The sequence below is a fragment of the Ranitomeya variabilis genome, chromosome 3 (assembly GCF_051348905.1).
Source record: "Ranitomeya variabilis isolate aRanVar5 chromosome 3, aRanVar5.hap1, whole genome shotgun sequence".
Taxonomy (NCBI): domain Eukaryota; kingdom Metazoa; phylum Chordata; class Amphibia; order Anura; family Dendrobatidae; genus Ranitomeya; species Ranitomeya variabilis.
The window spans coordinates 236748176-236820264 of NC_135234.1; the positions used below are offsets into that span (position 1 = coordinate 236748176).

The window sequence follows — 72089 nt, forward strand, 5'->3', positions numbered from 1 at the left end:
AGAAAAATACTTTATCTAAAAAACTAATTAAAGCTGCCAAAAAGCAAACAGAGAAGCACATTGCTAAGGAGAGTAAAACTAATCCCAAACTGTTCTTCAACTATATCAATAGTAAAAGAATAAAAACTGAAAATGTAGGCCCCTTAAAAAATAGTGAGGAAAGAATGGTTGTAGATGACGAGGAAAAGGCTAACATATTAAACACCTTCTTCTCCACGGTATTCACGGTGGAAAATGAAATGCTAGGTGAAATCCCAAGAAACAATGAAAACCCTATATTAAGGGTCACCAATCTAACCCAAGAAGAGGTGCGAAACCGGCTAAATAAGATTAAAATAGATAAATCTCCGGGTCCGGATGGCATACACCCACGAGTACTAAGAGAACTAAGTAATGTAATAGATAAACCATTATTTCTTATTTTTAGGGACTCTATAGCGACGGGGTCTGTTCCGCAGGACTGGCGCATAGCAAATGTGGTGCCAATATTCAAAAAGGGCTCTAAAAGTGAACCTGGAAATTATAGGCCAGTAAGTCTAACCTCTACAGTTGGTAAAATATTTGATGGGTTTCTGAAGGATGTTATTCTGGATTATCTCAATGAGAATAACTGTTTAACTCCATATCAGCATGGGTTTATGAGAAATCGCTCATGTCAAACCAATCTAATCAGTTTTTATGAAGAGGTAAGCTATAGGCTAGACCATGGTGAGTCATTGGACGTGGTATATCTCGATTTTTCCAAAGCGTTTGATACCGTGCCGCACAAGAGGTTGGTACACAAAATGAGAATGCTTGGTCTGGGGGAAAATGTGTGTAAATGGGTTAGTAACTGGCTTAGTGATAGAAAGCAGAGGGTGGTTATAAATGGTATAGTCTCTAACTGGGTCGATGTGTCCAGTGGGGTACCGCAGGGGTCGGTATTGGGACCTGTTCTCTTCAACATATTCATTAATGATCTGGTAGAAGGTTTACACAGTAAAATATTGATATTTGCAGATGATACAAAACTATGTAAAGCAGTTAATACAAGAGAAGATAATATTCTGCTACAGATAGATCTGGATAAGTTGGAAACTTGGGCTGAAAGGTGGCAGATGAGGTTTAACAATGATAAATGTAAGGTTATACACATGGGAAGAAGAAATCAATATCACCATTACACACTGAACGGGAAACCACTGGGTAAATCTGACAGGGAGAAGGACTTGGGGATCCTAGTTAATGATAAACTTACCTGGAGCAGCCAGTGCCAGGCAGCAGCTGCCAAGGCAAACAGGATCATGGGGTGCATTAAAAGAGGTCTGGATACACATGATGAGAGCATTATACTGCCTCTGTACAAATCCCTAGTTAGACCGCACATGGAGTACTGTGTCCAGTTTTGGGCACCGGTGCTCAGGAAGGATATAATGGAACTAGAGAGAGTACAAAGGAGGGCAACAAAGTTAATAAAGGGGATGGGAGAACTACAATACACAGATAGATTAGCGAAATTAGGATTATTTAGTCTAGAAAAAAGACGACTGAGGGGCGATCTAATAACCATGTATAAGTATATAAGGGGACAATACAAATATCTCGCTGAGGATCTGTTTATACCAAGGAAGGTGACGGGCACAAGGGGGCATTCTTTGCGTCTGGAGGAGAGAAGGTTTTTCCACCAACATAGAAGAGGATTTTTTACTGTTAGGGCAGTGAGAATCTGGAATCGCTTGCCTGAGGAGGTGGTGATGGCGAACTCAGTCGAGGGGTTCAAGAGAGGCCTGGATGTCTTCCTGGAGCAGAACAATATTGTATCATACAATTATTAGGTTCTGTAGAAGGATGTAGATCTGGGGATTTATTATGATGGAATATAGGAATATAGGCTGAACTGGATGGACAAATGTCTTTTTTCGGCCTTACTAACTATGTTACTATGTTACTATGTAATAATATTACCCTTTTAGTGACTGGTATGTATTCCATGAAGGTTTTCTGGTTAATTCTATTTACTGTGTTATGCACAGGTTCCGTGGATACTATTATGGACTATAGAGTCAAGGAACGGACTTGGGTCGATCAAGTCGATCAGGTGTTTGGCAGCAGTGGGATGGATGTGCAGCAATCAGCGGACTCAAAATGGGATGGAAACTTCAGTCTATTAAGAGCATGCTACTTAAGCGTTCACGCCTATGGTGGAACAGGCTATTTTTGGAAAAATATATAAAAAATAAAATGGTCCCTAGGGGACTCAGGGTTAGGGTCATTCCATCCTTCCCAATAGATGATATATCATTTATTACACAATGGGAGGAGGCCTGTACCCTCTGTTCCATGTCTCTTATGCAACTATTAATTAATTCCAACACCAGTGGCATAACGGAGTTAGATAAAAATATTGACTTGGTACAAGATGAGGTAAAAGCGGGTTGTCCACCCGATAAATTACGCCTGTTTGAATGTGATTTGGATAAATCAATGGACTCTCTAGCCAAGAAGATACAGGATTCTCAGGTCTCTAAATTCAGTAGGGATACAAAGGACTATCAGAGTAAAAGGGTCTATTTGTGGAAAACTAAGGTTAATCAACAATTGGAGAGAGCATCATCGAATGCCTCCCTATCATCCTTGAGTGGAAGGTCGGACCTCTCCTCTGCATCTACTTCCTTGACCGGTGGTGGTGACAATAGACTACGGGATCATTCCTATCACCCATACAGGAGGGGGAATCCATCCGTGGATACATCTAGGCGTGATAATAAGGTGATTAACCTCAGTAACCACATATTATCTGACACGGACCTTCTCCTATTGGAGAGGGGTCTCTCTTTTTCACCTACGTCCAATTTTGATTTATTTTCTACTATTAAGGATCTCCATTTATTTGCTTGGTCGTTGCTATTCAGGAGATATCATTTTAACAACGAACTGCATTTATTATTCCCAACAGAGGAGGAACAAAATGCGCTGAGGATCCTGGAAGAGCTGGCAGTGGAACACAGTCATGCTGGAGGTAAGATTCCTCCATCTATCCGCCCCCGCTCCAGTAAGTTCCCTCCCCTGTCATCATGTACAAACATTGATTTGTTTGTCCGGGTGGTGACTGAGGACCTTGGTAAAATCTGTAATTCATTTTCTCGGGACAATTTATCTAGGGCTGAAATGGAAAGGCTACAATCACTCAGAAATCTTTCTGATGTGGTCATAAAGCCAGCAGATAAAGGTGGTAACGTTGTCCTGTGGCCCGTGGATATGTATGAGAGGGAGGCATTTAGGCAATTGGACAATAATATCTGTTACAAAAAATTAACCTATAATCCTCTCTCCACTTTTTCTGTACAACTTGAATCCATTATCCAGCGGGCCTTACGGGACGACGTTATCACCAAGGATTTGGCAACAGCTTTAATAGTAAAAGAACCAACAATACCAACACTATATTTGCTTCCCAAGATCCACAAGGGCCTCCAGTCTCCACCGGGCAGACCAATTATATCCGGGAGGGGGAACTTGCTGGAGAATGTCAACAGGTGGATAGATTTTCACCTCCAGCCACTGGTAACCAGCCTTCCATCGTTCCTAAAGGATACGGGGGATCTTCTCCGCAGGGTCGACGGATTGTGTTTGGAGGGTGGTTCTCTATTGGTTTCAGCAGACGTTGAATCTCTCTACACCAATATTAGACACAGAGACGGCCTTAGTGCCGTGAGATTTTTCCTTGAAACATCATCACTCTCTTTGGGTATGAGAGCACTTCTGCTGGAACTTCTAGAGTTCACCCTCACTCATAATTTTTTTACATTCAAGGGGTCCTTCTACTTACAGCTCCAGGGGACCGCCATGGGGGCTGCTTTTGCACCTGCCTATGCCGGTCTCTTCCTGGGGCTGTGGGAGAGGGACATCCTCCTGTCAGATGAACAGGGATCAATTGACCGTGTCCCCTTATGGACACGATATATTGATGACATCTTCTTCATCTGGCAGGGCACATCCGTCAACCTTGGGCAGTTTATGTCTCTCCTGAATAGCAACAACCTAAATATTCATCTTAATTTTTGTTTTGACACTGAATCTATTGATTTTTTGGACGTAACGATCAAGAGGGACACATTGGGTACCTTGAATACTGATATCTTCCGCAAAAAGACATCTACTAATACTCTGTTGCATGCTACCTCGGGGCACCCAAAACATATGATTGGATCCATCCCGGTGGGGTAGTTTCTCCGTCTCAGACGGATCTGCTCCACCGATGTGGACTTTGAAAAATGATCTGTGGAGTTACGAGCACGCTTCAGGGAGCGGGGATACAGTGGGAGGTCTATTAAAAGAGCGTATCTAAGAGCAAAACACACCCCACGTACGAGTTTACTTTATGGGACCCCGGATAACACTAGAGGTGATGGTAGCAATAAAACAAGGTTTATCACCACCTTTAGTTCAAAATCAGGTCAGGTGCGTCAGATATTAGAAAAAGCATGGCCCATCTTGATGGTGGATTCCACCATCAAGAAATTTCTTCCGGATCGGCCGTCCATGACATTCAGGCGTGCCAAGAACTTAAGGGACCATTTGGTCCATAGTCATCACGTTATTCAACATCCCTCGATCTTCTTGGATAGATTTGTACCCAGCCCTGGATGTAGTCCGTGTGGCCGTTGTGTCACCTGCCCAAACGTAGATAGATGTAGTTCCTTTTCCAACTCCAAGGGCACTAGGCTATTTTCTATCAGACAACATATTACATGTACCACACGGTATGTTGTCTATTATGCCACATGTCCCTGCGGACTTATCTATGTAGGCCTTACCACCCGCCAGCTTAAGGTCCGCATTAGGGAGCATGTGTTGGGGATACAGGCGGCCGCAGGTCACACGGATGGGTCTATGTTGAAAACTCTAGCCAGGCATTTTTGGGAGTTCCATGGATCTAATGCAGAACTTCTGAGGGTCAGGGGGATAGAGGCTCTTAAAATCAATATTAGGGGTGGCCAATTATCTAAGAGATTAGGTAAACTCGAAACACAATGGATATGGCGTCTTCAGACTGTCCAGCCTGACGGCTTGAATGAAAACCTGTCCTTTGCCCCGTTTTTGTAGTCCGCTGTTCGCTGCTATCCTATCCTCTGTACATATCTCCGCATATAATAATTTTTTTATTTGATTTTAATGGTTTTTTTATTTTTTCGAGTGTTTTTAGCACGTTTAGGTGGGTGAATGGCTATAATACGAAGGGAAGTCATGAAGTTCCACGGACCACTGCAAGGATCTCTAGAAGACGACATTGGCTCTTGTTAAAGACGGCATGCGAGCTATATGGGATATGCCCTGACTAATTGATCATCTCATGTATTATATTCTTAAACACCATCCTTCTGTGCATTATATATGTGCCTATTGCTATTTGGTTATATATCTAACACCTGTAATCTTGATGCATCTATAATGATGGCCTATTGTGCACATCATAGGTACACAATTTTGATATTGTGAATTGTGGGTACATAATGATGTGTGGTAGGGTGTTTATATTATTTATATAGCCGTATGGTTGTCTAACTAGAATTATTGGTAGTTACATATTATTGTGATACTTGTAACCATAATACTCTAGATGCACCCCTTTTGGAGATATTGCTTGTATATGTATTTATTGCTTATGTCCATGAATATGCTCCGCAATATGTGATATGCTTTTTATATATATATGCATAGGTATATTTATATTTGCTATGTCGTGGTCTTCTTTTGTATATCTATATGGTTCCCTTATAATTAATTGTTTATTATATTGTATTATTTTTGTTTGTTCTGTAATCTTGTGTTTATATATTGGGATAATTGTTTAGTATTCTGTGTTAAGATATATACATATCTGAGTATTGGCCTGTATTATTGCCATTCTGCTGTACGACAATACTGTCGTGGTGTACATTTTTTAAGGCATAGCCAGGTGCATATATCTAATTCCATACCGGTAGTCCTCAATAGCATGGCGGCGCGACAGTATGCAATTTGGCTACAATAAAATGGCCGCAGAGGATTTTCTGCGCATGCCGGTACTCTAGTGTTTGTTTTGCTATACCCTCCATGACCATTTCCGGTTTCGGCTATTGCGGTGTCGTCTCCACTGGATTACATGGGCCCATGTACTTCCGGCGCTGCGCGACCGCATACACAGCTGACGGCGGTTTTGGATACATTGGAGGGTATGTGCAATTATCTTCTGGCCCCACCTGTATATATAGTTTGACCCGGGATCACATTTCCACACCCCTTGAGGAAGGCAATAGCCGAAACACGCGTCGGGGTTGGACGGAGGCGTGGCATCTGTACACTGGTATATATTGTTCTTGGTATGTATATCTTCTATACCTGTATTGTTTATGATGATATGACCAGGTTGACTAAATACTAGTAAATGATGATACTTATCTACTGATGTGCACTTTATATGGTCTCTGGTTATACATGTATTTGTTTGTCATCTGATATGCATACTGCTATCCGCCTCCATCCTAGGCTTATGTGCTGAGGGTGACACGGGGAACATCCCTATTTGCTGTTGTTTTACCTGATATGTTTAATAAAGATTTTTTTGTAATTTATATATACTTGGACGTATGACTGCGTTTTTCTAAGTGGGCTGTTCTCAGTGATATAGTGGGTCTGATTAAATCACTTGTCTCCCATATAAAAAAAAAAAAAATTAAAATAAAGGGAGAATAATATAGCCAAATCTGTGCATCTGTGCCAGTGCTGTCTGTGGTATCTGCCATTTATTTTGTGCCACAGGAAATATACTGTGATATAGTGGCCCTGATTAAATCCTGCATTCTCCCACACATAAAGGGAGATTTCTATTGCCAGTGTGTGCATCTGCGTGCGTCAGTCCTGTTAGTGGCATATCTGCCAGCCTCTTTCTGCCAATCAAACTGTGTAGTGCAATCCAGTGGGCCTGATTTTTCCCTGCATTCTCCCAAACATGAAGAGGGAGATTTCTATTGCCAGTGTGTGCATCTGCGTCACTCCTGTTAGTGGCATATTTGCCAGCCTCTTTATGCCAATCAAACTGTGTAGTGTAATCCAGTGGGCCTGATTTTTCCCTGCATTCTCCCACACATAAAGAGGGAGATTTCTATTGCCAGTGTGTGCATCTGCGTCACTCCTGTTAGTGGCATATCTGCCAGCCTCTTTCTGCCAATCAAACTGTGTAGTGTAATCAGGGCCGGACTGGGACTAAAATTCAGCCCTGGCATTTGAAGTGACACAGGCTCACTTGTCACATGGTGACTGTATAATATCTTTGTACACTTGTAGGCTACAAGAAGTGAGGGGAGTGTAACACGACTATATAACATATAATTACAGCTGTATCCAGCATTACAGCTCAGCTCCCATAGAATGTAATACAGCACAACCCCCATAGAATGTAATACAGCCAGCCCCCATAGACTATAATACAGCACAGCCCCATAGAATGTAATGCTGCACAGCCCCCATAGAATGTAATACAGCACAGCCCCCATAGAATGTAATACAGCCAGCCCCCATAGACTATAATACAGCACAGCCCCATAGAATGTAATGCTGCACAGCCCCCATAGAATGTAATGCAGCACAGCCCCATAGAATGTAATACAACCAGCCCCCATAGAATGTAATACAGCCAGCCCCATAGAATGTAATGCAGCACAGCCCCATAGAATGTAATGCAGCACAGCCCCCATACAATATAATGCAGCACAGCCCCATAGAATGTAATGCAGCACAGCCCCCATACAATATAATGCAGCACAGCCCCATAGAATGTAATGCAGCACAGCCCCCATACAATATAATGCAGCACAGCCCCATAGAATGTAATGCAGCACAGCCCCATAGAATGTAATGCAGCACAGCCCCCATACAATATAATGCAGCACAGGTCCATAGAATGGAATGCAGCACAGCCCCATAGAATATAATGCAGCACAGGCCCATAGAATATAATGCAGCACAGGCTCATAGAATATAATGCAGCACAGGCCCATAGAATGGAATGCAGCACATCCCCATAGAATATAATGCAGCACAGCCCCATAGAATATAATGCAGCACAGCCCCATAGAATATAATGCAGCACAGGCCCATAGAATGAAATGCAGCACAGCCCCATAGAATATAATGCAGCACAGGCCCATAGAATGGAATGCAGCACAGCCCCATAGAATATAATGCAGCACAGGCCCATAGAATATAATGCAGCACAGGCCCATAGAATATAATGCAGCACAGGCCCATAGAATGGAATGCAGCACAGCCCCATAGAATATAATGCAGCACAGGCCCATAGAATATAATGCAGCACAGGCCCATAGAATATAATGCAGCACAGGCCCATAGAATGGAATGCAGCACAGGCCCATAGAATGGAATGCAGCACAGGCCCATAGAATATAATGCAGCACAGGCCCATAGAATACAATGCAGCACAGGCCCATAGAATATAATGCAGCACAGGCCCATAGAATGGAATGCAGCACAGCCCCATAGAATATAATGCAGCACAGCCCCATAGAATATAATGCAGCACAGCCCCATAGAATATAATGCAGCACAGGCCCATAGAATATAATGCAGCACAGGACCATAGAATGGAATGCAGCACAGGCCCATAGAATATAATGCAGAACAGGCCAATAGAATATAATGCAGCACAGCCCCAAAGAATATAATGCAGCACAGGCCCATAGAATATAATGCAGCACAGGCTCATAGAATGGAATGCAGCACAGCCCCATAGAATATAATGCAGCACAGGCCCATAGAATATAATGCAGCACAGGCCCATAGAATATAATGCAGCACAGGCCCATAGAATGGAATGCAGCACAGGCCCATAGAATGGAATGCAGCACAGGCCCATAGAATGGAATGCAGCACAGGCCCATAGAATACAATGCAGCACAGGCCCATAGAATATAATGCAGCACAGGCCCATAGAATGGAATGCAGCACAGCCCCATAGAATATAATGCAGCACAGGCCCATAGAATATAATGCAGCAGAGGCCCATAGAATGGAATGCAGCACAGGCCCATAGAATGGAATGCAGCCAGCCCCATAGAATATAATGCAGCAGAGGCCCATAGAATGGAATGCAGCCAGCCCCATAGAATGGAATGCAGCACAGGCCCATAGAATACAATGCAGCACAGGCCCATAGAATACAATGCAGCACAGGCCCATAGAATATAATGCAGCACAGGCCCATAGAATGGAATGCAGCACAGCCCCATAGAATATAATGCAGCACAGCCCCATAGAATATAATGCAGCACAGCCCCATAGAATATAATGCAGCACAGGCCCATAGAATATAATGCAGCACAGGCCCATAGAATGGAATGCAGCACAGGCCCATAGAATATAATGCAGCACAGGCCCATAGAATATAATGCAGCACAGCCCCATAGAATATAATGCAGCACAGGCCCATAGAATATTATGCAGCACAGGCCCATAGAATGGAATGCAGCACAGCCCCATAGAATATAATGCAGCACAGGCCCATAGAATATAATGCAGCACAGGCCCATAGAATATAATGCAGCACAGGCCCATAGAATGGAATGCAGCACAGGCCCATAGAATGGAATGCAGCACAGGCCCATAGAATGGAATGCAGCACAGGCCCATAGAATACAATGCAGCACAGGCCCATAGAATATAATGCAGCACAGGCCCATAGAATGGAATGCAGCACAGCCCCATAGAATATAAAGCAGCACAGGCCCATAGAATATAATGCAGCACAGGCCCATAGAATATAATGCAGCAGAGGCCCATAGAATGGAATGCAGCACAGGCCCATAGAATGGAATGCAGCCAGCCCCATAGAATATAATGCAGCAGAGGCCCGTAGAATGGAATGCAGCCAGCCCCATAGAATATAATGCAGCAGAGGCCCATAGAATGGAATGCAGCCAGCCCCATGGAATATAATGCAGCAGAGGCCCGTAGAATGGAATGCAGCCAGCCCCATAGAATATAATGCAGCAGAGGCCCATAGAATGGAATGCAGCACAGCCCCCCCCCCATAGCTCCACAATCCAGTCATCACTCATTGATAAAAAAAAAATAAAAAAAACACTCTACTCACCTTTCCTCCTGCCCCGAACTGCTCTGGCTCTGGTCTCAGCAGTCGCAGTCTGCCCGGTCACACAGCAGGTGCGCGATGATATGACGTCATCGCGCACCCGCAGTGTCAGCGGCAGGCAGAGCGGGGAATGATGGGAGAGGAAGCGTCAGCAGACGCTCTCTCTCCTCCATCATTGCATTCAACTGTACCGGCGTCTATGACGCCGGTATAGTTGAATGCGGGTCCGGGAGTGCGCCGACAGCGGGGAGAGTGTGCCGACAGCAGCACACTCGAGCGGCCCACTACTGCCACCGGCCCTTCTGGCATTTGCCAGAACTGCCCGATGGCCAGTCCGGCCCTGAGTGTAATCCAGTGGGCCTGATTTTTCCCTGCATTCTCCCACACATAAAGAGGGAGATTTCTATTGCCAGTGTGTGCATCTGCATCAGTCCTGTTAGTGGCATATCTGCCAGCCTCTTTCTGCCAATCAAACTGTGTAGTGTAATCCAGTGGGCCTGATTTTTCCCTGCATTCTCCCACACATAAAGAGGGAGATTTCTATTGCCAGTGTGTGCATCTGCGTGTGTTAGTCCTGTTAGTGGCATATCTGCCAGCCTCTTTCTGCCAATCAAACTGTGTAGTGTAATACAGTGGGCCTGATTTTTTCCTGCATTCTCCCACACATAAAGAGGAGATTTCTATTGCCAGTGTGTGCATCTGCGTGTGTTAGTCCTGTTGGTGGCATATCTGCCAGCCTCTTTCTGCCAATCAAACTGTGTAGTGTAATCCAGTGGGCCTGATTTTTCCCTGCATTCTCCCACACATAAAGAGGGAGATTTCTATTCCCAGTGTGTGCATCTGCGTCACTCCTGTTAGTGGCATATCTGCCAGCCTCTTTCTGCCAATCAAACTGTGTAGTGTAATCCAGTGGGCCTGATTTTTTCCTGCATTCTCCCACACATAAAAAAGGGAGATTTAAATTCACAAGTTTACGTACACCTTCTACCTGGTTGTACAGGACCACATAACGGTTGTTAGTTTGGTTTCATTTTTCCAAGAATGAGGAAGTCTGGTGGAAGAGGTCGTGGCCGTGGGCGGTCATTGCCAGCTGGTAATGATGGTAGTGGTGGTGGTCGTGGAGCATCAGGTGGTCATGGGAAAAGCAATATAGACCCTAAGTCTCGAGTTGTTGAGCCCGCGTCATCGTCTGGCTACACAAGGCCTCGAACGCTCCCTTTTCTTGGAGTAGGAAAACCGCTTTTAAAGCCGGAGCAGCAGGAACTCTGACTCTGCCTCTAGCTCTTTCGCCTCCTCCTCGGAAAGTGCAAAATGTAAAAGCAGCGCGTCGTCAGTGGATGTTCCCAGTCGGGGACAAGTCGCTTCCTTGTGTTCTTCACCCAGAGCAACAGAGAAGGATGCGTCAGGCGACACAACAGGTTACTCCATGGAGCTCTTTACACATACCGTTCCTGGGTTAGAAAGGGAAATTGTTAACAGGCCATGCCCATTACAAGATGAATAGGACATGGAGTGCACAGATGCACAGCCACAGCCAGATTATTATGCTGTTCCTTTGACTCAGATCAGAACATTGCCCTCGCAGTGTACTGATCCAGAATCTGACCCTGATGACACTATTAAGCCCCGTCACGAACGCTATAGCACCGGCTTACACGGTGACCCAGAGGAAGGTGCCCAGGACATAGAAGAGGAGGTCATAGATGACACAGTTGTTGATCCCGATTGGCAGCCATTGGGGGAACAGGGTGCAGGCGGCAGTAGCTCTGAAGCGGAGGAGGAGGAGCCGCAGCAGGCATCAACATCGCAACAGGTTCCATCTGGCAGGCCCGTATCTGGTCAAAAACGTGTGGCAAAAACAAAACCAGTTGTAGGACAGCGTGGCCATCTGGTTAAAGTAGCTCAGTGTGCAATGCCTGAAAAGGTATCCGATAGTAGGAAGAGTGCAGTCTGGCATTTTTTTAACCAAGATCCAAATGATCAGTGCAAAGTCATCTGTAAGAAATGCTCAAGGACCTTCAGCAGAGGTCAGAATGTTAAAAATCTTAATACAAGTTGCATGCGTAGACATTTAACCACCATGCACTTGCAAGCCTGGACTAACTACCAAACATCGCTTAACGTTGTAGCACCCTCTCACAATGAAGCTAGTCAGCAACGCTACATCCCTTCCCTCACTGAAAGCCCACCGTTTACCACACCACCTGCAGTAAATGTGGCGGTTTCGTCGCAAGGCCAAAACAGTCAGGGAATCACCAGGTTCGTGGTAGGAAACACTGTATGTAGGGCAACAGCAAGAATACCATCACCAACCCTCTCTCAGTCTGCCATGTCCACCGGCACCCCCGCTAGTTCCACTCTATGCAGCTCTCCTGTCCAGCTCACCCTACATGAGACTCTCGTTAGGAAAAGGAAGTACTCATCCTCGCATCCGCGTACACAGGGTTTGGACGCCCACATTGCTAGACTAATCTCGTTAGAGATGATGCCCTACCGGTTAGTTGAAACCGAAGCTTTACCACGCTACGCTGTACCATGCTACGAGCTACCCAGTCGACACTTCTTTTCGAGAAAAGCCATCCCAGCCCTCCACCAGCATGTAAAAGACCGCATTGTCCATGCGCTCAGGCAATCTGTGAGTAGAAAGGTGCACCTGACAACAGATGCATGGACCAGTAGGCATGGCCAGGGGCGTTACGTCTCCATCACGGCACACTGGGTTAATGTGGTGGATGCAGGGTCCACAGGGGACAGCAATATTGGGACAGTTCTTCCTAGCCCACGGTCTAGGAAACAGTTGGCTGTAGGCGTTCGTCCCCCCTCCTCCTTCTCATCCTCCAGCAGAAGCGAGAGCTCGTCCACAGACCGCAGTCGCACGACCACTCCATCTGCAGCTGGCACTGTTGCACACGAGGTGTCCCATTATGGAACAGCTAGTGGCAAGCGTCAGCAGGCTGTATTGGCAATGAAGTGTTTGGGCGACAACAGACACACCGCGGAAGTTCAGTCCGAGTTCTTGCAGCAAGAAACTCAGTCATGGCTGGGCACTGTACATCTTGAGGCAGGCAAGGTAGTGAGTGATAACGGAAGGAATTTTATGGCTGCCATAGCCCTTTCACAACTGAAACACATTCCTTGCCTGGCTCACACCTTAAACCTGGTGGTGCAGTGCTTTCTGAAAAGTTATCCGGGGTTACACGACCTGCTCCTGAAAGTGCGCAGACTTTGCTCGCACATCCGCCGTACACTCCAGCCATATGCAGAACCATCAGCGGTCTTTGAAACTTCCCCAGCATCGCCTAATCATTGACGTTGCAACAAGGTGGAACTCCACACTGCACATGCTTCAGAGACTGTGCGAACAGAGGCGTGCTGTTATGTATTTGTGGGAGGATAAACATACACGGGTAGGCAGTTGGATGGCAGACATGGAGTTGTCAGGTGTGCAGTGGTCGAAGCTACAAGACCTGTCCTTCAGTGTTTTGAGGAATGCACACGGCTGGTTAGTGCAGACAACGCCATAATAAGCATGAGCATCCCCCTAATGCGCCTGCTGATGCAAAGTTTGACGCACATAAAGGAGCAGGCGTCTGCGGCCAAGGACGAGGGAAGCCTAGATGACAGTCAGCCATTGTCAGCTCAGGGAAGTCTACAGGATGAGGTGGGGGGCGAAGAGGAGAAGGACGAGGAGGATGATGGGGATGAGTATTTTTTAGATGAGGAAGCTTCTCAGGGGGCAATAGAAACTGCTGTCGTTGCAAGGCTGGGTTCAGGTTTTTTGAGGGAGACAAGTGACGTTGATTTGCCCGAAAGTGCTCCTCAACCCAGCACATGCACTGATTTGACAACTGGAACATTGGCCCACATGGCGGATTATGCCTTGCGTATCCTCAAAAGGGACCCACGCATTATAAAAATGATGACCGATGACGATTACTGGTTGGCCTGCCTCCTTGATCCTCACTATAAAGGCAAATTGCAAAATATCATGCCACATGAGAACCTCGAACAAATATTGGCAACCAAACAAGCTATTCTTGTAGACCGTTTGATTCAGGCATTCCCAGCACACAGCGCCGGTGATGGTTCTCACACGAGCTGCAGGGGGCAACAGGGCAGAGGTGTTAGAGGTGCACAAATCGGAAGTGGTGTTGGACAGAGGGGTTTTCTGACCAGGTTGTGGAGTGATTTTGCAATGACCGCAGACACGACAGGTACTGCAGCCTCAATTCAAAGTGACAGGAGACAACATTTGTCCAGTATGGTTACTAACTATTTTTCCTCCATTATCGATGTTCTCCCTCAACCGTCATTCCCCTTTGATTACTGGGCATCCAAAATAGACACCTGGCCTGAATTGGCCGAATATGCATTGCAGGAGCTTGCTTGCCCAGCAGCTAGTGTGCTATCAGAAAGAGTATTCAGTGCTGCTGGTTCAATACTGACCGAAAAAAGAACTCGTCTGGCGACCCAAAATGTTGATGATCTAACCTTCATTAAAATGAACCACTCATGGATTTCTAATTATTTTGCCCCACCTTTCCCGGCTGACACCTAGCTTTCCTGAAAAAGGTCTTGCTTTGGGACTGGTGTTACTGACTGTTCCAATCTCTTAATTTGCAGCTGCTGTACAGCATACGACATGTTTACACCTCCCTAAATGGCCTAACTCCCCCCACGGGGCCGTGGTCTCGCCACTTGGCGCAAGCACCCATCAGAGTGCCGTTTGTCTGAAGAGGTGGGTGTGCCCACTTTTGGTCAATGGCACTGTCACTGGGTCCCTCATAGTACAATGAAGTGTCTCTGGCGGTGGTGGCACGCACCCAACATCAGACACACCATTGTAACATAAGGGGCCCTGGGCCTGTACCGCCGGCCACGAGAGAGTGCCCCCCCCCAGGTCAAACAGTGCTCTACCACTTGCAAAATTATCTCTCGCTGCTCCACCACTGTTTAGTCTAAGCGCTGAAATCTTTCAATGCCTGGCACTGACAATAACCATTTTTTTGACATGTATGATGCTATTTAAAATAGGCAGGGGCCCTGTCCTACTTTTACACCAGTAAATACTTTGCTCCAAATTACAATGTCTGAAAGTCAGCATAGGAGCCCACCCCTTGACCTAAGTATCGCACCTTTTTTTTTGCGAGACATTAACATCTATTTAGTTTTTTGGAGTACTTACTGTCTGAGGTCCCTCCTTCCAATTGTCCTCCGCCGAGCACACCAATGCTGCCTGTGTACCCCTGCCACATAATGGAAGCTGCATACAGCCTATTTTGTTTTTTTAGGCCTACTAAGTCTGTCTGCGGTCCCTCCTTCCAATTGTCCTCCACTGAGCACACCAATGCTGCCTGTGTACCCCTGCCACATAATGGAAGCTGCATACAGCCTATTTTGTTTTTTTAGGCCTACTAAGTCTGTCTGCGGTCCCTCCTTCCAATTGTCCTCCACTGAGCACACCAATGCTGCCTGTGTACCCCTGCCACATAATGGAAGCTGCATACAGCCTATTTTGTTTTTTTAGGCCTACTAAGTCTGTCCGCGGTCCCTCCTTCCAATTGTCCTCCACTGAGCACACCAATGCTGCCTGTGTACACCTGCCACATAATGGAAGCTGCATAGAGCCTATTTTGTTATTTTAGGCCTACTAAGTCTGTCTGCGGTCCCTCCTTCCAATTGTCCTCCACTGAGCACACCAATGCTGCCTGTGTACCCCTGCCACATAATGGAAGCTGCATACAGCCTATTTTGTTATTTTAGGCCTACTACCTCTGTCTGCGGTCCCTCCTTCCAACTGTCCTCCACTGAGCACACCAATGCTGCCAGTGTACCCCTGCCACATAATGGAAGCTGCATACAGCCTATTTTGTTTTTTTTAGGCCTACTAAGTCTGTCTGCGGTCCCTCCTTCCAATTCTCCTCCACTGAGCACACCAATGCTGCCTGTGTACCCCTGCCACATAATGGAAGCTGCATACACCCTATTTTGTTTTTTTAGGCCTACTAAGTCTGTCTGCGGTCCCTCCTTCCAATTGTCCTCCACTGAGCACACCAATGCTGCCTGTCTACCCCTGCCACATAATGGAAGCTGCATAGAGCCTATTTTGTTATTTTAGGCCTACTAAGTCTGTCTATGGTTCCTCCTTCCAATTGTCCTCCGCCGAGCACAGCAATGCTGCCTGTGTACCCCTGCCACATAATGGAAGCTGCATAGAGCCTATTTTTTTTTAGGCCTACTAAGTCTGTCTGCGGTCCCTCCTTCCAATTGTCCTCCGCTGAGCACACCAATGCTGCCTGTGTACCCCTGTAGCCTAATTTAAACAGCATCGAGCCTGCTTTATTATTTTAGGCCTAGGAAGTCTGTCTGCGGTCCCTCCTTGAAATCGTCCTCCGCTGACCACAACAATGCTGCCTGTGTACCCCTGTAGCCTACTTTAAACTGCATAGAGCCTACTTTCCATTGTAGGCCTACTATGTGTGTCTGTCTCGGCCAGTCCTCTCCTTGCTGTTCTCCTCCACTGAACAAAGCTATGCCGCCTGTGTACTCCTGTTACCAATAGTGAACTGCATTTATCCTACTTACTTATTTGTGCCTAGTAACTGTGTAAGCCTGTCATAACAGTTGTCCTCCACCACAGAACCCAGCTATGCCACATGTGTACTCCTTTTACCAATTTTGAACTTAATATAGCCTTCATTTTTATTTTAGGCCTACTTCGTGTGTCAGAGCCACTAATTACACATGCCCTCCTCCGCTGAACCACGCTATGCTGCAAGTGTACTCCACTTACCAATTTTGAACAGCATTTTGCCTAATTACTTATTTAGGCCTACTTATTGTGTCTGTCTCCCATTACAGTTGTCCTTCACTGTTCAAAGCTGAGCTTCAATCTTCAGGCTCTCATTAAGTAGTTGTTGTTAATATGTGTGGTTGGGGCCTACTAACGGTGTCTGCCGCTCCCTGGTGTTGTTCTCCACTGTACAAAGCTGAGCTTCAATCTTCAGGCTCTCATTAAGTAGTTGTTGTTAATATGTGTGGTTGGGGCCTACTAACGGTGTCTGCCGCTCCCTGGTGTTGTCCTCCACTGTACAAAGCTGAGCTTCAATCTTCAGGCTCTCATTAAGTAGTTGTTGTTAAGATAACAGTGCAGTTGGTCTACTATTTTGTTTGGGGCCTACTAACGGTGTCTGCCGCTCCAAGGTGTTCTCCAGGTTTACTTGCCTGAGCTTCAATCTTCAGGCTCTCATTAAGTAGTTGTTGTTAATATGTGTGGTTGGGGCCTACTAACGGTGTCTGCCGCTCCCTTGTGTTGTCCTTCACTGTACAAAGCTGAGCTTCAATCTTCAGGCTCTCATTAAGTTGTTGTTTTTAAGGTAACAGTGCAGTTGGCCTACTATTTTGTTTGGGGCCTACTAACGGTGTCTGCCGCTCCAAGGTGTTCTCCAGGTTTACTTGCCTGAGCTTCAATCTTCAGGCTCTCATTAAGTAGTTGTTAATATGTGTGGTTGGGGCCTACTAACGGTGTCTGCCGCTCCCTGGTGTTGTCCTCCACTGTACAAAGCTGAGCTTCAATCTTCAGGCTCTCATTAAGTAGTTGTTGTTAATATAACACTGCAATTGGCCTACCAGTGTGGTTGGGGCCTACTAACGGTGTCTGGCCCTCAAAGGTGTTCTCCAGGTTTACTTGCCTGAGCTTCAATCTTCAGGCTCTCATTAAGTAGTTGTTGTTAATATAACACTGCTGTTGGCCTACTAGTATGGTTGGGGCCTACTAACGGTGTCTGCCGCTGCTTTCTGTTCTCCACTGTACAGAGCTGAGCTTCAATCTTCAGGCTCTCATTAAGTTGTTGTTTATATAACACTGCAGTTGGCCTACTATTTTGGTTGGGCCTAGTAAAGGTGTCTGCCGCACCTTGGTGTTGTCCTGTGTTATTTTCCAGAGCTTCAATCTTCAGGCTTTCGGGCTAGATTTGTAATATTAAACTGCATTGGGCCTACTAGTGTGGTTGGGCCCTTAAACCGGTGTCTGCCGCTCCTGGGTTTTCTCCTGTTTTGTTTTCCCGAGCTTCCATCTTCAGGCTTTCGGCCTTTATTTATAATATTAAACTGCATTGGGCCTACTACTGTGGTTGGGCCCTTAAAACGGTGTCTGTCGCTCCTGGGTTTTCTACTCCACTGAACAAAGCAATGCCGCCTGGTTAGTCCTGTTACCAATTTTGAACTGCATTTAGCCCACTTTATTATTTGGGCCTATATCTGTGTTTCATACTCATCCTGCCCATTGCTCAGCCAGTGCTAGATGAGTCTTGTGGTACATTGACCCAGACCACTACATTCCCCTTGCACGCTACACAGCCACAATCTGACCCTGCTGAAAGTCAGGTTCCCCTTCCCGCATACTGTACCACCTTACACAGGGACAAAGAGGAAGGTGCAGATGAAAGTGCAGGTTCCTTCATCAGGTGGGGGGGCATACTCATTGGCGACGTCACAGGCACAGGGCCCCTCAGAGTACGCAGAAGTGTCGCTGCCGGTGGGAGGCGCCCTGCCGTGCAAACACACCGCCGTACTTTGAGGGGCCCTGTGCCAGTGCCAATGCCAACGAGTGGGCCCCCCCTGCTTGCTCAGGATCACAGCACTTGCAAAGTTGAAATACTTACCTCTCACTGCTCCACCGCCATGACGCAGTCCACGTTTCATGGCCCCACTAAAAACTTTAACCAGCCCTACCCCCCACAACTTTAGCCACATGACCCCCAATTTCCAATGCACAACTATTATTATAAAGTTAATTAAGATTGACAAGCTACAGAAACAAGAATGGATGTTTTTGCCATTAAAATGGGCACTGTAGGTGTTTTCCTGGCCCCCACTCACTGCCGACTATTCTTCCCCATTGACTTGCATTGTGTTTCGTGTTTCGGTCGATCCCCGACTTTTCGCGATAATCGGCCGATTGCACTCGACTCGACTTTTGAGATAGTCGGGTTTCACAAAACCCGACTCAACCCCCAAAAAGTTAAAGTCGCTCAACCCTAGTTGTGACTGGTTTGTTCTAAGACAAACTGGTTAATAAAAATATAAAAAAAATTTCTGCTAAAAAGATTCATCTCTTCGACATACTCAGACTACATACTGCTTCAACCCCTTTACCCCCAAGTGTGGTTTGCATGATAATGACCGGGCCAAATTTTACAATTCTGACCACTGTTCCTTTATGAGGTTATAACTCTGGAAGGCTTCAAGGGATCCCGGTGATTCTGACAATGTTTTCTCGTGACATATTGTACTTCATGGCAGTGGTAAAATTTCTTTGATATTACCTGCGTTTATTTGTGAAAAAAATGGAAATTTGGCAAAAATTTTGAAAATTTCGCAATTTTCCAACTTTGAATTTTTATGCAATTAAATCACAGAGATATGTCACACAAAATACTTAATAAGTAATATTTCCCACATGTCTACTTTACATCAGGACAATTTTGGAACCAAAATTTTTTTTTGTTAGGGAGTTATAAGGGTTAAAAGTTGACCAGCAATTTCTCATTTTTACAACTCTATTTTTTTTGGGGGGCTACATCTCATTTGAAGTCATTTTTAGGGGTCTATATGATAGAAAATAACCAAATGTGACACCATTCTAAAAACTGCACCCCTCACGGTGCTCAAAACCACATTCAAGAAGTTTATTAACCCTTCAGGTGTTTCACAGGAATTTTTGGAATGTTTAAATAAAAATGAACATTTAACTTTTTTTCACACAAAATTTACTTCAGCTCCAAGTTGTTTTATTTTACCAAGGGTAACAGGAGAAAATGGACAACAAAAGTTGTTGTACAATTTGTCCTGAGTACGCTGATACCCCATATGTGGGGGTAAACCACTGTTTGAGCACATGGCAGAGCTCGGAAGCGAAGGAGCGGCATTTGACTTTTCAATGCAAAATTGACTGGAATTGAGATGGGACGCTATGTTGCGTTTGGAGAGCCCCTGATGTGCCTAAACATTGAAACCCCCCACAAGTGACACCATTTTGGAAAGTAGACCCCCTAAGAAACTTATCTAGATGTGTGGTGAGCACTTTGACCCATTAAGTGATTCACAGAAGTTTATAATGCAGAGCCGTAAAAATAAAAAATCATATTTTTTTACAAAAATGATCTTTTCGCCTCCAATTTTCTATTTTCCCAAGGGTAAGAGAAGAAATTGGACCCCAAAAGTTGTTGCACAATTTGTCCTGAGTATGCTGATACCCCATATGTGGGGGTAAACCACTGTTTGGGTGCATTGCAGAGCTCAGAAGGGAAGGAGCGCCATTTGACTTTTCAATGCAAAATTTACTGGAATTGAGATGGGACGCCATGTTGCGTTTGGAGAGCCACTGATGTGCCTAAACATTGAAACCCCCCACAAGTGACACCATTTTGGAAAGTAGACCCCCTAAGGAACTCATCTAGATGTGTTGTGAGAGCTTTGAACCCCCAAGTGTTTCACTACAGTTTATAGCGCAGAGCCGTGAAAATATTTTTTTCCCCACAAAATTTATTTTTTAGCTCCCAGTTTTGTATTTTCCCAAGGGTAACATGAGAAATTGGACCCCAAAAGTTGTTGTCCAATTTGTCCTGAGTACGCTGATACCCCATATGTTGGAGGAACCACCGTTTGGGTGCATGGGAGAGCTCGGAAAGGAAGGAGCGCCATTTGCAGAGCCCCTAATGTACCTAAACAGTATAAACCCCCCACAAGTGACCCCATATTGGAAACTAAACCCCCCAAGTAACTTATGTAGATGTGTTGTGAGAACTTTGAACCCCCAAGTGTTTCACTACAGTTTATAACGCAGAGCCGTGAAAATAAAAAATCCTTTTTTTTCCACAAAATATATTTTTTAGCCCCCAGTTTTGTATTTTCCCAAGGGTAACAGGAGAAATTGGACCCCAAAAGTTGTTGTCCAATGTGTCCTGAGTACACTGATACCCCATATGTTGGGGTAAACCCCTGTTTGGGCGCACGGGAGAGCTCGGAAGGGAAGGAGCACTGTTTTACTTTTTCAACGCAGAATTGGCTGGAATTGAGATTGGTCACCATGTCGTGTTTGGAGAGCCCCTGATGTGCCTAAACAGTGGAAACCCCCCAATTATAACTGAAACCCTAATCCAAACACACCCCTAACCCTAATCTCAACGGTAACCCTAACCACACCCCTAACCCTGACACACCCCTAACCCTAATCCCAACCGTAAATGTAATCCAAACCCTAACCCTAACTTTAGCCCCAACCCTAACCCTAACTTTAGCCCCAACCCTAACTGTAGCCCAAACCCTAGCCCCAACCCTAACCCTAGCCCTAACCCTAAAGGGAAAATGGAAATAAATACATTTTTTTTATTTTTTAATTTTTCCCTAACTAAGGGGGTGATGAAGGGGGGTTTGATTTACTTTCATAGCAGGTTTTTAGCTGATTTTTATGATTGGCAGCCGTCACACACTAAAAGACGCTTTTTATCGCAAAAAATATTTTTTGCGTTACCACATTTTGAGAGCTATAATTTTTCCATATTTTGGTCCACAGAGTCATGTGAGGTCTTGTTTTTTGCGTGATGAGTTGAAATTTTTTTGGGTAACATTTTCGGGCACGTGACTTTTTTGATCGCTTTTTATTTCGATTTTTGTGAGGCAGAATAACCAAAAACCAGCTAGTCATGAATTTATCTTGGGGGGGGGCCTTTATACCGTTCCGCATTTGGTAAAATGGATAAAGCAGTTTTATTCTTCGGGTCAGTACGATTACAGCGATTCCTCATTTATATCATTTTTTTATGTTTTGGCGCTTTTATACGATAAAAACTATTTTACAGAAAAAATAATTATTTTGCATCGCTTTATTCTGAGGACTATAACTTTTTTATTTTTTCGCTGATGATGCTGTATGGCAGCTCGATTTTTGTGGGACAAGATGATGTTTTCAGCGGTACCATGGTTATTTATATCCATCTTTTTGATCGCGTGTTATTCCACTTTTTGTTCGGCGGTATGATAATAAAGCGTTGTTTTTTGCCTTTTTTTTTTTTTTTTTTTTACGGTGTTCACCGAAGGGGTTAACTAGTGGGACAGTTTTATATGTCGGGTCGTTACGGACGTGACAATACTAAATATGTGTACTTTTATTGTTTTTTTTTTTACTTAGATAAAGGAATGTATTTATTGGAACAATATTTTTTTATTATTTATTTAGGTTTTTTTTTTTTTCACACATGTAATTTTTTTTTTTTTACTTTTTTACTTTGCCCCAGGGGGGACATCACAGTAAAGTGACAGATCGCTGATCTGACACTTTGCTGTGCACTGCTCTGAGCAGGCGCTGGTAAGCCACCTCTCTGCAGGACCCGGATGTAGCCCCGCCGCCATTTTGGATCCGGGCCTGCAGGGAGGAGGAGGTAAGAGACCCTCGCAGCAACGCGATCACATTGCGTTGCTCTGAGGGTCTCAGGGAAGCACGCAGGGAACCCCTCCCTGCGCGATGCTTCCCTATACCGCCGCAACACTGCGATCATGTTTGATCGCAGTGTGCCGGGGGTTAATGTTCTGGGGGCGGTCCGTGACCGCTCCTGGCACATAGTGCCGGATGTCAGCTGCGATAGTCAGCTGACACCCGGCCGTGATCGGCCGTGCTCCCCCCGTGAGCGCGGCTGATCGCTCTGGACATACTATTCCGTCCTTGGGAAGTAGGGCCCACCCCACATGGACGGAATAGTACGTTCAATGGTAGAAAGGGGTTAAAGACCCTTTACTACAAGTTTACGTGGCCATCTCAAAACATTTCACTCTAGCTAATTTATTGAACATAAATATGTAAAACTGTGTGATTAAACTGTATTTAAGACATCATATACTCTTTATTTTATTCTTTATTATATTAATTTTCTAGTTTGATGTAAAGATTACATGGTCCATGCTCACTGACTAATTAGAACAATGAAACACTCTACCACATCTCAAGCCTTTATGAAAGGGGAAGGTTGCAGTAAATTAGTAAGATATATATGGCCAGTGTTAAGAGTGTTTTGTTTAACTCATGCAAGAGAAAAGACTACATTTGTAAATTTATTTTGGGGGGTTGGTAATGGCTAAGATTTGTAGTTTAAAGGATTTGTCAAAACTTGACTTTATTAGTAAGTAATAGCTGTAGGTTTATGAAACTAGAAATCATCTGTGTATAAAATAGTAATTTTAATGGTGGAAACCAGGTCATGCAAGAGGTAAGGACGCCCACGTCCACCTTCAAAGCATGTGGAATTGTGCATTATGATGAGATATTGGACTGCAAGAGGCCCGTATATTGTCCTTGAACAAGGGCCCTCTTCGTTCTGTGGCCGATCCTTGGTGGAAATTTTATGTATTCCCATTTACAGTTATTAAGATGGTAATGCAATTTAAATATCTTCTCAAATTTTCAATTCCATAATGATCTGAACAACACAGTCTATGCACAACCAGATAATTTCAATCTAGTATTCCGCTTTATAACATTTGTTCAAAGTTGCTTTTAATAAAATAAAAAAATTGTTTAAACTAGCAAATTAATAGTAACACTGCTCTTTTCCAGGGTTGAATGTTTTATAGTAAATTACAGTGATAGACTCATGACTCCAAATTTAATGACATCAAATAACAAGAATTCTAAATGTTATTAATACTTAGAGAATAGCCCTTGAGCAAAACTTAAATCATTGCTTCTAAGTTGCACCATAAAAATAACCTCAGTGTTTAGGATATCCGCATATAATTGCCTTTAAAAAGATACAAGAAACATTGAGTTAATTACATACTTTTATTGTTGGCACTTTAAGCAACATATACCCATTCTGTATAATGATTTTTACTAATGTATTACTAGGAAAAATATGCACACCGCTGACAAGTATACAGTATATGGTTTATGCAGCAGAAGCAAAACCAACTTGGTTATTTCCCAGATCATATACAGAGTAGTACTCCCTGAGGAAGACATCACCAAGGATCCAAAGTGGCTGTCCATCCTGAGAAGGCAGGTAAGTTGGCATAATACCAACAGTGCAGTAGCCATTGTTCTAAACATATAAAAACACAACAAAATATAAATAAATACGTCTTAGATTTTGGCACATACTCTCAAAAAATTGTATTTAAAAAAAGAAGTCTACCTGAAGAACGTAGGCAGATGGTGGAAGTGGAAATGAAACTCCACTAATCGTGAAGCTAATTGTGGGAAGACTCTGAATGTTATCACAGGAAACGGCATACTGCAAAAAGAAATACAATTATAACTGCAATTTAGGGCAATTGATGTAAAATAAAGCAAAAACATCTGCACACAACACAAAAGTGTATAAAGCCGGCTCTGTGAAGAAAAATATTAAAGTGGTCACATTTGGAGACAAAGGAAAATAAGTAGGGACATATGTATTTGTTATAACATATAATAGGCTTAACATGAAGAAAATAGTAGAAATAGTCAGCACTTCGTCTCAGGGTGGTGCACGTAGGAATATTGTACTAGACATATAGAAAAAATCCTGGCATTCACGTGTTGACAATGACTTCTTTTAATCGAAAACCACACAAGGTGTTTCAGCCTATCCCAGGCTTTTGTCAGTTGATGGGCTGAAAAGCCTTGTGTGGTTTTCGATTAAAAGAAGTCATTGTCAACACATGAATAACATGAAGAAGACATTTTGCTTACTGAATGCTTAATACTTAGCATCACAACAGCTTCATAAACATATACAGGAAATATATAACTAGTGAATTCACTTGACTAAAATATTTGCCAATTGCAGCTATTTTATCTTACCTGTCCATTTTGATCTTGTTGTGCACCAATGGATTGCATGAGGGAGGAGAATTCTCCTTGAGGGGCTGTCAGCAGAGAAGTCCCGGTGTCAACGATACCCTGGCATCCTTGGCTACACCATCCAGTAGCTTGCCCATTGATGGCGAACCTAAAGGAAATACATTCAGCTTCTCAATGTTAAAATTACCTATCTAAAGTATTATATCTGCAGCCCACCCATAATTATGGCTCATTTTAATGGGCTCACTCCTGTAATGTACTCTGGTGACACCCTGAACCTCAAATAATTTCCAAATAAAAATTATGGTAGCAGAAATTACTTTAAGCACTTAACTTGATACAACATATATGACCTCCATGAGCACACGCCACTTTGTGCTCTATGACAGGTATGTACATCACTGTGCTCCTGCTGTAAATGCTAGGATCCACACTCTCACTGATCCTAGTAGTTTAACTGCACATATGCAGCTGCCAATAGTGACAGTGGCACGTGAGGTGTTTGACAGATTGAGCACGCTCCGATTGTCACCAAATGGCACCCCCACAGCATGATCGTGAGGCGTCAATTAATTGCTATGGCATCCGTAGGTCTGAAAAAATCTGTGCCAGGTCTGTTAGAAACTACAGCCAATCAAATCCACCGAAGGCAGTGTCTAATAGGCTACCTGATTGATAGGATAGTGTACCACACTGCTGTATATTAACCCCTTCATGACCTTGGGATTTTCCGTTTTTCCGTGTTCGTTTTTCGCTCCCCTCCTTCCCAGAGCCATAACTTTTTTATTTTTCCATCAATTTGGCCATGTGAGGGCTTAATTTTTGCAGGACGAGTTGTACTTTTGAATGAAAGCATTGGTTTTACCATGTCGTGTACTAAAAAACAGGAAAAAAATTCCAAGTGCGGTGAAATTGCAAAAAAAGTGCAGTCCCACACTTGTTTTTTGTTTGGCTTTTTTGCTAGGTTCACTAAATGCTAAAACTGACCTGCCATTATGATTCTCCAGGTCAGTACGAGTTCATAGACACCTAACATGTCTAGGTTATTTTTTATCTAAGTTGTGAAAAACAATTCTAAACTTTGCTAAAAAAAAAAAAATTGCGCCATTTTCCCGATACTTGTAGCGTCTCCATTTTTCATGATCTGGGGTCGGGTGAGGGCTTATTTTTTTGCATGCCGAGCTGGCATTTTTAATGATACCATTTCGGTGCAGATACGTTCTTTTGATCGCACGTTATTGCATTTTAATGCAATGTCGCGGCGACCAAAAAAACCGTAATTCTTGCATTTCAAATTTTTTTCTCATTATGCCGTTTAGCTATCAGGTTAATGTTTTTTTTATTGATAGATCAGGGGATTCTGAATGCGGCGATACCAAATATGTGTAGGTTTGATTATTTTTTTATTGATTTATTTTGATTGGGGCAAAAGGGGGGTGATTTAAACTTTTATATTTTTTTTATTTTTTTCACATTTTTTTTTACTTTTTTTTTTTAACTTTTGCCATGCTTCAATAGCCTCCATTGGAGGCTAGAAGCTGGCACAACACGATCGGCTCTGCTACATAGCAGCGATCTGATGTTCGCTGCTATGTAGCAGAAATACAGGTGTTCTGTGAGCGCCGACCACAGGGTGGCGCTCACAGCTGCCGGGGATCAGTAACCATAGAGGTCTCAAGGACCTCTATGGTTACTATTCTGAAGCATCGCTGACCTCCGATCATGTGACGGGGGTCGGCGATCCGCTCATTTCCGGCTGCCCGGCCGGAAGCGCCGGTTAAATGCCACTGTCTGCGTTTGACAGTGGCATTTAACTAGTTAATAGCGGCGGGTGAATGGCGATTTCACCCGCCGCTATTGCGGGCACATGTCAGCTGTTCAAAACAGCTGACATGTCCCGGCTTTGATGCGGGCTCACCGCGGAGCCCTGCATCAAAGCAGGGGATCTGACCTCGGACGTACTATCCCGTCCGAGGTCAGAAAGGGGTTAATTACCTTAGTGGAGCAGTGAATTACGCTCAGAATCTTATGTTCACGTATTAATTAAGTATTGTAAAAAAAATGGTTTTAAGTGTTTTTTTAAAAAATGTAAAACACCCAGTTTTCCCAAAATCCCAGTAGGTCAGTCATATCAGGTCAATGTTCAGGAATAAGAGCTGATTACTGTCTCATCATGCAAACAGAAGGTTGTCCTCCTAAGGGTACTGTCACACAGTGCCATTTTGATCGCTACGACGGTACGATTCGTGACGTTCTAGCGATATCGTTACGATATCGCAGTGTCTGACACGCAGCAGCGATCAGGGACCCTGCTGAGAATCGTACGTCGTAGCAGATCGTTTGGAACTTTCTTTCGTCGCTTGATCACCCGCTGACATTGCTGGATCGTTGTGTGTGACAGCGATCCAGCGATGTGTTCGCTTGTAACCAGGGTAAACATCGGGTAACTAAGCGCAGGGCCGCGCTTAGTAACCCGATGTTTACCGTGGTTACCAGCGTAAACGTAAAAAAAAACAAACAGTACATACTCACATTCCGGTGTCTGTCCTCCGGCGTCTCAGCTTCTCTGCACTGGGAGCGCCGGCAAGCCAGAAAGCGAGCACAGCGGTGACGCGGTGACGTCACCGCTGTGCTTTCCGGCTATGGCGCTTACACAGTGGAGAGAAGCAGAACGCCGGGGGACAGACACCGGAATGTAAGTATGTACTGTTTGGTTTTTTTTACGTTTACGCTGGTAACCACGGTAAACATCGGGTTACTAAGCGCGGCCCTGCGCTTAGTAACCCGATGTTTACCCTGGTTACCCGTGGACTTCGGCATCGCTCCAGTGCCGTGATTGCAACGTGTGACCGCAGTCTACGACGCTGGAGCGATAATCATACGATACTACGACGTCACGAATCGTGCCGTCGTAGCGATGTAAATGGTACTGTGTGACGGTACCCTAAGACCTCCCTCAGGTAACTGACCAGCCCAAGCTGGATAATTTTGCCCAGAACTAGAACTAGTATATGATTAACTCTCTAGTCATCTTCCTACACCAGCGCCATTCCAGTGATGTTGGCACTAGGTCACCCAGTGCTCATGTGACATTCTTAAACAGCGTGAGCACAATAGCCATTCAACGGCCATTAATGGGCTGCTTCACTCACACTTCTGTTGGATTAAGCTTGGATGTCTGAGGAACTGCAGCCAATTAGCTGATGCTGGTTGGCAGCAGCGCTCACCTATAACAATGTCTCGCGAGCACCAGAAGACCACCATCACTGGAATGATGCTGGTATAGGAGGTGAGTATCAGTTATTTTTATTTTACTCTAGGTAGTATAGTATTTAAGAAGCAGTTGTCCAAGTAGGGGAGAAAATATTTAAAACTCGTGCACCCACCCCTGAATTCCAATTTGCCAATATGTTTCAGAGGTGACAGGAGTCCAAGTGATTTGTCCTGAGTAGTAGTTCTGATCAACTCCTCCAAAAGCTACTTCACCACCATCTTGAGTGCTCTCCTGGCTGCAAAAAAATTAATAATGTACATAAGTTTACATTCAGGTTAACTGTTACAACACAGAATAACTAAACAAGAAACCACAACTTCCAAAATATATAATCTTACCCGCTAAGGTAGAAACCAAATAAAGGCTGATCAATAAGATTCTGCTGGATCATTTCCTGCATTACGGTGGTGGCTCCTCCTTCCGCAATAGATGGATAAGCTAGACCCAGAATACCATCAAACTGTGAGTATACAAAGTTGGTTCCAGGCTCAGTCTCACTCAAGCCAAACTCTTGTTGGGAAATAGCTATATTTTGGATCTGTGAGAAAGAAAATATTTAAAAGTGAGTCTATTAGCTGTTACCAGTAAGTTTGTGTCTTAAACAGGCTCTCCGGAATTAACATAATGATGTCATATCAATGGTACAATTGCACTTTTTTCACAATTTCACCATACTTGGAATTTAGTTTACTATTTTCCAGTACATTGTAAGGTAAGAGTTATGATGCCATTTAAAACTACAACTGATCTCACAAAAAACAAACCCTCATATGGTTATGCAGACAGAAAAAATGCTATGGTCTTGGAAGAAGAGGAGGAAAAATCAAAATCGATGTAATTTATGAGTTGGTTACAGATCATCAATCCACCTTATTTATCTGTCACTGAATTCTCTCTTGGCCGCCAGCCATCAATCGTCAGGGCAGATTTGAGAGGCTTCAATACATATTAGATGGTTGGCCAGACCTGTCAAATTGGCTTACTACTGTGCATGGGAGTCTTTAGTGTTTTGTTGGCACCAAAGATGAAGGAAAGTGTATTAATAGGCAGGTGATCAATTCATGAAGATATAGGCCCCAATTCATCAAAATGGTTATGTCAGATTACTTTGAAAAGTTGCGAATTTTTTGTGTTACACCATTTTTGGAGTTTAGGGCAGATCCTCCAAATGTGTGGAGCTGAGGTAGAGTTGGGGCAGGATAGGGTGCGGCAACACCCAGTCTTAATGAATGAAGGCCAGTCAGAATTTTATGTGGATTATCTATTAGAATAAATTAACTTTTTTTGCAAATATATATTTAAACTAGATGTTTCCAGCCAGCTAACGCTCGGCACGCTCGTTGCTATCTAATTGACGCTGCTGGTGATTAAACTAAAGTAAATAATGACAACATTCAATAGCGCTTACGCAGGTGGTAAATTAACTTAAAATGAAGTTAATAACAATAGTGTGGTGATATGTTGAGGGCGGGATTATGTGTGGCAATGTGGTGGGGAGGCGTGATTATGTGTGGTAATGGGGTTGGGGTGGGATTATGTTTGATGTGTTGGGGGCGGGATGTGTGGTGGGGGGCTGGATTATGTGTGGTAATGGGGTGGGGGGCGGGATTATGTGTGGTAATGGGGTGGGGGGCGGGATTATGTGTGGTAATGGGGTTGGGGTGGGATTATGTGTGGTAATGTGGTAGGGGGCGGGATTATGTGTGGTAATGTGGTGGGGGGCGGGATTATGTGTGGTAATGTGGTGGGGGGGCGGGATTATCTGTAGAAACGTGGTGGAAGGCGGGATTATGTGTGGTAATGTGGTGGGGGGCGGGATTATGTGTGGTAATGTGGTGGGGGGCGGGATTATGTGTGGTAATGTGGTGGTGGCGGGATTATGTGTGGTAATGGGTTGGGGTGGGATTATGTTTGATGTGTTGAGGGCGGGATGTGTGGTGGGGGGGCTGGATTATGTGTGGTAATGGGGTGGGGGGCGGGATTATGTGTGGTAATGTGGTGGGGGGCGGGATTATGTGTGGTAATGTGGTGGGGGGGCGAGATTATCTGTGGTAATGTGGTGGGGTGCGGGATTATGTGTAATAATGTGGTGGGGGGCAGGATTACGTGTGGTATTGTGGTTGGGGGGCGGGATTATCTGTAGAAATGTGGTGGGGGGCGGGATTATGTGTGGTAATGTGGTGGGGGGCGGGATTATGTGTGGTAATGTGGTGGTGGCGGGATTATGTGTGGTAATGGGTTGGGGTGGGATTATGTTTGATGTGTTGAGGGCGGGATGTGTGGTGGGGGGGCTGGATTATGTGTGGTAATGGGGTGGGGGGCGGGATTATGTGTGGTAATGGGGTTGGGGTGGGATTATGTGTGGTAATGTGGTAGGGGGGCGGGATTATGTGTGATAATGTGGTGGGGGGCGGGATTATGTGTGGTAATGTGGTGGGGGGCGAGATTATCTGTGGTAATGTGGTGGGGTGCGGGATTATGTGTAATAATGTGGTGGGGGGCAGGATTATGTGTGGTAATGTGGTTGGGGGCGGGATTATCTGTAGAAATGTGGTGGGGGGCGATATTATGTGTGGTAATGGGGTGGGGGGCGGGATTATGTGTGGTGATGTGTTGGGGGGCAGGATTGTGTGTGGTGATGTGGTGGGGGGCGGGATTATGTGTGGTGATGTGGTGGGGGGATTATGTGTGGTGATGTGGTGGGGGGGCGGGATTATGTGTGGTGATGTGGTGGGGGGGCGGGATTATGTGTGGTGATGTGGTGGGGGGCGGGATTATGTGTGGTAATGTGGTGGGGGGTGGGATTATGTGTAGTAATGTGGTGGGGGGCGGGATTATGTGTGGTGATGTGGTGGAGGGCGGGATTATGTGTGGTGATGTGGTGGGGGGCGGGATTATGTGTGGTAATGTGGTGGGGGGCAGGATTATGTGTAGTAATGTGGTGGGGGGTGGGATTATGTGTGGTAATGTGATGGGGGCGGTATTATGTGTGGTAATGTGGTGGGGGGGTGGGATTATGTGTGGTAATGTGGTGGGGGGCGGGATTATCTGTGGTAATGTGGTGGGGTGGCGGGATTATGTGTGGTGATGTGGTGGGGGCGGGATTATGTGTGGTGATGTGGTGGGGGAGGGATTATGTGTGGTGATGTGGTGGGGGGCGGGATTATGTGTGGTAATGGGGTGGGGGGCGGGATTATGTGTGGTGATGTGTTGGGGGTGGGATTATGTGTGGTAATGGGGTGGGGGGGCGGGATTATGTGTGGTGATGTGTTGGGGCAGGATTGTGTGGTGATGTGTTGGGGGGCGGGATTATGTGTGGTGATGTGTTGGGGGCGGGATTATGTGTGGTGATGTGTTGGGGGCGGGATTGTGTGGTGATTTGTTGGGAGGCGGGATTATGTGTGGTGATGTGTTGAAGGGGCGGGATTATGTGTGGTGATGTAGTGGGGGGTGGGATTATGTGTGGTGGGGGGGCGGGATTGTGTGTGGTAATGTGGTTGGGGTGGGATTGTGTGTGGTAATGTGTGGTGATGTGGTGGGGGCGGAGCTACTGTGCAGGGGGTGGGATTAGCAATTAGTAATCACGATGCCTCTTATATATATATATAGATAGAAGCTTTACATACAGAAACAGTGTCATATCCCAGGACTCCGGTCAAGCTTCCAGTTCCGTACTGCAGAGAAAACTGCTGGTTGTTTGAAGAATAAGTAGAAGACTGACTTGGGTTGAAGAGAGGGTGATTGGCTGGGGAAATAATACAAGGATCATTGATTTTGTTACATAAATGAACAATATATGGGAGTTTCAGTTATCCCAGTTGTGTCATTAATGCTGGTAAACTGAAAAGCTACAGTAGTACTACCACAAGGTTACAACTTACACTAGTTCTTCGCCCAATATTTAATTATGAAGCTCAACATTCTCTGAAATTATCTCGTTTCTTAGCGTGATAGGTTAGATATCATGCAGCCCAATATTATTAACTTTTTGTTTTACCTATATTTCTTTAACCTCAATCTTCAGTTACTTACTGCATGCCTGGCTTTGACAATAGGTTGAGGCTACCCACAAGTTTGAGGATCCAGTGTCAAACAGAACGAGGAAGTTCTGGGGAGGTGTGCCAATGCTGATTTCTCCATAGTATGACATCTATCCGCAAAGAAAGAACAAAAACAATGACTATGTTGACATTTTTTTCTAGTCTATGTACCTTTATAACTAATAACATTAGTTTTTGAAACCTTCTGATAAGTTAGTTTATGAATTATTAATCTTATATAATTACTACTCACATCCATATAGTTAGCCAGAGGCTCATAAGCAACGGCCAGCTGGTTGTAATACTTTGAAGCTGGGTCCACCTTTGGAGCTTTGATGCCATGCTCACTCATCACCTCTCTCATGGATTTGAACCTTTTCAGGGGGACTCTATAAAGGAAATTTCGTAGTTACTATAGAGGATGTCTTCACAAGCATTGGTAGTTGAATGAAAATTGTTCAACCCCCTTTGCAAATTAGGTTTATTATCAACATTTACAAACATTTTAAGTTCCACACAAAGTGCCTAATTGATTGACTACTGCCGTCTCAGATATATTCAGTGTCGGACTGGGGTGACAAGGCCCCACCAGTAACATTGACTTTGGGGGGCCCACTTTTCACCTGCATGCAAATATTATACTAACTTCGTTCCCAAATTTACCTATATCTCTACATAATAATAAACTGGGTAGCGTGGTTAATGAATGATGAGATGCTGCTTTTTTCTGTACAGAGTGAATCAAGTGAATTATGCCAAGTACTGCCCAAACAGTGGGGTTGGGGGCCCTGATCTACACAGGGGCCCACCAGAGGATTCCCCAGTTACCCTATGGGCCAGTCCGAGCCTGGATATATTCAACCCCTTTATGTAAAATTTCTATAGCACTTAGTAGAGCACATTTTAGCTGTTGTGACGTGCTGCAAACATAATGCATAGACAGACACCAGCTTCTGGTATCATTCCTGAGGAATCTTAGCCCATTGGCCTCCAGTTCACTAATATACAGCTTTGGCAAAAACTAAGAGACCACTGCAAAATGTTCAATTTGTCTGATTTTCCTCTTTCTAAGTATATTTTTGAGTAAAATGTAAATTATTATTTTATTCTATAAACTTCTGACAACATGTCTCTGAATTTCCAAGCAATAAATTTTGTATTTTTTTTTCTGACAAAGAAAAATGGTAATTTTTTTTTAAAGGGACTCTGTCACCTGAATTTGGAGAGAACAATTTTCAGCCATAGGGGCGGGGTTTACGGGTGTATGATTCACCCTTTCCTTACCCGCTGGCTGCATGCTGGCTGCAATATATGTGAAACGTGCGTTGGAGTGCGGGGTCGAGGCACGGTACTTTGGACATGAACTCTGGTAAGGAATATGTGATGCACTTTGCGTCTGACTTTATATGACACCATTAAACCTTTCAATATGCACATTTGCACAAATATATTAATTAAATTTTGGTGGGACTTGGCAGGTATCTGCTATATGTACTCCATACTATACATTATGCATCTTGCTTAGTGGCACTATTTATAAGAAATCACACTAATCCATTTATTGGGATAAATTGAGTTTATTATATGTGCCCCTTATTCCTTTTCCTTACCTGTGTTCAGTGTCATTTTTATGGATTGACCAGGGCATTGATATACTTATAACCATAATTATTATTGTACGTGTCCTGACATTTTTGCTTCTGGTCTCTATTATATTATATATATATTTTTTATTATTATCATTTTTTACAGTACCAGCCTCCCTCTTTGTCTTGTGTTCAGTTTTGTTTAGTGTCTCATTATAATAAAATATTTGATTTTATATATTTGTGTTTAGTAAATTTCTTTCAAGTAGTTTTTGGTTAAAATGGCTGCAATATTGGATTGAAGTTCATTCTCTGTCCTCCGTAGTACATGCCTGCACAAGACAATCTTGCCTTACGCAGGCGTGTACTATGGAGGACAGAGAATGAACTTCAATCCAAAATTGCAGCCAGCATGCAGCCAGCGGGTAAGGAAAGGGTGAATCAAACACCCGAAAACCCCGCCCCTATGGCTGAAAATTGTTCCCTCCAAATTCAGGTGACAGAGTCCCTTTAAAAAAAATCAGTGCTTTCAGACCTCAAATAATGCAAAGAAAACAAGTTCATAATCATTTAGAAACAACAATACTAATGTTTTAGCTCAGGGAGAGATCAGAAATCAATATTTTGTGGAATAACCATGATTTTTAATCACAACTTTCATGCGTCTTGGCATGCTTTCCACCAGTCTTTCACACTGCTTTTGGCGCAAAAATTTAAGCAGTTCTTTGTTTGATGGCTTGTGACTATCTATCATCCTCTTGATTACATTCCAGAGGTTTTCAAAGGGGTTCAGGTCTGGAGATTGGGCTGCCCATGACAGGGTTTTGATGCGGTGGTCTCATAATTTTTGCCAGAGCTGTATTTTGGAGTTGTCAAGAGAATGGCCTAAAAGGTTATAGAAGAGAATATTTGTAATCTGGAGGCCGATGCCTATGAGGAAAAGGGTAAGTTTACTCAGGAACACTGCCAAAAGCTGGTGTCTGGCTATGCATCACATTTGCATCAGGTCACAACAGCCAAAGGTATTCTACTATGTACTAAAGATACTCGTCATGTAGGAATTGTATAATTCTGAGACTACAGTAGTTTTTAAAAATGGCATTTTGTGTTTAATTTGGAGAAACCATTTATATTATGTTGACATAATTAAGTTGACCTTATTTTACTGGTTTTCTGCAAACAACAAAAAGCTTGTACATTTTGCTAATAAACATAATGTGCCATAAGAGTTACATAAATTGTGATGGTATCTGTATATTAACATGTATTTCTTGGATATTATAAAGATGGAAGGTTACACTAGATTCCTGTAAATCCTTTTCCACCATTGAACTTACTGGTAAGTCTTATGTTAGCATATCTGACAGATGTCAGCTGTTTTACACAGCTAGCATCTGTCTGCAACCGCAGCAATTGGATCTAAGGTCCATTTGCTGCTGTTAACCTATTATATGCTACTGTCAATCACTTACCATTCATCTTTCACCCATTGGTCTCCGCAATATGATCATCAGATGTCTAAGGGTTAGATTTGATAGCTATATACTGCAATACTGTAGTAATGCAAAGTATAGATCATGTGATCAAACCACTGCAGTTTCAAGTTCCCCAAGGGGACTAAGCAAGTTTAAAAAAAATATATAAAAATTGTAAGAAATATATAAAACATTTTAATTTTACTATTTTTCCCTCATTGAAAAACAAACAAAAAAACATGCTGTAAACATATTTCTAATTGCCGCCCCGCCTCAATAAAAGTCCACTGTGTAAAATTATAAAATTAAATATCCCATATAACAAAAGCTGTAAGAGAAAAAAATTCAAATGCCAGATTTGCATCATTTTTGCCGGTGCAATTACCCCAAATAATACAATAAAAAAAAACTATAAAAAAATTCTATCAAAAATATACGCTCACATAGCTCCACCAATGGAAAAAATAAAATGTTACAGGTTTCAGAAAATGGCAATGCAAATCAAATTTTTGTATGACTAAATTCAGATTTTTTTTACCCCACTTAAAAAAAACCTTTACAATTTTGGTACTGCCGTCATCATAGTGACCTGAAATGTCACTTTACCAGATCATTTTTATTTCACAATGAACACAGTAAAAACAAAACCCAAAAAACAATGGGGGAATTGCTTTAGCATTTTTTGTCATATTCTAGTATATAGGCAGGGCTGGACTGACAATCTGGCAATGCTGGCAAATACCAGAAGGGCCTGTTTGGTTGTGGGCCACCTTGTTTGCTATGTTGTTAACAGAATCGGTGTCCTCAAGACTCCCATACTGTTAACAGTTGTGATGAAACACAAAGTCACTCACTCCGTCACTTACCCTAGCAGGCCACGGATGTACCAAGCAGGGAATGTCAGCGGTGCAATGTCATCACTACATCACGCCGCCAACATCCACTGCGAGAATGGATAAAAGAGAAGACAGAGGATGAGGAGTTTGAATTAGGTGAGTATAGGGATTTTTTTGGGGGGCTATGGTGTAACATCACACTATATAGGATGTTGTGAGTTGGACCATCATAGTATATAAGCGGCTGTGGGGTGGACCACTAAACTATATGCTGTACTGTTGGGGGACCATCATACTATATAGGGGGCTATTGGGGGATCATCATACTATATGGTGGACTGTGAGGTGGACAGTCATACTATACAGGGGGCAATGAGGTGAACTATCATACTATATGGGGCGCTGTTGTGGAATACCATCACACTATATAAAGGCTGTGAGGTATACCATCATAATATATAAAGAGCTGTGGGGTCGACTATCATACTATATGAGGGTGTTGGGGGGACCATGATACTATATAGGGAGTTGTTGGAGGGACCATCATTCTATATGGGGGCTGGGAGGTGGACCATGATACTATATACAGTAGGGGCTGTGATTTGGACCATCATACTATATACGAGGCTGTGAGGGGAATGTCATACAGTATTGGGGCTATGAGGGATCTTCATAGTCTATGGGGAATCTATCATACTGTACGGGGTGGCTGTGGGGGAACCATCTTATTGTGTAATGTAGTTGTGGTGGACATCATACTGTGTGGCATGGCTGTGGTGGACATTATACTGTGTGGAGGTCTATGGGGTTCGTTATACCATGTTGGGAGTGTGGTGACCATCTTGCTATATGGGATGGTTATGCTTGACATCATACTGTATAGAAGCTGTGGGCTCATCATACTTTACGTGGGATTTTGGTGGACATCACATTTTAAATAGGGGCCTGTGGTGGACATCATACTGTGTGGGGGTCGGTGGTTCCTCTCTTATTGTATATTGGGGGCTGTGTTGGATACCATACTGTATGAGAGGCAGTGGTGACAATCTTACTATGTTGGGTTGCAGTGGGGCATCATACTTTGTGTAAAGTTTGTGGGGCAATAATACTGTGTGTTGTCCATCATACTTCATGGGGGCATAATACTCTATGAGGCTTTGAAAGGGGTATCATAGTGACTGAGACCACTTAGGTGCTTCAGTAGAGATAAAATAACTGTCTAAGGCCGATTTCACATTAGCGTTTCTGTGCGCAGCGTAGGCCTGCGTACTTCTTTCCTTAAGAGCCGCATGCATCCGCATGCATCTTGCGCACCTATATTTAACATTGTGTACACTCTTTTTTGACTGTGACTAGTGTTGAGCATTCCGATACTGCAAGTATCGGGTATCGGCCGATACTTGCTGTATCGGAATTCCGATACCGAGATCCGATACTTTTGTGGTATCGGGTATCGGGTATCGAAACAACATTAATGTAATAATGTGTAAAAGAGAGAATTAAAATAAAAAATATTGCTATACTCACCTCTCCGACGCAGCCCGGACCTCAGCGAGGGAACCGGCAGCGTTGTTTGTTTAAAATTTGCGCGTTTACTTGGTTACGTGAAGTCCCGGCTTGTGATTGGTCGCGGCGGCCATGTTGCCGGGACGCGGACCAATCACAGCAAGCCGTGACGTAATTTCAGGTCCTTGCAGGATTTTAAAATTACGTTCCGGCGTTGTGATTGGGCGCGTCGTGGTCACATGGGCGACGTAACCAATCACAAGCCGGGACGTCACGGGAGGCTGGACACGCGCACATTTTAAAATGCGCGCGTGTCCAGCCTCCCGTGACGTCCCGGCTTGTGATTGGTCGCGGCGGCCATGTTGCCGGGACGCGGACCAATCACAATGCCTGAACGTAATTTTAAAATCCTGCAGGACCTGAAATTACGTCACGGCTTGCTGTGATTGGTCCGCGTCCCGGCAACATGGCCGCCGCGACCAATCACAAGCCGTGACGTCACGGGAGGCTGGACACGCGCACATTTTAAAATGCGCGCGTCCAGCCTCCCGGCTTGTGATTGGTTGACCGCGATGCAACCAATCACAAGCCGGGACGTCACGGGAGGCTGGACACGCGCGCATTTTAAAATGGGCGCGTATCCAGCCTCCCGTGACGTCCCGGCTTGTGATTGGTTGCGGCGCGGTCAACCAATCACAAGCCGGGAGGCTGGACACGCGCGCATTTTAAAATGGGCGCGTGTCCAGCCTCCCGTGACGTCCCGGCTTGTGATTGGTTGCGGCGCGGTCAACCAATCACAAGCCGGGAGGCTGGACACGCGCGCATTTTAAAATGGGCGCGTGTCCAGCCTCCCGTGACGTCCCGGCTTGTGATTGGTTGCGGCGCGGTCAACCAATCACAAGTGTGTACCAAGCTCACAATCAAGACCTGAGCCTCGCAATACATCAAAAAGTGCCAAGCTAAGCCAAACTACAGGGTTGAAAACATCATACTTCTGTATACATATAAATAAGTGTACAATTTGGACACGCGCGCATTTTAAAACGCATTTTAAAATGCGCGCGTGTCCAGCCTCCCGGCTTGTGATTGGTTGACCGCGCCGCAACCAATCACAAGCCGGGACGTCATGGGAGGCTGGACACGCGCATATTTTAAAATGCGCGCGTGTCCAGCCTCCCATGACGTCACGGCTTGTGATTGGTTAATGGCGGCCATGTTGCCGGGACGCGGACCAATCACAGCAAGCCGTGACGTAATTTCGTCACGGCTTGCTGTGATTGGTCCGCGTCCCGGCAACATGGCCGCCTTGACCAATCACAAGCCGGGACTTCACGTAACCAAGTAAAAGCGCGAATTTTAAACAAACAACGCTGCCGGTTCCCTCGCTGAGGTCCAGGCTGCGTCGGACAGGTGAGTATAGCAATATTTTTTATTTTAATTCTTTATTTTACACATTTATATGGATCCCAGGGTCTGAAGGAGAGTTTCCTCTCCTTCAGACCCTGGGAACCATCAGGAATACCGTCCGATACTTGAGTCCCATTGACTTGTATTGGTATCGGGTATCGGTATCGGATTGGATCCGATACTTTGCCGGTATCGGCCGATACTTTCCGATACCGATACTTTCAAGTATCGGACGGTATCGCTCAACACTAACTGTGACGTGATAGGATGTTTTCTATGAGACCTGTTATTTCTATGTGCGTCCCTGACCTGGAGTCTTATTACAATAAAGAGGCACTGGGTTATAGATAAATTAGTAACAAATGTACAATCGGTGGAGAAAGGTTGACCTTGATGGACCTAGGTCTTTTTTCAACCTTTTGTAACTATGTACTAAGAGGGCCATTATTATAAGGATCCACAATGGGGATACAGTTATAATTTTAGGGGAAGCAAGGAGTCATTATTATTAATAAAAGAAAGCGCATGGGGATATTTTATTATTATAAGAAGGTACAGGATCATTATTATAAGAGGTCATTGTGGAGCATTATTAAAAGAGGTTCAGGGGATTTATCATAAGGCAGCACAAGTTGTGGTTTGTGTAGAGGTGGTACAACGTGAGTAGGGTCCTGGAAAATCAGTAAACGGAAGATGTCTGTGTTACATTTTGCAGCGACGAGTTATGGATGGAATAAGAGCTTATAGTGGTCTGGACTGAATGCAAAGGAAAGGGTAAATAATGACAACAATCAGTGAGATGTCACTGGTGAGAACCTGCACAGTATACACATATATGGTCTGCAGAGCACTGGTGTAGACCTGATATCACCATTATATGGTCACTGTATGGTGGTAATATCAGTCTTAGTACAGGGGTTTTGGTTAAAGTAGTTGTCCAAGCTTGAAGTTTAAGTCTGCAGTGACTATGTGACCCTCTGTGACTGTGGACTTCTGAATCCTCACAGAGCTTGAGCGCTCGGAAGATTCTCCGGTGCTGGCACTGAGAGTTGATGATCATGTACAGTGGCGTAACTTGAACTGACTGGGTCCCAAAGCAAAAGCTCTAATGGGGCCCCCAATTATTAAAAGTCTTTAACACCATTGGTCTTTTTTATAAAGGTCAAAAGGACTTTTAGGGCCACCTAGGCTCCAGGACCCATGTGTGAGTGCAACCCTCGCACCTACTGTAGTTAAGCCCATGATCATGTGACCCCAAGTATGTGATTTGTATACATGCAGTCACCTGCTGACTAGATGTGCAAGGCCATGCTCAATAAAAGTGAAATTAGCAAAACACAATAAAAATATGGCCGGAGGTCTGTAAACTGCATTGCTGACACCACATAACGGCTGCTCCCAATGCCGGTACTGGAGAATCACCACAGTGTGCGATATGAGGATTCAGAAATCTGAAGTTACATTGAGTTTAACCTTAAGCCCTTTAACAATCACTATGGTGGTGTTATCAATATTGTATATGCTAGTAATATTTTGTTATGGTTTGTTGGTATTTGTCTGCATCATTGCAACATTATTACTTTGATATTATAATTATTCAATCTTATATAGTGGTATTAATAGAAATATTGGTCTTGTAGTAAATCTTGCTTCCCTTCACTGAGGGTAACATTAGTAATATATTAGCAATATATTTCCATCTGGTGCTCAGGGTTTGGGACAGGATGGGCCTGTGTATTTTCAAATGCCAAGGCTGAATTTCAGTCCCAGTCCGTCCCTTTGTACATAGCATAGTAAACTGAATAATGTCATTTAAAACTTCAAATTCTCCTGACAAAAAAATAGCTCTCCTATGGCTTTGTCAACAAAAAAACAGTTGTTATGTTTGGAAGAGGTGAAAGAAAAAATGAAACGCAGAGATGAAAAATTTCTCGGTCACAAAGGGAATAAGTTAAGAAGTTATTAGACCACTACTTTCATATAAAGGCAATCTATTTAAAAATTGAATGTGTTTAGTTAGTATCCGTAGAGAAAATGTAAGATATTTTTATATGGTAGCCATTAATATGAGTGGTGAACAATGTATTACATGGACAGGACTGCTCCACCAAAGCAAGAACTATTCTTTCAACGTTTTCCTTTGTTCTTGCTAATATAAAGGAGTCTCAATTGTGGAACCTACCGTTATAATGTCCACATGCTCTGAAGGCCTCATACACATTAGACTAGTTTCGATATTGATGGGTTTGTTCAACAGTCTAATGTGTATAGAGGTGCCCGCCGGCTCATGGTTGAGAGAAATGTTGATAGCGTACTTCTGATTTCAGACTGCTGATAACATTGTCCTCCCGTAAATAAGCCGCTGGCCTATGGCTTTCTAATTCATGGGAGAAAAGGGGTCAGCCAAATTTTTCTGCAGTTAGGAAAAAAAGCTGCATTGACATGACATCAGCGGAAGCCACTGAATCACCAGTAGGAGTGGTTTGTAACCGCTCTGTGTTGGCAGAGATTGGCGCAAGCACAACAGGTAGGTAGCTAGCAACTACATGGAGGCTAGCTTTGTTTTGTTTTTTCATTTTATTGTTGGAATTCAGCAGTTTCGGTGGGAAAATAAAGAAAATATGTTTCTGCTTTTCATAATTTTTTTATTCTTTTTTCGTAATGAAGACAAAAGGACCATTAAAATACATTTTAAGATTTGTTCACCTTTCCAGAACAATTAGTAATATAGATCAGACAGGTTTTTTCCCCTCAATGGGGGGTGAGGTGTTGTGAATTAGACTTTTTGGCTCCCTCTTGTGGTCACTAGTGATATGACTCTGGGATTGTCTTTCTTTAGTTTGGCACTCACCTGGGTCGTTAGTCCAGGGGTGTCGCTATATAAACTTCCTGGATCCTTAGTCCAGTGCCTGGCATCGTTGTAATCAGATCCTTCTGTTGCTCCTGTCTGCTGGTCCTGGTTCTTGCAAAATTAAACTAAGTCTTGCTTCTTTGTTTTTTGGGTTATTTGCTTTGCTTCTATTTTTGTCCAGCTTGTACTAAATGTGAGTTCTGACCTTGCTGGAAGCTCTAGGGGGCTGGTGTTCTCCCCCCGGCCGTTAGTCGGTTCGGGGGTTCTTGAATATCCAGCGTGGATATTTTAATAGGGTTTTTGCTGACCATATAAGTCATCTTACTATATTCTGCTATTAGCTAGTGGGCCTCTCTTTGCTAAATACCTAGCTCATTCTTATGTTTGTCTTTTCCTCTTACCTCACCGTTATTATTTGTTGGGGGCTTGTATCCAACTTTTGGGGTCTTTTCTCTGGAGGCAAGAAAGGTCTTTCTTTTCCCTTCTAGGGTTAGTTAGTTCTCCGGCTGGCGCGAGACGTCTAGAACCAACGTAGGCACGTTCCCCGGCTACTGCTATTTGTGGTGCTAGGATTAGATATATGGTCAGCCCAGTTACCACTGCCCTATGAGCTGTTTTTTTGTGTTTGCAGACTTGGTATTTATTCCTGAGACCCTCTGCCATTGGGGTCATAACAGTGAGGCTAGTAACATCAGCTTGGATCAGTAGAGGCCTTTTTTATTTGTACATTTTTTTCTGCTTTTTATTTATTTAATTATATGTCATTTAATTTGCATGTTGTGCCATCATAATGCCATAAAAGATATTTTGGGACATTTCAACATTTAATTACTTTTTTTACCAAACTTCCCTTGTAACTGAAGCTGCTTTACTAGCTCCTTTTACATTGTTAATTCAGCCTCTTGACTGCAAAGGAGAGATGACTGGGTCTCCTAGGACTCTGTAGCTCCTGCGCCACCCCCTACATCCTGCTCATATGACCACTAAGTCTGGAAGAGGAAGCACCAGTAGTGCCTCCTATATACTGCGAGAACAGCACTTTATCAGCCCTATATATACAGTGATTGGGAAGGCAGAAATGGTAAGAAACTGTCTCTGCCTTCTTTAAGGAGAGTCCGGTTTGTCAGACAATCGACGATGTCATGCAGCTGCCCTTCTATGCAGGTACGTTTTAGAACGACACTTGGAATTAAAACGTGGACCGGCTAAACGTTTATCGACTTTGGGTTGTTAGGAAGTAGTCGGTAATCATAGTATAGTATATAGTGATGCAATATTTTTCATAATCATCCAGTCAACATGATACAATGTCTATTTTGAGCCTTACAATTCATAATATACATCAGAAGAGAAAAAGCGGGGGGGGGGGGGGAATGATAAAAGTAAGAAAAAAAATGAACATTTCAGTTTGTGCCGAGGGTTTAACTATAACTAAGATTAACGTTAAATATTTTCCAAATGGACAAGAACACTATGTTTTGATTTTGATTTGCATAGTTTTATAATTACTGTATGTTAGAAAAAATAATAAAACTATAAATATTATTATTATCATCATTATTATTACGCGGCTTGTACTTACTTAACAATCCCCTCTGAGAGGTGGAGGCAAATGAAAGCAAGAATTAAACACTTCATGTTGGTGGATAAACTTCCACTTCTGTTCAGACTTACACAGCTATGACCGCTTTATATACTCAGAAAACTTTTACCATCTTATCAATAAAACATTTTTATCAAAATCTCAATGTCATTAAGATTCCCTTATCATCAATCATCTGAGGCTTGTACATTTTTCCACTAAGGTTAGATTACAAACTCTTTCAGGTACTTTGAAAACAAGTAGGAAAAAATGTATTCATTTCTTAACCCTTTTGCTGCCAGGGGTTTTGTATATTTTGCACCTCATGTAGCCAGGACAATTTCCACACAATATTTAAAGTGAATAACTGGTACATTTTGAGTTCATACAATTTTGTGTCAAGGTTTTTTGTTTCCTTAAAAATGGATAAAGATGAAATTTTTAGATGTCCCAGCATTTATAAATTTTATTTCGGCCTATGTCTATGGAAATAGTATTTGTATGGAGCTACTTTAACCTGTTTATTAATCTAGTGATGAGTGAACGTGCTCGGATAGGTTTAACAAACCGGTAATCCCTGCATGTGTTGCAGCTGTCGAACAGCTGCTAGACATGCAGGCTTGGGGACTTGAACATATTTTTTGGAGCATGCCGAAGACACTCAGTAAGCACACAAGCATGCTCGGATAACACATTATCCGAGCATGTTCGCTCATTACAATTAATGACCTTGTAGATGGGATTGAAAGTAAAGAGTCGGTCCTTGCTGACAACACCAAACTATGTAGGATATTAAAATCTGACCTTGATATTACAATATTGCAAAATGATCTGGTTAAGATGTCTGAATGGGCAAACATTTAGAAAATGAGATTAAATGTTGATAAATGTAGAATAATGTACTTAGGACAAAGTAATCCTATTGCTGCATATACATTAAATGGGAGTATACTCGGGACAACAGAACAGGAGAAGGACTTGGGCATTCTGGTTAGACATAAGCGGAGCAACAGTACTCAATGTCAAGCAGCAACAGCCACAAAAGAAAACAAAGATTTTAGGGTGTATAAAAAAGAGAGAGAAAATTCCGCAATTCCAACATATTGTTACCCCTAGAGCAGAAACATGGTGTCTGAAAAAGGCAACCTTCAAACACGAGACAACTGGAGCAGCTTTCTCTTGAGGAGTGGGCCAAAATAACTGTTGAGAGGTGCAGGAGTCTCATTGACAGTTACAGTAATCGTTTGATTGCAGTGATTGCCTCAAAAGGCTGCGCAACAAAATATTAAGTTAAGGGTACCATCATTTCTGTCCAGGCCTATTTCATGAGTTTTATTTTAATTTTAATTCTGTGGAAGCATGGTTGAAAAGCAATGTCTGACTTTCATTTGTTCATTTTCATAGATCTTTTATTTATTATTACTTTTGTCAGATTCAAGTTATTTCTGCGACCATTGTGGGTTTTTCTGTCATTAAAGGAGGGGTACCAACAATTTTGACCACATGCGTATATGTGTGGCCAGTACAAAACACTGGCACATAACTTATTCCTTCCAAAGACCATTCTAAAAACCAGGGTGCACTCATTAAGAATGGAAGAAAGGCGATTCTGGCAACTAAATAGGAAAGGGTTCTTTACAGTTAAAGCAGTCAGAATGTGGAAAGTCCTACTACAAACAGGTGAACAGGTGCTTACTAAGAGTAGCCATCTCCATATACACACGCGGTTAAAATTGTTGGTATTAGCAACATGGCCAGACATATTAATGTTGAAATGTTGATTGTTCTGGTGCAGGAGAGGCCTGAAATATGGGACCAATGTGATGCCCATTATGAGGACTGCAATAGAAAAGATGCAGCTTGAACATGCAAATGCTGCCAGATGTTCTCCAATTATGATGAGAGTAAACATGAGGTCCAGCATGAAATTAGTAAGTAAAGTAAAAACTTAACAATATTAAGTAAGGCTAGTTTCACATTTGTGTTAGAATCCGCAGCGTTTAATCCGCAACCGCAAATGAAGGAAAGACCGCATGGAAATGCGTACAAACGCAGCATTTTTTAGATGCATACGGTAATGCATGCGGTTTAAAAAACGCGGCGTTTTCAAGCTTTTGCATGCGTTTTGCAAGAGTTTTCGTTTTTTGTGCGCGTGGTGGAAAATTTTACAGGAGAAAAATATAGATAACCAGACACCGCCAATGGGAATACACAGGGCGTGTATTATGGGATATCTATATATAGACCCTAGGACTGCTGAAATCTTAACAGTGTGCTACTGTATCCTGTGTTATGATAGATCTTCGCATGGAGAGCTTTTATTTCAACCTGGATTTAAGCATCAAGCTGTTTCTTGCCTGTGGGTTTGATTGGGAGCAACAAAGAAATCGAGAAAGCCAGAGAAGGACACGGCGTCAGAGTTTTTGGCGACACCCCATTATCGAACTCTGGGAGAGCCGTGGAGCATATCACACGCTATATGGCGAGCTTAATGCCAACCCGGACAAATTCCCGGAACATACCTGGATGTCGCAAGACTCTTTTTGGGATTTGCTTGGTCGTGTCCAAGGAGCCATCCGGAGACAGGACACCCAGCTCCGTAGAGCGATTCCTGCAGCGGAACGTCTGCTGGTTACATTAAGGTACGTAATAATTCTAAACAAAAGCCAGTCATAATTATTGTTGGTCTCACATGTATTCTTTGTATTTTCCTTTATGTCTTTAGCAGAACAGCACCATAAATAGAAATGATTGTAATTTATTTTTTATTTATTTTATTACAGATTTCTGGCAACCAGAGAGAGCTTATCATCCCTCCACTTCCAGTACCGGCTTGGAATTTCCACCCTGTCTGGAATAGTTGCGGACACCTGCCAGGCTTTGTGGAACATTCTCTGGGATGAATTTATACCCATACCCACCAAGGACATGTGGATGGGAATTGCAGAGAAATTCTGGAATGCGTGTGATTTCACCAACTGTTTAGGAGCAGTGGATGGAAAGCACATCCGCATTATCAAACCCGCCAGAACTGGATCAGAGTACTTCAACTACAAAAAATATTTTTCTGTTGTGCTCATGGCAATAGCAGATGCGGACTGTCGCTTTATCGCCGTGGACATTGGAGCTTTTGGCTGTGGCAACGATTCCCAGGCTTTCAAGAACTCGGATATTTGCCGACGTGTGTATGGCAAAAATTTTAATTTTCCACGGCCACGACCTCTCCCCCAACACTCAAGGCCCACCGATGCCATTTGTTATGGTTGGGGATGAGGCCTTTCAGATGTGTGAAAACCCACTGAAGCCATATTCCAGTCAGGACTTGAACCGCACTAAAAGGATCTTTTACTACAGACTCACCAGGGCCCGAAGAACAGTAAAGTGTACCTTTGGGATTCTAGTCTCAAAATGGCACATTCTTGCAACAGCCATTAATCTAAAAATGGAGACAGTCGATGAGGTGGTCAAAGCCTGTGTGGTTCTCCACAATTATATTATGGCTAAGGAACGACCCAACATTGAACTGGATGAACCAGTTGCAAACCGATTGCCAGATTACCAGCATCACCCGCTGCGGTCAACTGTTGAAGTTGGCCACATGCGGGACCAATTTGCTGCCTTTTTTTATTCTGATATTGGACGTGTGGCATGGCAGGACAATATTGTGTAAAATGTCCTGTTGGGTTTGGGTCTGTACCAGTTATGTTTTAAATGTTACTAATATTTGCTGTTAATAAACTACGTGTTTTATTATCTTGACCGTGTCTCCTATGTATTTCCTCTACAAACCACTTAGGTTGTTAGTGGTAAGGTTGTTGACGTCATTGCGTCCTGATTCTGTTCTGCAGTATCTATTGGACGCAGACTGAAGAGACGATGGCTGTTTACAAAACAGATCTATACTCATCAAGTCAGGTGTCAGAAATAATGAATTCATGATGCACAAATAACAGCCTCATTAATTCACCATTTCTGACACATGTCCAGGTGAGTATAGATATGCCTTGTATGACCTCCATCGTCCCTACACTTTGTGTGAAATAGATTACATACACAGAAAAGAAAATGGAGGCTATACAAAGCAGTTCTCTACTCACCAGGTCAGGTGTCATAACTAATGAGTTTTTGGACACATGACCTGTTGAGTATAGTTCTGCTTTGTATTACTGCCATTTTCTCTTCAGTCTGCAACACAAAGTCACAGAGTAAGCAGATGGAAGACATTATGGAGAAAATACAAGTATTATTCTTTTGGGCCACCTCATATATCTATACCACACACACAAAGCTGCAGTGTCGTATTTACTAACTACTGGAGCTATGAGGTGGCAAAAAAATAAAGTGTGCGGCGCAGTGTTTTATTCAGCGCACGGTGTGTGTTGCCGGAGGCGAAATACACAATTAACCAAACATTATTGGGGGCAAAAAACAGTATTTATTTTTGCACAAAAAAAAATTAACTGCGCCTGCTTGGGGTTGAGCGCCGGAAATGGGGGGTATGTAGCTGTGAAGCTTGACTAACTGTGGACGATGCAGGGGTGGCAGGAGAAGGGGAAATTAATTTACTGGGGTCTGGCAGTTCGGGGATGGGGCTTGGCGCATGAGAGGGCAGAGACACACTGAAAGGGTGAGACAAACCAGACATTACAGACACATTGGGAGGTGAGGGGGGAGAGATAGCGATAATCCTGTTACTTTTTTCCTTTCCCTTTTTGGGATCGCTGCAGTACAGGGAGCCTCGTTGGGCTCATTTCTAGCAGCCTGGCCGTGGTGGCCGACCTGTCAGGGTCCGTGTGCCGCTGCATGGTTGTGGTGGTGGGGAAGGCCATGCCTGGGTCCATGTGCCGCTGCTGCTGCATGGTTGTGGTGGTGGGGAAGGCCATGCCAGGGTCCGGCTGCTGCTGCTGCATGGTGGTGGTGGGGAAGGCCATGCCAGGGTCCGGTTGCTGCTGCTGCATGGTGGTGGCAGTGGAGGAGGTCCAAGCAGGAGCAGCAGTTGTCATGGTGGTGGCGGTGGGCTGTCCAACAGCACCCGGCATGGTGGTGGTGCTGTAGTGGTGTCCGACAGTGCTTGGAATGGAGGTGGCCATGCAGTGGTATGCAGCAGAGGTCGGCATTGAGGTCAAGCATGACAGTGTAAGCACAGGTGGATATGCCGCCACTGTCTGCTGAAAATACCGACTCTGCTGCATAGCCTGCACATAAGCAGCATTGCAGGCCTGCATGACACTAAGCTGGAGATCAGGAGAAAGGTGTTCCGACATGCCCTGTTCAATTTGATTGAAAAAATGATGTGCTGGCCTCTGGAGGTCGGCTTTTAATTGGTCAAGGCTTTAGGTAAACTCCTGGATACATGAATTTATATGGCTAATGGCAGTATCCATTCGGTCACCCATCGCCTTGAGTCCATCATGAAAAACCGAGCTCAAGTGCAAAAACTTGGGCATGATTGACCTGTCCGAGGCCCTCTGCCGCTGCTGGGAAGAGCCCCCCAAAAAAGGGGCAGATGACTGGGAAAGGGGAACACCTGATGGACCAGCTTCCTGGTCTCCAGTTTGTGTGGCAGGCCCACTTGTTGCAGCGCTGCTGGATGGCTGGGAAAGGTTCTGTGGCTGTCTGACGACGGACCGCTCCAGAACAAGGGTCAAGAGTGCTGTTCCATGTGCTGTGAAAAAAAGAAGAAAAAAAATTAATCCAAAAAAGAAAAGAATGTCCAGCTTCACCGAATCCGTAAAAAAGAGTTTTCTTTATTCACATACTATTAAGCATAGAGGATACAGACTTCAGCACAAGCCATATGGGTAAGAATCTCAACGCGTTTCTGGAGACTAAGCTCCCTTAATCATGACAATGTCATGATTAAGGGAGCTTAGTCTCCAGAAACGCGTTGAGATTCTTACCCATATGGCTTGTGCTGAAGTCTGTATCCTCTATGCTTAATAGTATGTGAATAAAGAAAACTATTTTTTTTCGGAGAAGCTGGACTTTCTTTTCTTTTTTGGACTCTATACGCCTGAACACAGCGGGTCCGTGCTCCCAAAGATTGGTTTATGCATCACGGGTGAGCTGGTTTATATTCCTTCTTTCAAAAAAAATTAATACCAAACATTTACAAAACGCCAACTCCTGTGGAATAGAAACATACAAATTATGGCTATACAACACAACCTAATACATCAAAAAAATACTTACGTTCTCTGGGCAAGGACCGGTCTCAAAAATGCCAGAATGCGGTGGTATTTATATTTTCGGATCCTTGCTCCAGAATCACTAGGAACCCAGCTCTCTTGACGAAGGTCCTTGTTGAAGCGATCCTTCATCGAACGCCAACGTGTTTTGACTTTGAGCACTGTTGAAAAAACAAAAAAGAATGGTTAGATAATGGACTTTTGGCCGTGATTACACAACTGTGTGTGATGAGAGAAACTCCTGAGAGTTTCTCTCATCACACACAGTTGTGTGATCACGACCAAGGTCACTGCTGCATCACACTGCATTGCAATACTTACAAAATGCATTTCGGACCCGAGTCGGGGCATTGTCCCAGCCATCCCACATCGCTTTGGCCACCTCATTCCATGGCCGCCGGATCGTCACGTTGTCCGAGTGCTGCGGAATCCGGGTGTCCCACAACGGGACTCGCTCATGGACCAGGGAGATAAGGAGGTCATTTTCAATGAGGTCCTCATCCCGTTCTGGAACCTAAAAAAAAATAAAGACATTAATGTTGGATACATTCACATAAGAAAAAGAAAGAAAACAGAGACAGAAAACTGGCATGAATATTGAAAGTCAAGAAACAAAAGGAGTCAAGAAGAAAAAGGGAAAGAAAGAGGAAAGTAAAGAAATGAACATCCAATAGTAAAGTGAGGATACAATAAACAGTCAGCCACGTATACGTACACGATGCCACCTTGCCACCAGACCGTGACCCCGCTGCTCCTGCTCAGCCTCTGCAGCAGTGGAAGAAGTGCTCTAAAAAAAGGAAAAAAAATTGTCATATGTGTAGATGTGACAGTGAATACTTACCAATCTGAGGAGATGAGGCCCAGGCCGTTGCGCCTCAGAAGCAGAAGATGAAATTCTGATGCACGCAGAAAGAAAGAAATGATAGAAATTAGGACATATAGAGACAGAAAATAGAAAATAAAGACATTGGCTAGGATATACTCACATTGTTCAGAGTGTAGATTCCTTCCTGTGTCTGGTCTGCTGCATCTGCTCTTGTTCCCAGTCTGCTGAGTAGTGACCTGCAAATGTCCACTCCCTCCCTTTATCAGTTTGTATCTGGGGGTTGGCTAATCAGTGTCTAGACATGTTTCCTGTGGTGCAACGCATGCGTTCACAAAGACAGCAATGCGTTTTTTTGCCGTATTCCTTCCGCTAACAACCGCATACGTTTCTAGGCAGCAAATTGACGCCTCTACAATTACTACATGTAGCATTTACAGCGCCAAACTGCAGACAAAACGACGCATGCATCGTCAAACGCAGCAAAATGCAACCGATCGCAGACACATGCGTCCCTAATGTTAAATATAGGAATACACGACGCATGCGGATAATTGCGGAAGAAACGCTGCATACACAACCGCAAATGTGAAACCAGCCTAACAAGGCCCCAACAAAATAAGATAACATTATCTTACGTGAAGTTCTTTGGCATATGCGGCCTGTTTTTCTCTTTACAATTGGCAAGTTGAATGCGACTTTACACTGTACCCTACCTTTCTAAACGTGAACACGGTGATCATATTTTGAATAATGTATTGTGTACTTGGCAGTATCTGATGTCACAAGATGCTGGCGCAGTTCCTGTGATCAGTACCGCCATGAGCGCCAGCAGCGGGCCTGGAGTGGTGCAGCAGCCACTAAAAAATAGAAATATATATATTATGACAGATTGAATTTCCTTGCTCCCATTCTGGATCTACATTCGTAAGTGTATGTTTGACAGAAAATTTAACACATGGCCTTAAGGTACATCAATTTATTTGTATTTTTACTTTTGACAAATACCAGAACTGACTCGAACATTACCAAACGAGAAACAGCATCTGATTCCAAGGTCAACTTGGAACCTGTTGGCGAAATTGAAAATGTGGCTGGACCTTCTTCTGCACCATGAGCAACAAACCAACCTGTTATGGTTCTCAATGGCAAGAGAACATAGCCCAGCAAACATACGAACTAGCTCTTGGAAGGATGGAAACTAAACTGACCATGAACTAAACCTGCCGCACAACTAACAGTAGCCGGGTAGCGTAGCCTGCGTTTATCCCTAGACGCCCAGCGCCGGCCGGAGGACTAACTAATCCTGGCAGAGGAAAATATAGTCCTGGCTCACCTCTAGAGAAATTTCCCCGAAAGGCAGACAGAGGCCCCCACAAATATTGGCGGTGACTTTAGATGAAATGACAAACGTAGTATGAAAATAGGTTTAGCAAAATTGAGGTCCGCTTACTAGATAGCAGGAAGACAGAAAGGGCACTTTCATGGTCAGCTGAAAACCCTATCAAAATACCATCCTGAAATTACTTTAAGACTCTAGTATTAACTCATAACATCAGAGTGGCAATTTCAGATCACAAGAGCTTTCCAGACACAGAAACGAAACTACAGCTGTGAACTGGAACAAAATGCAAAAACAAACAAGGACTAAGTCCAACTTAGCTGGGAGTTGTCTAGCAGCAGGAACATGCACAGAAAGGCTTCTGATTACAATGTTGACCGGCATGGAAGTGACAGAGGAGCAAGGCTAAATAGCGACTCCCACATCCTGATGGAAACAGGTGAACAGAGAGGATGATGCACACCAGTTCAATTCCACCAGTGGCCACCGGGGGAGCCCAAAATCCAATTTCACAACAGTACCCCCCCCTCAAGGAGGGGGCACCGAACCCTCACCAGAACCACCAGGGCGATCAGGATGAGCCCTATGAAAGGCACGGACCAAATCGGAGGCATGAACATCAGAGGCAGTCACCCAAGAATTATCCTCCTGACCGTATCCCTTCCATTTGACCAGATACTGGAGTTTCCGTCTGGAAACACGGGAGTCCAAGATTTTTTCCACAACGTACTCCAACTCGCCCTCAACCAACACCGGAGCAGGAGGCTCAACGGAAGGCACAACCGGTACCTCATACCTGCGCAATAATGACCGATGAAAAACATTATGAATAGAAAAAGATGCAGGGAGGTCCAAACGGAAGGACACAGGGTTAAGAATCTCCAATATCTTGTACGGGCCGATGAACCGAGGCTTAAACTTGGGAGAAGAAACCCTCATAGGGACAAAACGAGAAGACAACCACACCAAGTCCCCAACACAAAGCCGAGGACCAACCCGACGCCGGCGGTTGGCAAAAAGCTGAGTCTTCCCCTGGGACAACTTCAAATTGTCCACTACCTGCCCCCAAATCTGATGCAACCTCTCCACCACAGCATCCACTCCAGGACAATCCGAAGATTCCACCTGACCAGAAGAAAATCGAGGATGAAACCCCGAATTACAGAAAAAGGGAGACACCAAGGTGGCAGAACTGGCCCGATTATTGAGGGCAAACTCCGCTAAAGGCAAAAAAGCAACCCAATCATCCTGATCTGCAGACACAAAACACCTCAAATATGTCTCCAAGGTCTGATTCGTCCGCTCGGTCTGGCCATTAGTCTGAGGATGGAAAGCAGACGAGAAAGACAAATCTATGCCCATCCTAGCACAGAATGCTCGCCAAAATCTAAACACGAATTGGGTACCTCTGTCAGAAACGATATTCTCCGGAATACCATGCAAACGGACCACATTTTGAAAAAACAGAGGAACCAACTCGGAAGAAGAAGGCAACTTAGGCAGGGGAACCAAATGGACCATCTTAGAGAAACGATCACACACCACCCAGATGACAGACATCTTCTGAGAAACAGGAAGATCCGAAATAAAATCCATCGAGATGTGCGTCCAGGGCCTCTTCGGGATAGGCAAGGGCAACAACAATCCACTAGCCCGAGAACAACAAGGCTTGGCCCGAGCACAAACGTCACAAGACTGCACGAAGCCTCGCACATCTCGAGACAGGGAAGGCCACCAGAAGGACCTTGCCACCAAATCCCTGGTACCAAAGATTCCAGGATGACCTGCCAACGCAGAAGAATGAACCTCAGAAATGACTTTACTGGTCCAATCATCAGGAACAAACAGTCTACCAGGTGGGCAATGATCAGGTCTATCCGCCTGAAACTCCTGCAAGGCCCGCCGCAGGTCTGGAGAAACGGCAGACAATATCACTCCATCCTTAAGGATACCTGTAGGTTCAGAATTACCAGGGGAGTCAGGCTCAAAACTCCTAGAAAGGGCATCCGCCTTAACATTCTTAGAACCCGGCAGGTAGGACACCACAAAATTAAACCGAGAGAAAAAAAACGACCAGCGCGCCTGTCTAGGATTCAGGCGTCTGGCGGACTCAAGATAAATTAGATTTTTGTGGTCAGTCAATACCACCACCTGATGTCTAGCCCCCTCAAGCCAATGACGCCACTCCTCAAAAGCCCACTTCATGGCCAAAAGCTCCCGATTCCCAACATCATAATTCCGCTCGGCGGGCGAAAATTTACGCGAGAAAAAAGCACAAGGTCTCATCACGGAGCAATCGGAACTTCTCTGCGACAAAACCGCCCCAGCTCCGATTTCAGAAGCGTCGACCTCAACCTGAAAAGGAAGAGCAACATCAGGCTGACGCAACACAGGGGCGGAAGAAAAGCGGCGCTTAAGCTCCCGAAAGGCCTCCACAGCAGCAGGGGACCAATCAGCAACATCAGCACCCTTCTTAGTCAAATCAGTCAATGGTTTAACAACATCAGAAAAACCAGCAATAAATCGACGATAAAAGTTAGCAAAGCCCAAAAATTTCTGAAGACTCTTAAGAGAAGAGGGTTGCGTCCAATCACAAATAGCCTGAACCTTGACAGGATCCATCTCGATGGAAGAGGGGGAAAAAATATATCCCAAAAAGGAAATCTTTTGAACCCCAAAAACGCACTTAGAACCCTTCACACACAAGGAATTAGACCGCAAAACCTGAAAAACCCTCCTGACCTGCTGGACATGAGAGTCCCAGTCATCCGAAAAAATCAAAATATCATCCAGATACACAATCATAAATTTATCCAAATAATCACGGAAAATGTCATGCATAAAGGACTGAAAGACTGAAGGGGCATTTGAAAGACCAAAAGGCATCACCAAATACTCAAAGTGGCCCTCGGGCGTATTAAATGCGGTTTTCCACTCATCCCCCTGCTTAATTCGCACCAAATTATACGCCCCACGAAGATCTATCTTAGAGAACCACTTGGCCCCCTTTATGCGAGCAAACAAATCAGTCAGCAGTGGCAACGGATATTGATATTTAACCGTGATTTTATTCAAAAGCCGATAATCAATGCACGGCCTCAAAGAGCCATCTTTCTTAGCCACAAAGAAAAAACCGGCTCCTAAGGGAGATGACGAAGGACGAATATGTCCCTTTTCCAAGGACTCCTTTATATATTCTCGCATAGCAGCATGTTCAGGCACAGACAGATTAAATAAACGACCCTTAGGGTATTTACTACCCGGAATCAAATCTATGGCACAATCGCACTCCCGGTGCGGAGGTAATGAACCAAGCTTAGGTTCTTCAAAAACGTCACGATATTCAGTCAAGAATTCAGGAATCTCAGAGGGAATAGATGATGAAATGGAAACCACAGGTACGTCCCCATGCGTCCCCTTACATCCCCAGCTTAACACAGACATAGCTTTCCAGTCAAGGACTGGGTTATGAGATTGCAGCCATGGCAATCCAAGCACCAACACATCATGTAGGTTATACAGCACAAGAAAGCGAATAATCTCCTGGTGATCCGGATTAATCCGCATAGTTACTTGTGTCCAGTATTGTGGTTTATTGCTAGCCAATGGGGTGGAGTCAATCCCCTTCAGGGGTATAGGAGTTTCAAGAGGCTCCAAATCATACCCACAGCGTTTGGCAAAGGACCAATCCATAAGACTCAAAGCGGCGCCAGAGTCGACATAGGCATCCGCGGTAATAGATGATAAAGAACAAATCAGGGTCACAGATAGAATAAACTTAGACTGTAAAGTGCCAATTGAAACAGACTTATCAAGCTTCTTAGTACGCTTAGAGCATGCTGATATAACATGAGTTGAATCACCGCAATAGAAGCACAACCCATTTTTTCGTCTAAAATTCTGCCGTTCACTTCTGGACAGAATTCTATCACATTGCATATTCTCTGGCGTCTTCTCAGTAGACACCGCCAAATGGTGCACAGGTTTGCGCTCCCGCAGACGCCTATCGATCTGGATAGCCATTGTCATGGACTCATTCAGACCCGCAGGCACAGGGAACCCCACCATAACATCCTTAATGGCATCAGAGAGACCCTCTCTGAAATTCGCCGCCAGGGCGCACTCATTCCACTGAGTAAGCACAGCCCATTTACGGAATTTCTGGCAGTATATTTCAGTTTCATCTTGCCCCTGAGATAGGGACATCAAGGCCTTTTCCGCCTGAAGTTCTAACTGAGGTTCCTCATAAAGCAACCCCAAGGCCAGAAAAAACGCATCCACATTGAGCAACGCAGGATCCCCTGGAGCCAATGCAAAAGCCCAATCCTGAGGGTCGCCCCGGAGCAAAGAAATCACAATCCTGACCTGCTGAGCAGGATCTCCAGCAGAGCGAGATTTCAGGGACAAAAACAACTTGCAATTATTTTTGAAATTTTGAAAGCAAGATCTATTCCCCGAGAAAAATTCAGGCAAAGGAATTCTAGGTTCAGATGTAGGAACATGAACAACAAAATCTTGTAAGTTTTGAACTTTCGTGGTGAGATTATTCAAACCTGCAGCTAAACTCTGAATATCCATTTTAAACAGGTGAACACAGAGCCATTCCAGGATTAGAAGGAGAGAGAGAGAGAGAAAGGCTGCAATATAGGCAGACTTGCAAGAGATTCAATTACAAGCACACTCAGAACTGAGAAAAAAAAAAAAAAAAATCTTCAGCAGACTTCTCTTTTCTCTCCTTTCTCTGTCAATTAATTTAACCCTTTTAGGCCGGTCAAACTGTTATGGTTCTCAATGGCAAGAGAACATAGCCCAGCAAACATACGAACTAGCTCTTGGAAGGATGGAAACTAAACTGACCATGAACTAAACCTGCCGCACAACTAACAGTAGCCGGGTAGCGTAGCCTGCATTTATCCCTAGACGCCCAGCGCCGGCCGGAGGACTAACTAATCCTGGCAGAGGAAAATATAGTCCTGGCTCACCTCTAGAGAAATTTCCCCGAAAGGCAGACAGAGGCCCCCACAAATATTGGCGGTGATTTTAGATGAAATGACAAACGTAGTATGAAAATAGGTTTAGCAAAATTGAGGTCCGCTTACTAGATAGCAGGAAGACAGAAAGGGCACTTTCATGGTCAGCTGAAAACCCTATCAAAATACCATCCTGAAATTACTTTAAGACTCTAGTATTAACTCATAACATCAGAGTGGCAATTTCAGATCACAAGAGCTTTCCAGACACAGAAACGAAACTACAGCTGTGAACTGGAACAAAATGCAAAAACAAACAAGGACTAAGTCCAACTTAGCTGGGAGTTGTCTAGCAGCAGGAACATGCACAGAAAGGCTTCTGATTACAATGTTGACCGGCATGGAAGTGACAGAGGAGCAAGGCTAAATAGCGACTCCCACATCCTGATGGAAACAGGTGAACAGAGAGGATGATGCACACCAGTTCAATTCCACCAGTGGCCACCGGGGGAGCCCAAAATCCAATTTCACAACACCAACCCCCACCACCATGACCTTCTACAGGACATGAGACCAATCGAGAAAAAGATGAAAGTGGACATAGTAGTAGTCCTACGCTACCCCTAGATACCTTACCACAGGCTGCGGCTATCCCACGCCAGGGCCGGCGCAGGAGGGAGCTACAGGCACCAAGTAGACCTAGGTGTTTTGGACTATCTTTCACACACTGTTAACTATGATGGTGATAAGGTATATTGATGGAGCCTTGCATGGTATATGCGCCCAATTCCCCGTGAGGTGAGACTGCGTGCCAGAGGTGCGGTGCAAATTGTGATTGATTCATGCAACGAACATAATAATCCAAGTCTGGTGTTCAACTTCATTGAAAGATGACAGATGTCCACCAACAACCACCTACACATGCCTAGAAGCCAGGATGTGCAGACAATATCACTTCCAGAACCACCTCCACCATGGATCCCATCACCACAGCCACGTCAATCACCATACCAACACCACCCACAACATGCACAATTCTCAAATCCTGTTGCACCTGCAGAATATGGTCACTTGCACATACTCAATGTAGGAGAGTGGTCACGACATGGTTATGTTCAACATGGCCATTCTAGGGGGTTTACCCAAATGGCAAACACAAATCCACATGAGTATGGATATCATTACCCCTTTGGGTAGTACCCTGTACCACAACAGGGCCCTCCCTTGGTGCAGGTAGTCAATCAGGTAGTTCAAAATCCACAATCCACTCATGCTGGCCCCCCGCAATAACCTCCACCTTCAGACCAGAATTTGTAAAAAAAAAAAAGTGTATATTAATGCCTAAAGATTTTGTTTTCAAGTTTCATAATGCCCTGTAATAGTAATCCAAGTAGCCATATGTGTTGAATATGTTTTTTTATGGGCAAGAAACACTGTACAAAAAATAATGTTATTTCAATATGTGGTTTCGGATTTCCACAGTATATAGTTGATGTGTATGATTTCCCTTTTTTCAGTTTGTTAAAAAAATAACATCACACAGCATTGTCTTGCCATGGAGTTGATCCCACTGGTGACACAAAATAATTAGTAAACATGTCCCGCACTTTAAGGCTAGAGGGCTGACGACGTGGAATATTAACATCAGTTGTAGGCATGTCATTATTACCATCCACTCCATTATCATCATCATTTGATGGACAGTCATGGATCCTCGTGAAGTTGTAAAGGATGACACAGGCTTTAATTACACCATTTACATTTTCTTCAATTAGATTTATGACTGTCATCAGGACCTGCCATTTGGCACAGAGAATTCCAAAAGGCGCACTACACCAAGCATTGTGCACGTGATAGCCGATAATTAAATATTCTGCGTAGGTGGTCCAGGGTTCTCCGTGGATATGGCCTCATGACATTGCAGTTCAATTGAAAGGCCTCATCAGCAACCATGACATAAGGAACCGTTCCAAAGTTGACCCTGGCAGGAGACATGGGGGTGGAATGTCTAAATTATTCCTTCGCAGCCGCCGACCCATTATGGAAGAATTGAAGACTCTGGAGTTTCCAGTGTTTCCATAGGCCCCACTATCGACAATTGTAAACCTGTATGCGCTGTTGACCAGGGCCAACAGCATTACAGAAAAAAAATGTTTGTAATTGTAATATTGGGACCCTGCATTTGGCACCTTAAGAACACAGATGTGCTTCTATGCAGTTGGGGAACTGGCATGTTTCCTCAAAGCCACGGGCAATCCGCAGCCAGTCTTTTTTGGGCTCAGGCATTACAGAATTATGAAGGTGGGACCATATTTCTGTACAAGTAGAACATACAATACCTGAGATGGTGGATCTCCCAACCAAAAACTCAAGATGAAGTGCCGCATAGGATAGACCAGTGGATAGAAAGCTAAAAATAATAAGAAACACCAAAATTTAGAAAATGATATCTCCACGCATAATCTTAACAGTGTAGGCCATCATAAAAGTTAGTTATATAGCAAACTAAGCCCTGTCACAACAAGAGACAACTCTTACACAATTACATGCTAAGGAACATATCATTATGACAAACATCATGGAGTGAAAATGACAAAATGTGATGAAGCAAGCTCAGTTAGTCTACTTTCACACATCAGGTTTTCGCTGTCAGGCTCAATCCAGCTAAATTTTAAAAAACGGATCCGGCAAATATTGCAGCCGGATCCAGTTTTTTCCCCATAGACTTGTATTAGTGCCAGATTGCACTGGATGACATTGCGTTTCGTCTGGTCTTTGCCGGACTGGCAAATCTGCCGTTTCCAGTTTCTGAAAAAAACGTCCATAGCAACGTTTTTTGCTTCCGGCGCTTCCGGGTGTTTGCTAGAATGGAAGCCTATGGGAGCCGGAAGGTGCCGGATCCGGAAAATGGCAGATTCCAGTGCCGGATTCCGTTTTTTTAAATTGAGCATGCTCAAAATATTTTTTTATCCAATTATTTGGATATGCTAGTCAGATCCGTCGAAAAAAACGGATCCGTCGCATCAGTGTTTCACAATCTGCGCCGGATCCATTTTTTCCAACATTCGCCGGATTGAGCCTGATGCAAAAACATGACGTGTGAAAGTAGCCTTAAGATGAGGTAAACATACAGAAAAATTTAGATAAAAAGCGAGGGCCGAGTGGGTTTCAAAAAACAAAGGACATTTAATATCAGTCAAATATAGGATTATTATTATTATTTATTATTATAGCACCATTTATTCCATGGCGCTTTACATGTGAGGAGGGGTATACATAATAAAAACAAAGTACAATAATATTGAACAATACAAGTCACAACTGGTACAGGAGGAGAGAGGACCCTTTCCGCGAGGGCTCACAATCTACAAGGGATGGATGAGGATACAGTAGGTGAGGATAGAGCTGGTCGTGCAGTGGTTTGGTCGATCGTTGGTTACTGTAGGTTGTAGGCTTGTCGGAAGAGGTGGGTCTTCAGGTTCTTTTTGAAGGTTTCAATGGTAGGTGAGAGTCTGATACGTTGCGGTAGAGAGTTCCAGAGTAGTGGTGATGCGTGAGAGAAATCTTGTATGTGAATGTGGGATGAGGAGATAAGAGGGGAGTAGAGAAGGAGATCTTGTGAGGATCGGAGGTTGCGTGCAGGAAAGTACCGGGAGATGAGGTCACAGATGTATGGAGGAGACAGGTTGTGGATGGCTTTGCATGTCATGGTTAGGCTTTTGTACTGGAGTCTCTGGGTAATGGGGAACCAGTGAAGGGATTGACAGAGGGGAGAGGCCAGGGAATAGCGTGGGATTAGTTGGGCAGCTGGTTTAGTTGGGCAGCTGAGTTTAGAATAGATTGGAGGGGTGTGAGAGTGTTAGAGGGGAGGCCACAGAGCAGGAGGTTACAGTAGTGAAGGCGGTAGATGATGAGGGCATGGACTAGGGTTTTTGAAGATTCTTGGTTTAGGAATGTACGGATCCATGAAATATTTTTGAGTTGAAGGCAGCAGGAAGTGGAAAGGGCTTGGATATGCGGTTTGAATGAGAGATCAGTGTCAAGGATTACCCCAAGACAGCGAACTTGTGGGACTGGGGAGAGTGGGCAGCCATTTACTGTAATGGATAGGTTCATTGGGGGGTCATGTGAGATGGGGGAAAGATTATGAATTCTGTTTTGTCCATGTTAAGTTTTAGAAATCTAGCGGAGAAGAAGGATGAAATAGTGGATAGACATTGAGGGATTCTGGTTAGTAGGGTGGTGAAATCTGGTCCAGAGATGTAGACCTGTGTGTCTTCAGCATACAGGTGATACTGAAAACCGTGAGATTCTATGAGCTGTCCCAGGACAAAAGTGTAAATGGAGAAGAGCAGGGGCCCTAGAACTGAACCTTGCAGGACTCCGACAGATAGAGGGGCGAGGTGAGGAGGTGGTATGTGAGTGGGAGACGCTGAATGTCCGGTTAGTTAGGTATGACGAGATCCAGGATAGGGCCAAGTCTGTGATGCCAAGGGATGAGAAGGTCCGCAGCAACAGGGAATGGTCCACTGTGTCAAAGGCAGAGGACAGGTCCAGGAAGAGGAGGATAGAGTAGTGTCGCTTGCTCTTGGCGGTTAATAGGTCATTGGTGACCTTAGTTAGAGCAGTTTCAGTGGAGTGGTGTGACCGGAAGCCTGATTGTAAGCGGTTGAAGAGGGAGCAGGAAGATAGATGGGAGGACAGTTCAAGATGGACGTGTTGTTCCAGTAGTTTTGAGGCATGGAGAGAAGTGATATAGGGCGATAGCGAAATACAGAGGATGGGTCAAGAGAGGGCTTTTTGAGGATAGGTGTGATTGAGGCATGTTTAAAGCTTGAGGGGAAAACACCATTTGTTAGTGATAGGTTGAAGAGATGGGTTAGGGTTGGGATGAAGACTGTGGCGAGGTTTGGGATGAAGTGGGAAGGGATAGGGTCAAGTGCACAGGTGGTGAGATGCGATCTTGAGAGTAGAGTGGAGAGTTAATCTTCTGTAATGGTGGAGAAGTTGGTTTTGGAGGTGGAGGGCTGGGTAGTTGGGAGGAAGGGCTCTGGGGTTGTCGACTAATACTGTCTCTGATGTTCTCAATCTTCTGTTTGAAAAATGAGGCAAAGTCTTCAGCTGAGATGAGTGGGGAGGGAGGAGGTGCTGGGGATGGAGGAGAGAGTTGAAGGTGTTGAATAACTGTTTAGGGTTGTGAGACAGGGAGGATATGAGAGATGAGAAGTAGGTTTGTTTTGCTGTGGCAAGTGTGGTCTTGAAAGTAGTGAGGGTCTGTTTGAATGCGATGAAGTGCTCGTTGGAGTGGGATCTTTTTCATCTCCGCTCAGCAGCCCTGGAAGCTCACCTCAGTTCTTTGGTCAGGCTGGTATGTCAGGGCTGTCTGTTGATTTTGCGAGCTTTGGTATATGTGAGGGGGGCAAGAGATTCCAAAGCTACAGCTATTGTGGTGTTATATAGAGCGGCAGCGTCATTAACATTGTGTAGGGAACTTATGTCTGTGAGAGGGAGGAGGGATTCAGAGAGTGAGTGTAGATCAAGGTGTTTAAGATTTCTGCGAGGGTGTGCAAGTTTCTGGGGTGAGGATTGTAGACAAGGAGTGGAGAGGGAAGAGAATGTGAGTAGATTGTGGTCAGAAAGAGGAAGAGGTGAGTTAGAGAGGTTAAATAAGGAGCAGAGGCGGGTGAAGATGAGGTCCAGTGTGTGACCATCTTTATGAGTGGCTGCAAAAGACCATTGAGTGAGGCCGAAGGAGGAAGTGAGAGATAGAAGTTTAGTCGCAGCTGAGAGGGAAGTATCAATGGGTATGTTGAAGTCGCCCATGATGATAGTGGAGATGTCCGCAGAAAGGAAAGTAAGTAGCCAGGAGGTGAAGTGGTCAAAGAAGGTGGTGGCTGGCCCTGGGGGGGTGGTAAATGACAGCCAGTTGGAGGTTGGAGGGGGAGTAGATGCGCACAGAGTGCACCTCAAAGGAAGGGAGGGTAACAGAGGGTGGCAGTCTGATGTGGGTGAAGGAGCAGTTATCTGACAGGAGAAAACCAACTCCTCCACCATGCTTGCTGCTGGGGTGGGGCGTGTGAGAAAGGTGGAAGCCACCATATGAAAGTGCAGCAGGAGAGGCCGAGTCAGAAGGGGTGAGCCAGGTTTCGGTGATGGCGAGGAAGGAAAGTTTGTTAGTAATAAAAAGATCATGGATGTAGGAAAGCTTGTTGCAGACAGAGAGAGCGTTCCATAGAGCTCCTGTTATTGGGACTGGGGAAGTGGGGGCTGGGCAAATGGGTATAAGTTTAGAGAGGTTATGGAAATTTGTGATAGAGCGTGGATGGGAGGTAGAACTGACTGTGGGGATGTGGTGAGGAGGACCAGGATTTGGAGAGATATAACCAGCAGTGAGAAGGAGCAGAGAAAGTGTTAGCAAGTGGGAGCAGGAGAGGGCATGAGGTGGCTGTCTGTGCTTGGAGATAGAGGATTGTATGTTGAGGAACAGTTCTGAGGAGGTGAGATGAATGGGAAGGATTGAAGAAGAGATAAACAGTTCCTTACTAGGTGTAGAGATTAGTGGAGTTAGCAGAAAGTGAAGGAAGAGGTGAAAGTGAAAACAAACAGAAACATTGTTCACAGTGACTGGCCAGTTACCTTCAGTTCCCTTCTGGTTCAATTCTGGTTTTAATTCTACATTAATCTTCACACTTCTAGGACACTCTTATAGTATACACACTGCAGACTAAAGTCTTTGCAGACTTGTGCTATGCAATATATGCATTCAGGTGTGAAGCAGAGAGGAGTGGTCTCTGTTTATCTTTGTCAGAGAATTAAGAGTGGACCAGATGCATATAATCAAGCCAGAGTAAACAAGGTAATAAATAACACTGGGGTAAGCTGGGGTTAGTTGAAAGACATACCATGTGAGAGCTAGGAACAGAGGTAAGTCTGTGTGGAAAGTTGGATGATGTACTATATGCACTTCATAGACAGACAAGGCAGGAGAGCAGGCTGGAGAGCTGGGTGTATGAACATACCTGTAGGAAGAATAGACATGCTGGTTAGAGTGCGATGGTTGCAGCAAGGCACAGTCTGTATACATCCTTCTGGTTTTAATTGAATACATACCGCAATGTAAGTAAAAGCCGCTCCTCTGTCGAAATACATTTACGCATCTTGGTGTCCTTGAAGGTTATGCCAGGGCACACAGCCTCCAGAAGAAGGTCAAATGTAGCCAGGCTCATCAGACAGTACTGATAGAACTTGTCAGCATGGCTGTGTAGAGAACCATACGGTCGCTGGAAATGAAAATTAGTCAGCCGCTGCCCCAAGAGCGGATGTACCCACATTCGTCTCCGCCTCCTCGGATCCCCAATCACTGGGTAAGGCTCCTCAAAACGTTGAGACAACACTCAATTAAAAAGAACCCACTCAGTGGCATTGAAGGTTAGTCCGTCACACATGTTTTGTCTTGGTTAGGACATGGTTTGTCCTGTTCTCTCAGGGTTAATTTTGCTGGCCTCTCTTTGGATATGGGAGGGGTTTTTATACTCACCCCAGACTAGGATTTGTCAGCTATACTTTTGTTCTAGTCTGTGTGCCTAACCCCTGGAGTGTGTGCCCGGTTTGCAATTGTTTTCCTTTCTCTCAGTGCTGTACTCTGCTTGATAATTCTTTTGGATTTCTGACCTCTGGCTTCTCTTCTGATAATCCCCTGTCTCACCCTTTTTGTATCTCGTGATCTCCTGGCTCTGATCTTAGCTTGTTTGACAACTCTCCTGTGTATATCGTCTCCTCTGCACCTTGGCATCTGGCTCCGCCCCTGACCACCTCCCACTCTGTCACATGGTTCAGGTCCTGTTTGTTACCTGGTTAGTAACCCAATATTTTGCTCAGATTCCTTGCTGCTGTGTGCAGCTCCCCCCCCCAACAGTACTACCTGGGAGCCATGACAGTTTGACACAAACCAGCAAAACCAATACATCAGCAGAGACTTTATTTGAAAGATTGGAGGAGGGAACTTGTTGTGGAGCCAATATATAGACTCCTTGATTAGGCTTTTATTCATTTCAGGCCATTGAGCCATTTATTTTAATGCAGAAAGTCAGTGAGAAATGTAAAACCATACGCAGGACATAAGGATGCCATATGGATGTCATATGGATGCATAGGTGCGAGAAAAACGCATCATCGCATTGCAAACGCATTACACATGGATGACCATACGGAGAACACGCGTGCAACTCTCAGCAGGGAGGCTTGGACCAATATTTCATAAGTTAAGTGTGACCCAAGCCTTACATAGGTTCCCAGCAACGAGAATTGCCTTATCATGGTTACAGAGTCCACATGAATTGGCCCATTTATGCACAAAGTATTCTCAGTTTTTCATATTTTCTAATGCAGTAATGCAATTCAAATTTGATATATTTCATGTTTGCATGTTATAGCTCTACTTTATTTGTTGGTTATATAGCAAGATAGTTATGCAGGTATATGGAAATAAGTGAACAATCTTGGAAGTAATGACTATAAAAGCAGTATAATACTTTTCGACGAATAATGCAATATTTTAGCTTAGGCTCTATTTGCATAAAGTCTTGTTATTCAACAGTTAAAAAATATTGATGTCTCCCAGTCTTAGCTCAACAGGCACCACAACCATCGCTAGGCCAGTCGTTGTCGTATGCTTTCCAAACATCTTTGATTGTTATGCTGGCACTAATGGGGGTCACTGGTACTTCCTGCTAGGCCACAAGTCCCTCATATGTGAGTCACCTAGCACCCTGTGTTTTCATCTTTCCGGCCGCCTTCATTCCTTTAAGCACGGTTCTGGCTCACACTCTGTACTGTACATCTGTGCTGGAAGCTACAGCCCAGTTCATTTGGGTCTCATCAGCATAGCAGACCTTCTGTCTCTTCTAAAGACTGGCATTCGACATTCGCGTCTTGTCCTGCAAAGTCTGAATGTTGTGTCTTGGCTGATGAAGTCTGGGCTTCAGGTCTTGACCAATGGAGTATGGGCCTTTGGTCTTGACACACAACATCTCACCTGTCCTGGTATCAAGCCACCGTTCTGAGACGAAGTTGGGCCACTAAATTTTCCTACCCTCTTCTAAAGTCCTCAATCTCTTCAATCGTGTTCTATTGGAGCACTAGCAAGCCCCGTTCCCTTGTGGATGGTATGATGTCCTTCGGGACTTGTCAATGCCTTAGAGTCAGTGGAATTCCTCCATGACTCTTCCTTGAAAGCAGGTTCCTGGAAGGAGTGTATTCTCTTCAGGCAACTGTACACATGAATAAAGTCTCAGCATAACACCCTTGCTGTCACTTTAGACATCTGATGACTGGTTGGAGTCATAACTGTAAACTTTGTGATTATCATTTTATTGATAGGTCAATACCAGACAGTACTCATTGTCATCATGGGACGAACCAGTCATCAAGTAGTCAATCATCAGTACTTCCAGTGGTTCCGAAGATTGGATCACTTGGATAAGGCTTTTGTTTTGTACTGATGAAGAGGTCCTGCGTGACCTCGAAACGCGTTGACTTTTAAACCTGTTTAAATATATGTTTTAACTTCACTTTGATATCAGCAGCGCATGAGTGATAACTCCATCTTCTCTCAGGATAAATCCTTGGCATACAGTCACCAGAGTGTGAGCTACCAGTAGTCCCAGCATCTCTTCACCAACTCCTGGGGATTCGACCTGCACCTCCACCCCTACTAATGGCATGCGGGCCTGGACTGGCATGGGGAGTACCATCTGTCCTGATTGCAGCATCACTGCAACTTCAGGGGGCACCACCACTTTTCCAAGGTACTGAGATGATATTAGTAGTTTCTGAATCTGGCTAACAAAGACAAGCTGTTGAAATACTCCCTTACTTGGACGGTGTTGAGTCACACGGGCCCAGCTACTCCCTCACGATCTGCCTGACAGGAACTGCTCCACTTCTCTTAAGACATTCATGCCCAAGTTCATGATGTGTGTTCCCCTGTTGGGGCCGTTCACTAGTACAATTCCCTTCTTCACTATATACTTTTTGCATACTCGTTTTGTCATCTGTTGTGAATTAGACTTTTTTGGCTCCCTCTTGTGGTCACTAGTGATATGACTCTGGGATTGTCTTTCCTCAGTTTGGCACCCACCTGGGTCGTTAGTCCAGGGGTGTTGCTATATAAACTTCCTGGATCCTCAGTCCAGTGCCTTGCATCGTTGTAATCAGATCCTTTCTGTTTGCTCCTGTCTGCTGGTCCGGGTTTTGCAAAATTAAGCTAAGTCCTGCTTCCTTGTTTTTTGGTTATCTGTATTGCTCTTATTTTCTGTCCAGCTTGTACTAAATGTGATTCCTGTTTTTGCTGGAAGCTCTAGGGGGCTGGTATTCTCCCTCCGGGCCGTTAGACGGTTCGGGGGTTCTTGAATATCCAGCGTGGAAATTTTGATAGGGTTTTTGCTGACCGTATAAGTCTTCTTACTATATTCTGCTATTAGTCAGTGGGCCTCTCTTTGCTAAATATCTAGTTCATTCTTACGTTTGTCTTTTCTCCTTACCTCACCATTATTATTTGTGGGGGGCTTGTATCCAACTTTTGGGGTCTTTTCTCTGGAGGCAAGAAAGGTCTATCTTTTCCCTTCTAGGGTTAGTTAGTTCTCCGGCTGGCGCGAGACGTCTAGAACCAACGTAGGCACGTTCCCCGGCTGCTGCTATTTGTGGTGCTAGGATTAGATATACGGTTAGCCCAGTTACCACTGCCCAATGAGCTGGTTTTTTATGTTTGCAGACTTGGTATGTACTTTTGAGACCCTCTGCCATTGGGGTCATAACAGTATGCAAGGCCAAAGTTGAATGTTTAATGCATTGCAGAAGTGGGATAATAAGAAAGGAAATTCTGAGTTTTTTTTTTTTTCCTCTCTTTGTTCCTCCCCTTTACCTCTGAGTGGCTTGTGCTTGCTGCAGATATGAATGTCCAGACCTTGATTGCAAGTGTGGATCAGCTTGCTGCTCGTGTGCAGGGCATACAAGATTTTGTTACCAGTAGTCCAATGTCTGAACCTAAAATACCTATTCCTGAACTGTTCTCTGGAGACCGATTCAAGTTTAGGAATTTCAGGAATAATTGTAAATTGTTTCTATCTCTGAGACCCCGTTCATCTGGAGACTCAGCTCAGCAAGTTAAAATTGTTATCTCTTTCTTACGGGGCGACCCTCAGGATTGGGCCTTCTCGCTAGCGCCAGGAGATCCGGCATTGGCAAATATTGATGCGTTTTTTCTGGCGCTCGGATTGCTTTACGAGGAACCCAATCTTGAAATTCAGGCAGAAAAAGCCTTGCTGGCTATTTCTCAGGGCCAGGATGAAGCTGAAGTGTATTGCCAAAAATCTCGGAAATGGTCCGTGCTTACTCAGTGGAATGAGTGTGCTCTGGCCGCAAATTTCAGAAATGGCCTTTCTGAAGCCATTAAGAATGTGATGGTGGGTTTCTCCATTCCTACAAGTCTGAATGATTCCATGGCGCTGGCTATTCAAATTGACCGGCGTTTGCGGGAGCGCAAAACTGCTAATCCTCTGGTGGTGTTGTCTGAACAAACACCTGATTTAATGCAATGTGATAGAATTCAGACTAGAAATGAACGGAAAAATCATAGACGTCAGAATGGGTTGTGTTTTTACTGTGGTGATTCTACACATGTTATATCAGCATGCTCTAAACGCCTAACAAGGGTTTTTAGCCCTGTCGCCATTGGTAATTTGCAACCTAAATTTATTTTGTCTGTGACTTTAATTTGCTCATTGTCTTCCTACCCTGTTATGGCGTTTGTGGATTCAGGTGCTGCCCTGAGTCTTATGGATCTGTCATTTGCCAAGCGCTGTGGTTTTGTTCTTGAGCCTTTGGTAAATCCTATCCCTCTTAGAGGTATTGATGCTACGCCATTGGCGGAAAATAAACCGCAGTTTTGGACAGAGGTAACCATGTGCATGACTCCTGAACATCGGGAGGTGATTCGTTTTCTTGTTCTGCATAAAATGCATGATTTGGTCGTTTTGGGTCTGCCATGGTTACAGACCCATAATCCAGTCTTGGATTGGAAGGCAATGTCTGTGTCAAGTTGGGGCTGTCAGGGAATTCATGGTGATTCCCCGCTGGTGTCTATTGCTTCCTCTACTCCTTCGGAAGTTCCTGAGTATTTGTCTGATTATCAGGATGTATTCAGCGAGTCCAGGTCCAGTGCTCTGCCTCCTCATAGGGACTGTGACTGCGCCATAGATTTGATTCCAGGTAGTAAATTTCCTAAGGGAAGACTATTTAATCTGTCTGTACCTGAGCATACCGCAATGCGTTCGTATATCAAGGAGTCTCTGGAGAAGGGGCATATCCGTCCATCCTCTTCCCCTCTTGGTGCGGGATTCTTTTTTGTGGCCAAGAAGGACGGATCTTTGAGACCTTGTATTGACTATCGGCTTCTGAATAAAATCACTGTTAAATTTCAGTATCCTTTGCCTCTGTTGTCGGACTTGTTTGCCCGGATTAAAGGTGCCAAGTGGTTCACCAAGATAGATCTTCGTGGTGCGTACAACCTTGTGTGCATTAAGCAAGGAGATGAATGGAAAACTGCATTTAATACGCCCGAAGGTCATTTTGAGTACTTGGTGATGCCTTTTGGGCTCTCTAATGCTCCTTCAGTGTTTCAGTCCTTTATGCATGATATTTTCCGGAAGTATCTGGATAAATTTATGATTGTTTATCTGGATGATATTCTGTTTTTTTCTGATGATTGGGACTCGCATGTAGAGCAGGTCAGGATGGTGTTTCAGGTTTTGCGTGAGCATGCTTTGTTTGTTAAGGGCTCAAAGTGTATCTTTGGCGTACAGAAGGTTCCCTTTTTGGGTTTTATTTTTTCCCCTTCTGCGGTGGAGATGGACCCAGTCAAGGTCCGAGCTATTCATGATTAGACTCAGCCCACGTCAGTTAAAAGTCTTCAGAAGTTCTTGGGTTTTGCTAACTTCTACCGTCGTTTTATCGCTAATTTTTCTAGCGTTGTTAAACCTTTGACGGATATGACCAAGAAAGGTTCTGATGTTGCTAACTGGGCTCCTGCAGCCGTGGAAGCTTTCCAAGAGTTGAAGCGCCGGTTTACTTCGGCGCCTGTTTTGTGCCAGCCTGATATCTCACTGCCCTTTCAGGTTGAAGTGGATGCTTCTGAGATTGGGGCAGGGGCCGTTTTGTCGCAGAGAGGCCCTGGTTGCTCTGTAATGAGACCATGTGCCTTTTTCTCTAGGAAGTTTTCGCCTGCTGAGCGGAATTATGATGTTGGCAATCGGGAGTTGTTGGCCATGAAGTGGGCATTTGAGGAGTGGCGTCATTGGCTCGAGGGTGTTAGGCATCGTGTGGTGGTCTTGACTGATCACAAAAATCTGATGTATCTCGAGTCTGCTAAACGCCTGAATCCTAGACAGGCCCGCTGGTCATTGTTTTTCTCCCGTTTTGACTTTGTGGTCTCGTATTTACCAGGTTCAAAGAATGTGAAGGCTGATGCTCTTTCAAGGAGCTTTGTGCCTGACTCTCCTGGAGTCGTAGAACCGGTTGGTATTCTTAAAGAGGGAGTTATCCTGTCAGCCATTTCTCCGGATTTGCGACGTGTGTTGCAGAGATTTCAGGCTGGTAGACCTGACTCTTGTCCACCTGACAGACTGTTTGTTCCTGATAAGTGGACCAGCAGAGTCATTTCCGAGGTTCATTCCTCGGTGTTGGCAGGGCATCCGGGAATTTTTGGCACCAGAGATCTGGTGGCTAGGTCCTTTTGGTGGCCTTCCTTGTCACGGGATGTGCGGTCATTTGTGCAGTCCTGTGGGACTTGTGCTCGAGCTAAGCCTTGCTGTTCTCGTGCCAGCGGGTTGCTCTTGCCCTTGCCTGTCCCGAAGAGGCCTTGGACACACATTTCCATGGATTTCATTTCAGATCTTCCGGTGTCTCAGGGCATGTCTGTCATCTGGGTGGTATGTGATCGCTTTTCCAAGATGGTCCATTTGGTATCTTTGCCTAAGCTGCCTTCCTCTTCCGATCTGGTTCCTTTGTTCTTTCAGAATGTGGTTCGTTTACACGGCATTCCTGAGAATATTGTGTCTGACAGAGGATCCCAGTTTGTTTCCAGGTTCTGGCGATCCTTTTGTGCTAAGATGGGCATTGATTTGTCGTTTTCGTCTGCCTTTCATCCTCAGACTAATGGACAAACGGAGCGAACTAATCAGACTCTGGAGGCTTATTTGAGGTGTTTTGTTTCTGCAGATCAGGATGATTGGGTGACCTTCTTGCCGTTGGCTGAGTTTGCCCTTAATAATCGGGCTAGTTCCGCTACTTTGGTTTCGCCTTTTTTTTGCAACTCTGGTTTCCATCCTCGTTTTTCCTCGGGACATGTGGAGCCTTCTGACTGTCCTGGGGTAGATTCCGTGGTGGATAGGTTGCAGCAGATCTGGAATCATGTGGTGGACAACTTAAAGTTGTCACAGGAGAAAGTTCAGCGTTTTGCCAACCGCCGCCGCGGTGTGGGTCCCCGACTTCGTGTTGGGGATTTGGTATGGCTGTCTTCTCGATTTGTTCCTATGAAGGTCTCCTCTCCTAAGTTTAAGCCTCGCTTCATCGGTCTGTGTCCTTTCGCTTGGATCTTCCGGTGTCGTTTGCCATTCACAACGTGTTCCATAGGTCTTTGTTGCAGCGGTACGTTGTGCCTGTGGTTCCTTCTGTTGAGCCTCCTGCTCCGGTGTTGGTTGAGGGCGAGTTGGAGTACGTGGTGGAGAAGATCTTGGATTCTCGTCTCTCCAGACGGAGGCTTCAGTATCTGGTCAAGTGGAAGGGCTATGGCCAGGAGGATAATTCCTGGGTGGTTGCCTCTGATGTGCATGCGGCCGATTTAGTTCGTGCCTTTCACGCTGCTCATCCTGATCGCCCTGGTGGTCCTGGTGAGGGTTCGGTGACCCCTCCTTAAAGGGGGGGTACTGTTGTGAATTAGACTTTTTTGGCTCCCTCTTGTGGTCACTAGTGATATGACTCTGGGATTGTCTTTCCTCAGTTTGGCACCCACCTGGGTCGTTAGTCCAGGGGTGTTGCTATATAAACTTCCTGGATCCTCAGTCTAGTGCCTTGCATCATTGTAATCAGATCCTTTCTGTTTGCTCCTGTCTGCTGGTCCGGGTTTTGCAAAATTAAGCTAAGTCCTGCTTCCTTGTTTTTTGGTTATCTGTATTGCTCTTATTTTCTGTCC

General features: G+C 44.4%; 1 protein-coding gene across 1 annotated transcript; it reads right to left on the reverse strand.

Annotated features, from left to right (window-relative positions):
- Positions 1-23627: 23627 nt before the first annotated feature.
- On the reverse strand, positions 23628-43597 carry LOC143818115 (gastricsin-like). The gene is made up of 9 exons (XM_077299534.1): positions 43520-43597; positions 32530-32665; positions 32269-32386; positions 31863-31981; positions 28575-28774; positions 28349-28471; positions 24963-25110; positions 24313-24411; positions 23628-24219 (listed from the first exon to the last, which is right to left on the reverse strand). Exons 1-9 carry the CDS (start codon positions 43573-43575, stop codon positions 24067-24069), a joined length of 1152 nt encoding a protein of 383 aa, XP_077155649.1. The 5' UTR covers positions 43576-43597; the 3' UTR covers positions 23628-24066.
- Positions 43598-72089: the final 28492 nt, after the last annotated feature.

Bases quoted from the DNA above. Each gene is read 5' to 3' on its own strand.
- LOC143818115 (XM_077299534.1), bottom strand. From the start codon at position 43,575: ATGAAGTGTTTAATTCTTGCTTTCATTTGCCTCCACCTCTCAGAGGGG. The intron at 32,387-32,529 runs GTGAGTAGTAAT...CTTTGCGGATAG, and splicing joins CTCTGGCTAACTATATGGAT to ATGTCATACTATGGAGAAAT. The intron at 28,472-28,574 runs GTAAGATTATAT...ATTTTTTTGCAG, and splicing joins TTTGGTTTCTACCTTAGCGG to CCAGGAGAGCACTCAAGATG.